Below are 63,856 nucleotides of genomic sequence, written 5' to 3' on the forward strand. Positions count from 1 at the left end.
CATGATCAGAGGATCATGACCTTTAAATTGGTGTGCAAAATTACAAACACTTTGCATATATAAAACTAAAGGCAAAGCCAATAGCTTTTTTCAAATGCAATTACATAACCTAATGATCTTTTACCAAATTTGGCTAAGCTGGCACTGTGCTACAATGCAAAACTGTTTTGCTTATTTTGGTACCTTGCCGAGAAACAAAGAAAGCACTACCCTTGTTCCGACCAAGCCTGAAACAAACCGGCCCTTGGGTCTCTGAGCATGACACGTGTCAGTCTGTACCATCTCAGAAAAAAAAAAGCCAATCTGCCACGCGTGTTATAGGAGCGTGCTCTACAATTGACATTTCACCTTATATTCCAGTACTAGTGGAGCATGAATGTAACAAAATGGAGGGGTGTTCAAGTTCAAGCTGATTTTTATTGTACTTCTAAAGTAAATTTTTACACAAAAAGTGATAAACTGCACATTTTGCAAATATGTATAACATTTATCAATTTTATGTGTCTACAATGTAAACATATAAAAATTTCATTTTATTTCTTACGGGGAAACTTTAACTTGTCTTCTATGTTAATTCTTGCATACAGTAAAATGGGTGTGGCAGTGAAAGCAATGGAAGATTAAACATGTACAACTTAACACTGAACAAAATACAAACACACAGATTTACAAAGTAGAGCCAAAGACATAGAACCTTGTCCTTTTAGCATGTCACGCAGTTAGTTATAATTCTACTTGTTTCGGTTCACATAAGATAACAAACCTCTCTCTCTCTCTCTCTCTCTCTCTCTCTCTCTCTAAATCCAAACCCACTTTAAAAGAGTCCCCTACTCAAAGAGCATTGGCATTGCAATCTTGAAGATACCCAACTTTTTGATATCTTTCAAAACCCAGCTCTCACTTTCACTTCCTTTCATCTATATCTCTAACACAACACAAACACTCCTCTCTCTCTCTCTAATGGCTACTACTTCTACTAATAGAACTCCACTGTTCCTGATGGCCTCACACCCAACCATGAGCACCGTTTATGAAGAAACCAAATCACCCACCTCAAAAACTCGAGGGAGAAAGCCAAGCAAAGGACCAACCCAGAAAAAACAACCCCAGAGAGGACTCGGTGTTGAAAAGCTTGAGCGACTCAGGATCCAAGAGCGTTGGAAGAAGATGACTGAGTTTCCCAGCCTCCCTGATCCTCAGCCTCCTCTTCACTGCCAAACTCACGTTTCTGGGTCTGTTCCAGTACAGTACCGTGCACCTGCACCTCCATCTTCAGTTGTTAATGGCAGCTGTGCCTGTGGGGCTGGAAATGGAGGTGCTGGGTTTGGTGGGACTTTTGGGATGCTGATGTCTAATCAGGTTGTGTTGAATCCGTACGCTGGGATTGGGGTTCCGGATCCTAGAGTTTTTGTTGAGACCTCTAGAGAGCTCTCTTCAATGCCAAAGTTGCAATCTGTGCCTCACAACTGTGATCTCTGCTTGAAGGTGTGTTGGGTTTAGCCTTTTTTAAATGACTTTCAATCACACCTTCTGTTTGTTTCCTGAGTAAATGTTGGAAAAATAAAATTCTCTAATCATTTGATCAAGTCATTGAGTTGAGTTGTGTTACTATGGTTAAGGCCTTTTTTATTATATAAAAAAAAAATTATATATGTTCTTGATATATACACTATTACATTAGTTATTTTCTTGTACCAACCCATTCTTTTCCTAACCTCAAATGAAATATTACAGTTTTTAACATAGCTCAGTACCCTTATGCTGTTATTTAGTGTCATGATTAATAAAAGTATATATTTTTAATTCTGAGGTCGTTTATAGTTGCAGAAAAAACGCTTCAACGGGGGAAATATAGGGTTTGATGGAGGGAGAGACCAGAATAGTGAAATATCTCCAATCAGTGGCTCTGGTTTTCATGGATCAAATCTTGAAAACATCCCAAACTTCACTAGCAATTTTGGTGCCACTCGCAACCTTGATCAGGTAGATTTATTTAACTTCCATTATTAATTACATTGCGTTGGCTATCAAATTATTACATTGCGTTGAAAATTTCCATAAATTTTGTTTGGTTTTGTTATATGCAATCTGTAGGGTATAGAGGTCGTACCATTAATTATTAACTCATAATGTGGAACTGTACAGTTTAATGTTTTAATAGTATTTTTTTTTTTTTATCTAATTTTTTTGATTGTCTGTTTGCTATGGGGGTATGTAGGGTGTAGAAGTTGTGGCAATTCACAGGAAGGGAAATTCAATGGGTGGAAGTGTTTTCATGGAATACGAGTTTTTCCCTGGGAAAAGTGGCAGAGGCACTTCTTCCAAGGGGCTTGAATTGCCTAGAGAAGTTTCAGTTGCTGTGGGTGGTGAACCTTCTTATCCTACTACTACTGCTTATTGTGCCACTTCTAGTTCTGTTGATTTGTCACTCAAGCTTTCATATTAGAACCAAAAAGGGTGTCTATTTTTGTTTTTGGCTGTTTACATCAGTGTGTAATGTGTGTGAAAAACAACCCATACGCACAGCCTTTTGGTTTCCCTTTTGTTGTTAAACTAATTCAGCTCTAATTCTTAACCTCTCTCTCTTCTGATCTCTTGTCAGTTACTTTTCAATTGTCTCATATTGATCTACCCTAGGGTATTAGATCTTGTTCCTTTTAATTCTGTTGTGGTTGTGGCCTAAATGAACTAAAGCTTAATTATGAGTCACCGGGCATGTTCACACCCTTGAGCTCTAATAAGTGTATTTTTCTTTAAATTTTTTTTTAAAAAAAATCTTATACTCATATCAGACAAGATAACCAAAAGTACTACACAGATACAAGCAATCATACTGCACAGCAGAAATAGTTTTTTACTGTAAATTTTGTTCATGTAAAAATATATCTGAAGGATTAAGTCGGATACACCAAATGCTTTCAAAGTTTTAACTGTTCAGATTGTTGTTTCCGGCAACACTCAGATGCATGATAACTCAATCAATTCAATCCTACACCAGCTAATATATGAGAATTGCCTATGATTGTATGATATGGGATGTGTAGCGTTAGATGGTTCTCAAAGAAATTAAAGACCTATATAATCCCATTACATGTTTGTATGCATTTTTATTTTTATTTTTCATCAATATCCACAACTGATACAGAAATATCTACATTTTAACGCATAAAATAAAAGTGAATGTAAAAATACGCATGTAAAAAACTAGTGTAAGAGTATCATTGCCCAATAAACTAAATTAAATCAATAGAGAGTGAGGCAACATCTTTTAAGTTAAGTCATTGCCCACCACAACGCTCTTCCTACTATTACGTTTGGCCTTTGTTTAAGATACACATACACACACACACATATATATATATATATATATGATAGTAAGAAAGCCATAGGAATTAGTTGATGAGTTGAAAACTCAGAATTGAAACATCTGAAGAACTTTACACAGGCTGTTTAAGTAATGCTTTTCAAAGCTCAAAACCCTAGCAACTCTTTCTCACTCTTAATTGTTTTTTTTCTTTAAAATAAAGTAGGAAGGGTTTACCATTCTAGAGTAATAGTTTACGTCTTTATGAGCTGAAACACAAGGTGAGCATCTCTGCCTTTCTAGTTTTGGCAGTAGTGAGCTTTGGAAAACGAGTGGAAGATACATAGAAAAAAAGGAAGCAAATTCTGATAGCAACAACTAGCATATAACCTTCTTTCTTAAACGATACTAAAGGTGCCTGTGATCACTGTTATGATCAGTAAACGTACATGTACACCATGCACCAGGCCAAACCACCACCTCTCTGGACAAAACTGTAATGAGTATAAATATGCAGGCAGACAGGCAGGTGACTGTGAGTCTGTGGGACTCTCAGTAGCTAGAAGTAAGGCTGTGGAAGCTTTTTCTAACTCCTTTTTTGGTTGGTTTTCTCAGTGATCGCCCCATGCTACATATATGACCAGCTTTTTCTTTTCTCTTCTTCTTTCTTGCTATATTATTTTTGGTAATAAAGTACATTAACATTTAAAAAAAAAAAAAACCTCTTTTTAAAAAATATTTTCTTTCATCTGTAATTTTTTCTGTTGTGATGTTTTGAATTTTGAACAGTAATTTTGATTTAGTGGCAACTTTTACTTGGTTGATAATATAACTCATTCCAATGATTAGAGAAGGAAATATATATGGATGAAAGACTAATTAATAGTATGCATTAAAAAAAAAAAAAATCTTACGTAATAATATACACGACAATTTTACATTAATACATATATGTAAAAACAAATGTACTTTTTACGTTTTCACTCAGCCAAAAAGAAATTAAAAAGAAAAAATGCCTATATAATCATGTTTTTTTTTTTGAGGAACAACTATATAATCATGTAATTATGCTGTTATGCACAAGTCAATAGCCGATTCATTTTTTTATTATAAAAACGATAAAGATATTATTAATTGGTTTGCATCACATATTCTAAGGAAGAAACATTAATAAGAAGATCAAGATCACATACTTTTTCTAACCACAAATTAACATTCGTGTTGAGCCTGTGTTGCTAAACAATGTGCAATAACTTTGTTTCCACTTTTACTCATATGGGAAAATACTTCAGTTTTTGAAATTTCTAAGAACTCCATGCACTTCTTTTCTAATGTAACCAATTTTAGAAAAAAAGAATTTGTTATTAAGGATTAATATGAGGTAAATATCACTGTTAGTAGTAAAAGTTCTTGTAGGTAACATGCATATTCAGGGAACAGTATGAGATGAGAAATAGGTCCCATGTTGCCAAGTTGGTGTGGACAATCATAGGATCTCAGAGGATGATAAAAATGAAGCTTCATCCTATGTGCGTACTGCATATATAGAGGACATTTCATGACTAATGTTTTTCTGACTAAACGATTGTTTATTAAGACTTAATTCAAGTTCTAGGCTTGTTAAGCTAAAGATTTACTTCTCTTCTGTTCTTCTAGTTTGGTAAGAATAAAAGGGTAGAAGCTAGAAAGTGCAATGATAACGAAAAAACATAAGCAGTCAAAAAGGGGCGTGGACGGCAGGATTCGAACCTGCGCGGGCAGAGCCCACATGATTTCTAGTCATGCCCGATAACCACTCCGGCACGTCCACAAGATGTTCATCATACTTGCCTATGTTTTATATATTCCTTATTGTATGACTTATTTCTTGGTTCTTGGTCCTTTTTGCGAGAAAAGTGGAGTCAAATTAGAGTGAGATTAGATAATATGACAAAATCTAGACTATAATTAATTGAATGAATATTACTTATTCTTGCTTTAGTCATTGTTGTTGTGCGTTGGACTGCTAAACTCCAAACCATATAAAAAAGAATGAAGAATTAAGAGCACTAGCATAGAGGGTGTAAAAACTCCATAGTTGCTATTTTAGCAACTAACAACCCAAAAATCAACAATATTCGGATATGCGTTGCTAAGTAGTTGGTTCTTATATAGAATCTAATGTAACTAAAGACATAAAAAAAAAATATAATAAATAAAATATCCCCTCTTTCTCTCTCTTTCAATCACACCTCACTCATCTCCTCTCATTTCTCATCTTCCTTTCCCTCTCCCCTCTCTTTGTTTCAATCTCTCTCTCTCTCTCAGATCGGTGTGGATTGGAGATTGGCATCGACGACGTGGTGATTTGGAGATCAGTGTTGACAGACTGGAAATTAGCCTCACTCTGATTCTCTTACTCCAATTCTCTTTCTCAGATTGCATATGGGTTTTGGTTTTGTTTTCATTATTTGTTATGGGTATCAGTGCATCTGCAAGTTCATGGTAGTGGCAGTGGGGAGTTGCTGTGGTGGTGGTGGGATGGGTTCACTGTGGGTGGGGGTTGGTTAGAGTTTGGGTTAGATTTGGTGGGGGTTTGGGTCAAATTTTGTGGGTTTGTGGGTGTTGTAGTGGGTTTGTGGGTGTTTCGGTGGTGGTAAGGATTTTCAGTGGTGATGGCTGGTTGGTTGGTGGTGACAATTTTTTTTTTTGGTAATTTTGGTGGTGATGGAATTGATGTTTGTGGTTGAGTTTTGGTGGAAGGTGTTGTGTGGGTTTGCTGGAGAGAGTGAGACAAAAAGGCAGAGAGGAAACAGAGATGGAAGAGAAGAAAGAGAAATTGATTTTTTTTTTTTTGTATTATTTGTTGATATAGTTTATATTATTTTAATAAGTTGTATGTAAAAATAGAAGTTGAGATTTTGGGTTAGTTGTAAAATTGGATGGTAAAATAGATAAAGTAGATTTTGAGGGTGTAAAATATAACTTTTTTACATCCCCTGATGGTAGGAATGATAATAGGTCGGGTTTGGGATGGGTTTCTTTATGCCCACCGCCTACCCCTAAAACCCGAACCCACCCTGTTTAATAAACGAGTTTTTTTTTTTAACCCCAAACTCACCCCGTCTGGCCCTGCCTAGCCATGCCACTTTAAGGCTCAATTCATAGCCCAAACCGTGGCACAATAAAAAAAAAAAAAAATGTTTGTATGAATGTTAAGCCCTATACCATGGCCCAAATGCCAAATAAATTCCAAATCACTTGTTAAGATAAATCCTAAATCAAGTCCAAGTCCAAATCAAGCCCTATATTGTAGCCAAAAAGAAAAAGAAAAAGAAAAAGAAGCTACAAACAATCACCTGTTAAACAAGAGGCAAAAGATTATGTATGAAAGGATTTTTTTTTTTTACTTTCATCATGAACAAGAAGCAAAAGATTATAATTTATCACATGGTAGTGTGAACTGTAAAATAATTACTAGTTAAGTAAAGAGACAGTGGAGCAATTTCATAGGCCTGTAATTCCCACATACAAAAATTGTTGAAAAATAATAAAGATGTGAACTTTGGTAGAGAAAATCAAAGAATGAAATTGGAAAATTGAAAAATAAAAAGTGAGTAACTGAGGGTGAGAGTTTGTGAGGGTGAGGGAGGAGGGCTGCCAAGGTAGTGAGGTTGTTAGGTTAAGACTTAAGCCGTATATATATATTCTGAGTTTTTTGTAATTTTGGTGTTAGTGGGTTGGGATTGGGGTGGCTATTACTAAAACCCGCACCTAACTCGAACTCACTTCGAATTTGATATTTAAAACCCAAATTAGACCCTATTGTTTTGTGGGTTGGGTCGAGTACCGGTGGGTCAGAGGTTTTGCCATCCTTATCTGATGGTAGTGCTCTAAGATGATTACTCAATTATAGGTCCAAAAACGGCAAAACATATTGTATTTTATATTGAAAGTATCACTCAAGGACTAGTCTTTCACACCTATAAAAAAAAAGGACTTGTTTTTGACGATGGAGGTTCCATCTTTAAAGTCATCCTCTTCGCATGGCTGTCTGCGCAAATATCTTTTCAAATGGAAACTTTAAATCCGGATGAAATCTTGTCTCATGTTTTCATGGGTCCAATATTTAACTGTTCATTAAACTTTTTCTCGGGATTGTCTGTTTGTTCTTACCACCACAAGTTACATTTGATTCCAACAATTTCCTAATTTAAGCTAATTGCTTATTTCTTTAAACTTTAAAGTGGTTAATATGGTTAAAATATATGTGCACATTAAAAAAGTGATTTTTTTTTTTAGCTAAAGTATAATTTAAAGTTTAAACATTTGTAAATAAATTAAAAAGTCTTAAAAAAAAAAAGTTGATGGGAAATAGAGGACACTTTCTAGGTATTGCATTAAAGAAGTGTGAACATGTATTATGGATAAAAAAAGTTTAGATAAGTTCAGAAGTAAGGAATTAGTCCCATCATACAGTACTTGATCTTTTTTTCTTCCCTAAGGAATTAGTTAAATGGGCAATAAATGGGTAAATGAGTTTTATATACTCAACTCAATTATGTTCACCCCAAACCCACCTATTTGACATTTCTGCTAAAGAAGGAAAAGATACCATTATGCATAGGCATTTAAAAGCTTGGAGTTGGCAGGGGTATATAAACGAGTACAGATAATTAGATACCCTTATGACCATCAAATCTCTATCTGAGAAAGACTTCAATGTTGTAGTTGTTACAATTATGTAAAAGTAAAAAAAAAAAAATAGTTCTTATTTTTGAATCCTAACCTTTTTTTTAGGGGGAAAACATCGAATTTTTATTAAAGTAAGCCTATAGAATTGGCTTGTGAAACAAAATGAAATCGTGGTGGAATATTTTTCATCCACACTAAAAAATCTAGAATGCCAATGGCATATCTAGCCAGACCATGAGCTACAGAATTAACTTTTCTCTTTATATGAGAGTAAAGCATTTGATCAAATTCTTGTGACAAAACCTTCGCATCCTCGGCTAACAATCCAAATGGAGCCAAGAAATCAACATCATCCTCTAGAGCTTTAAACACTGTGAAAGAGTCACCCTCTAATATAGCTCGTTGAATACCAATATTTGATGCAAAAGAAGACCCGAAGCCGTTGCCATAGCTTAAATATCACCACTATTGTACGCCTGATGCAATTTCTTTGAGCAAGAAGCGATCACCAAGCCTCTATTGTCCCTAATAACTATGCTGATCCCTGATTTGTTTTCTTTTGGAAAAACCGCTATGTCGAAGATTATTTTTAATAACTTGGGTGTTGGGGGCTTCCAGCAACAATTGGTTCATCGAGTTTGATGTATCTGTTGGATATATTTAACAATTTACTTTGTGATAATGCAAAAGGAACAATACAGAAATCTGAAAATAAGCAAAAACACAAATAGACGTGATAGGTAATAGCAATAAATAAACACTGAATATATATAAGAAGAAATTTGCAAATAATTAAAACTCATAAACCAAATGCGTGAATGATGAAAGATTCAAATCAAGTCTTGTGTTTGACAAAATCTCCTTAAAGCATAGTTCGCCCCTCACACAATTTGTGGTGCTTTGAGACTCATAGACGTCTGTCTCTCAGGATAAAATGATCTACAGCATGGAGAAGAAGCACACAAGATCCATACTCTGTGAACTACTCTATGTCTCTTTATCTCTCTTTGACTCATATGAATGCACAAAAATATTCTCTATGGGAGAGTTTCTCTAAAAGTTATTTTTCATGAATGAGGAATTGTGAAATTATACGTAACCTAAAAACAGAAATACTATTTCAGAGATAACTAATATATACAGACTTACTGACTCAAAAATAAATAATAAAATATTATTATTAATTAGAGAAGTGGGCTTAGTCCACACATGCCTAAAACCCAACCTAATATCCAGCCCAAAACTCATATTCTCTATCATTTCCAATGTAGGACTCAAGGATTTTCACCACTTTAATGTCATGTTCAAGTGGTCACATTAGGAGTCAATTTCTTATTCACTCCATACTAACAATATTTAGGTATCATGAGCGACCTATCTACTTGGAAATCTGCTAACTAAGCTTTGGAGTGTTGAGTAACCTGGTGAAGGGCATCGGCGGGTTGATGGAGTCGAACTCGGTTGCGTTGGCTTGAAATTGACCATGCCATTACTGCAAACAATTCTAGATTTTTCCTGTGCAAAATTTGCCATGATAATAACTCTTTGAAGTCCAGAAATTGTACTGTACTTTGAAAGCTCCATAACTCTGGGTTGGCCTACATCGATTCAAGCTCAGGACACGACCATATCGCATGTAAAGAGTTTTCTGAATGAGCATGGCATTGGTCACACTGCGGATCCTCAATTATTGTGCGACAGAATAAAGACTGTTTGGTTGGCATGGCATTGTGACAAACCCACCACAGCAAGGTCTTCACCTTTTGTGGCACTCACATGGACCAAAGTCCACTCCAAACATGCTTGTCCCGACTTGGTGGTACCACTGCTTGAGTGAGGCCAAAACAGAGTGTCCTCGGATGCAGCACGACCTAGTGGGATTTTATTTTTATCAACTCAGCATCCTCTTGTGTAAATAAACCATCAACCAACTCGGCAATCCATTGTCTGCTGTGTAGATCAATTGGAGTATCCACGGTTGAATCTTCAAAATCTTCAATTGGACATTCGAGTAGTTGTAGAGGATGTTTCATTGGCAGCCAATAGTGCTGCCAAATCTTGATTTTTTTGCCCATTACCAGCTCATCATCTAGCTCCTCGTTTGGTGACATCGCTACCTTTAAGTATACTCCTCCATGCATAAGGGCCTATTCTTGAATCCGTAGCCTCCATTATAGTGGTGTTTGGGAAAAACTGAGCTTTGAAGATTTTGTAGAAGAGAGAACTTTTATTGGGCAATAATCGCCACGCTTGATTTGCTAGTAGAGAATCATTGAACAAGGCCAGATCTCTAAAGCTCATTCTGCCCACCGTTTTTTATTTGGTCACCTCATCCCATCTAACCCAATGAATCTTTCTTCGGTCACCTCTTTTTCCCCACTAAAATTTCTTGATTAGAGCCTCGATCTCATTACATAAACCTATGAGAATTTTAAAGCATCCCATTGTGTATGTTAGGATCGCTTGGATAATTGACTTTATTAGCACTTCTCTACTTGCTTGGGAAAGTAATTTCCCTTCCCAACCTTGGAGTTTTTGCCACACCCACTCCTTGATATAATTGAAGCTAGCCTTTTTTCCTTTTCCAACAAAAGATGGAAGACCCAGATATTTTTCACACTGCATTATTTTCGGAACACCCAAAGCCACTTTGATATTGTTCTTTATTTCGGCATCGGTAACTTTGCTGTAATATAATGAAAAACAAAATTATGTGGTGGAATTATAGAGAAATGGCCAACGGTTCACGGTTGACATTGTGTTTTTAAGTTTTAACAACGTAAATAGTGAGTTTTTGATGAAAGAGAGATAAGCTATTAAAAAAAGGGGAAAGTTAACGGCATTGATTTAGAAAAGTATTTTTAGAAAATTTTGATTCCAAAAGAAAAAAATAGTTGCTTTTTTAATAGTTTTTAAAATATTTTCCATTTATATTTTTTTTTTAATTTTGATTAGTTTTGTATTTTAGGAAAGTTTTTTTTTATATTTTAGAAAAGTTAACGGCTACCTCAATAGGTTTTGTATTTTAGGAAAATGTTTTATATTAAAACTTTCTTAAAATGTTTAATTAACAAATGTGAAATTATTAGTAGTACACAAAAAGAAATTCGTAATAATTGAAAATTTTTCAAATTAAATATCCAAAAATGAAAAGCTTGTCTCTAAAGTAAAGTATCCGAAATTTAAATAGATCAAACTAACATTCAAAAAATATAAGTTTTTTTACTTTTTTTTTTTGGTTCAAGGTCCTTAACTCCTTATTTGCTTTTCTTTTTTGTTTTCTTACAACATTTTTTTTTTGTTTTTTTTTTTGTTTTTGTTTTTGTTAATGAACTATTTGAAAAATAGTCTTGTTTAATAAGTATTTTCAGGGTAACTATTAATGAATGATAAATTTTCAATTAAGAAATTCATTATGGTTTGTGGTGGGCCTTTTTGTAAAGTTGGATTGGGCTGCCTCCTACTGTACTGAGCCCGAGTGTTCTGGATTAGGGAGTTGGGATCGGTTCAATTGCAATCCACCTTGGTCCGGCTTGTGCAAAAACTATGCCTTGTTTGCCAAAGCTTTGATCACATGCCCATGATAGGCGGAGCTGCTATGGGCAAGTTATGGCAGATAGATGTAATAAAGATTGATGAATCCAAGGAATCAGTGGGCTGAAAGTCCCGGGTGTTAACGATCTACAGGCAAAATCCTGAAAATAACAAACAAGAAGTCAGAGGAGACATGTGGAGGTCGGCCAAAGATCCTCCGATGATGAAGTCAGTGAGTTTATAATTCTCAGTAAAGAGAAATATTTTCTTATGGAAAATTTCTGAATATCCTTTACCTTCCTGTTGAAGAGCCTTTATGTAGTGTTTGCTTGAGGCAATTATTTCTGCTACCGTTGTGGAGTTTGGAGGATTCGGAGGTAACTTCCATAACTGCCATGGAAGTTACTTTATTTGGGGTCTATTGACTATAACCGTTTTCAAAGAAGGAATAGTTAGTCTAATAGAAAATGGAGTCTGCTTAAAGGGGGATGTCTAGAACACTCGTCCATCTTACTAGATTGATGGATGAGCCAATCCTTGGACGAGTGTCCATCTGGATAGACGGATGGATGAGCTTATAATTCATGGAATCCCTTTCCTGTGGACGAGCTATATGGACGAATTTAATAGTTGGACTATTTTATAACATCATCAAAGATAACAAAAGAAATGCGTTCATTGTTTAGACAAAATAAATAAAGGGAGCGACAAAAGACGCCTCGTACATAAAATAGCATAAATAAGTGGGGAAGAAATAGTAATGAGTTTGTTGAATCAAAGAGGGAAATATCAGTCTGCCGTGCCAAATTATTACTGGACCGAAACCAAGAAGGGAACCATTTCCTCAATGCAAATAATCTCCCTCGAAAGAAATTAATTGCTTTGAGGGAACGGGGCTAAATGACCTATGCCTAGAAGAATCTTTTGCCTTTTGTAGAGAGCAGGGCTTTAGAAGGAGAGAAGGGATCAAGCTATTGGTGCATGCTTGCCATTATATGCTCTCTATTTTTTCATTCTTTCTAATTCTTCATTTCTTTTCTTTTCGTTTTCTTTCTTAGTGCTTACTTATTTGTTGTGATTCTCTCCTAAAAGTTACTATTATTGTGTTCCTTCCCCCATTGTGCATGGTAAGGGTCCTTTATATAATGCCTGCTGTGGCTGGCTTTTACTATTTTAACATTTAACTACCTTGTTTGGTTTAGGTGTCTTTGCCAACCACCATTGGTTTGTCAGTCGCCTAGCCAGCACCACTTAACTGTATTGGCTGTGCCACTTCCCATCATCAGACAAAGAATACTATTTTGTTTGTTTGCTTGCTGTGATATTCTTACATGTTACGGTGTGGGTGCTTTCTCTCTCCCTATCCCTTATGGCATACACCTAGTGGTTTCAACTCATCCTTACTTCTTTTGGGCAGTATGTCATCCCAGCAAGATATTTCTCCCAAAAGAGCATGAGCAGGAACCCTAGAATAGGTTTTCCCCTCTCCCCATCGTTAGACCATGCTTTTTTACCTCTGACCTATGACCCACCACTTCTTGTATTGGTTGGGTATAGGTTGGTGATGTCTAGGCCTTTGTGCTTCACTTCTGTGTATGTCCAAAACCTGCCTGCTGCTCATGCGTTCACTGTGGTCTGGAGACTCGTCTGCACATTATGTCGTCCATCCTTGACTTCTTATGGCGTGAGCTATTTTCTGATTTCTCATTCTTTATGGCGTGCTGCCTTTAGGGGTTAGGTTTTGTTTGATTGTGGGTTTTTTTTTTCCCCTTTAGCCCAATCTTTTGCTCCTTTCTGCAGTCTTGCTACAATTTTTTATTGCACCACACTGCTGTTCCTGCTGTGATGTCATTTGACCCAAGCTTGCTAAGCCTCTTTGGGCTGCTGCTTATTAGTCTCTCAATGACTTAGTATGATCATTGGGATTTTTTATTATATTGCTTGTGGGCTCTTGTGTCCCATTTATTTCCTCTTGGGCATCCTTGACCTATTTGCTTTCCTTGGATATTCTCGGCCATTTTTCTAATTCTACGTTCCCATGGGTTTTTAGTAACTCCTTTGGGCTTCCCTGGCCCAATTACCTTTTCCTTCATCCTTAGGGCTCATGGATTTTCTATCAGCCCCTTACTTTCTTTGCTTGCATTACTTCAAGCTTACTGTGGCCTATTCTTACTTTTCTAAATCACATACTGCCCATGAGTTTGCTACTTTTCTCTCTTCAGACTCCTTTAGGCCTATTTGCTTTCTTAAGACCCATTTGTTTATTTTATGAGCCTATGATCCATTATTCCTACCGCTTGGGCTTAATAGTTTTTCTATCCAATTACTAACTCCTTTTTGCCCATGTTGCTGGGCTTCTTCCTTGTACTAGGCTTCCCAAAATAAGCATCAACATAGTTTTATGTGTTTTTCTTTATATGAGTGCATGACCTAATATTTAATTTTTGAGAAATAAATAAAATCAATTTTCTTTATCTTGTATAGAAATCTACTCTAGCATGATCTAAGTGGGGTTTGACTTACTTTTAGTACCTTTTAAATTGGAATCTCCTTTTATTTTAATGAAAAACTGCCACATCACAAACTAACTAAATAAAAGGTAGAGATTTGCTATTGTATATTTAAAACAACAGGAAATGTCCAGTTAAAAAAGTACTAGAGATAAGCCAAATCCATTTAAGTGTATATGTGTGTGAAGTTTTTTCTAAAAAATTGAATCTGGGCTCTTACCCCAATTCTATAAAAACTTATACTTATTTTATCAGTTGAGCTAATTAAAATCTACGCGACCTAAATTATTGTAACCGCGAGTATAACCACGCTTAATGTTCTATTGTGGGCCGTGAAGCATAATCAACCCACCCACCCATCCATCCATCCCAATCCAAGTTCCCAAACCCCATGCATATAAACACAGCCCATTCAAAGTCTCGAGTCTCAACATCAATAAATACCTCAATTTCCATATCTCACTGCTACTCTCCCACAACATTCGCAAACAAACAAGGAAGCTACCTTTCTCACTACCCACTTCGAAGAACAACACAACACTCTAGAAAAAAGTAGAAACATCTCTCTCTCTCTCAGTCACCTTTTCCAAATGCATCACCAACACCAACACCAACACCAACACCAAGACTCCTCATTAGAATCCGACCCTCAGCTCCCAGCCATCAGAATCCACCACCCTGCTTCTCCACGTCACCATTCCTCCGGCGTGGGGGCCACTCCCACCCCTACCGCCGGAGCCCGCCGCAAGATCGGCGTCGCCGTCGATCTCTCCGACGAGTCTGCTTACGCTGTACGCTGGGCCGTCCACCACTACCTCCGACCTGGCGACGCCGTCATCCTCCTCCACGTCAGCCCCACCTCCGTCCTCTTCGGCGCCGACTGGGGCTCCATCGACCTCTCCATTTCCCCTTCCGACTTCGACCGCCACCCCGATGATGTAACCGCCACCGCCACCGCCACCACGACGTCGGCTTCTTCCTCCAACAATCAGAAGAAGTTGGAGGACGATTTCGACGCGTTCACCGCTTCGAAAGCCGCCGATCTGGCGAGGCCGCTGAAGGAGGCGCAGATCCCCTACAAGATCCACATCGTGAAGGATCACGACATGAAGGAGAGGCTCTGCCTCGAGGTCGAGAGGCTCGGACTCAGTGCTGTCATCATGGGAAGCCGGGGATTCGGCGCCGTTCGCCGCGGCAACGACGACGGCAGGCTTGGCAGCGTCAGCGATTACTGCGTCCACCACTGCGTCTGTCCCGTCGTCGTCGTCCGCTATCCCGAAGATAAGGATGCCGTCGCTGAAGCTGTCCTCGCCGTCAAGGAAGGGGAAGAGGACGACGAGGCTGTGATCAAGACTGTCCCCATTGAAGCTGTCCATGAGAAAGGTTAATCAATTACTTCAACTGCCATTTCTTTCTTCAGATCATGTGATTGATTGATTCAGAGGAATTTTGGTTATTGTTTCATATCTGTGTGTGAGTTTGAAGAGTTTTTATTTATTTATTTGGTGTGAATGAACTTTGTGATTGGTGATGGGTTGGTTTTGATGCTTAAACCAAGCTGATACTATTTTTGTGTGATTGATGATTGAACCAAACTGAGTGAGAGTTCATCTTGTGGCAAAGGTTGCCATTTAGAGCGAATAGTTTTTCTTTTAGTAATCCCTCGTTTCAGTGTTGGGTAGATCCAATGTATGTTATATTTGGCCTTCAATTTTTATTTTATAGGTAAATTTACTTATCCAAGAATTACGGTACATGATGAAGTTTGTGGTCCACATCCTGAATCACGAACATTAAGTTTAGTAATTTGTTAGATATTAACAACTGAAAACATTCTAAAAATATCTGATGCATAAAACTAGGTTTCAGGCTAGTGAGCTTGTGCTTTTTTTTTTTTTACAAAAAAAATATTTAGTAAAACCAAATTCACAGCCAATTTGTGTTCGTGGTTAATAGGCTGTGTATTGCTTGATAAGTTTGGTTTTTGTAATTTTGGGGGATCTGTTGAGCTAATAATTTTTTATTTTGTGACCTGGAGACTTTGCATCAGGAATGGAGGAGTAGTAGCTGCGGGTAGTGGGGATGGCTAAGTTTAATTCAACTTCTTGTGAGCAGCACAACAAATAGATCTTTGAGAACTTTGGAATTTCTAGTTTCGATATTGATTTGGGTTTTTTTTTTTTTTTGGCATGTTCATTCTTGGTAAATTATGGGAATCCTTGGAGATTTGTGGGTTTTTACCATCCTTTATTAGGCTTCTGAGTTTTCCCTTTAATGATTTTTTATATTCTATTAGGTGTATAGTATAGATGTCTTTGTTATTAGAATTCTTTATTGGCATTTCGATATTGATTTGGGTTTTTTTTTTTTTTTGGCATGTTCATTCTTGGTAAATTATGGGAATCCTTGGAGATTTGTGGGTTTTTACCATCCTTTATTAGGCTTCTGAGTTTTCCCTTTAATGATTTTTTATATTCTATTAGGTGTATAGTATAGATGTCTTTGTTATTAGAATTCTTTATTGGCGGCGTCTTTTCCTTGAGTTTGCACTGCTTGTCATGATTCCATAGTTCAGTGTGCAGCAAGTTTTGATCACCTTCAGACTTGTGAAAATATGGGTTAAGTTTCAATTAGGCATAGTTTGTAGAGTTCTGGGAAATGATTTTTATATAATTGTTTGTTTATGATTTTATGAAGCTTAGTAGCATCACTAGCGAGACTGAATTGTTTTGTTCATTAGTTTATGACAAGGCCAATTTATGTCAATGCTGCTGCTTGCTTCTGTATTAAATTCTCTGATTTATTAGTACAGCTGATTTAGTATATAAACCTATTAAGTATATCCCTCTTTTGACCAATTACAAATATTGTGATGAACTATTATAATGATAATGGTAAAAGGAACAGAATTGTCAAAATGCCTAAATGTTTACCTTAGTTAAGATTTAAACCAAGCTTTGTTTAACTGTGATTTTGCCATTATCCAAATAAAGATTCTATGAAGATTGTATAGCTTCTTTTCATTACTAATGCAAAGATTGGGCTATTATTGCTATTGTGGTTCACAGTGAGGATTTATATAGTGTCACATTGGGCTTGTTATTTGCATTATGCATTTAACAATGTCCATACTACTACATGTAAAACTTGCAAATTTGACTGTGACACCCTTCAGAGATATACTACTTTTTAGTGTTTTTTGTGCGTCTCTGAAACTTTGTAATGCTGCAGCCATAGATTTATGTATCTCTTTCTTACAAGTGATTCTTCAATTCAATAAAGTATACTTTAAAACTGGGTGCACTGAGATGGTTGAACCCTGGAATAGTTGGCCAGCTTGGTTTTCTATTTTGAACTTTCCATTTATTACTTGTATCACTAACTCGCATGTTGTTGCTTACTTTGAGGCAGATGCTTAGAAGGAACTTCAAGTAATGGGGTGATTTCCTCTACTGCAGGTATGAATGAAGGCACCTAAACTCTTATCTGTTTGTCATTCATTATTCTTTTCAGCAAAGATTGTCCTCTTTGTAATTTCATTTTCTTTGTTTGGTCAGAGCTGGTTTATATAATTGTGACTCTCTGCATGCCTTCTGCACTTACAAATAACCAATATCATGGACGTGAAGCATATACATTGCAACCTTTTGTTTTGTTACTTATTTTTCTGGATGTGCTAGCTTCTCTTTTGTCCTGTTGATCCTTGTTTGCATCTCAGCCTACTTTTGTGTTGCAGATAGCATGAAGGCATCTGATTCAACTGGCATTAGTTGACGCCCTGAGAATTTCGTGTATGTTCTTGGTTGCTGAAACCTTTCTACAAAGGCGGATTGTAGAGTGGTTTCTCTGTCTGTATCTTTTATCAAAAGATTCTCGCATGTATGAACTTCGAGAAGATTTGTGAATGATATTTGTATGGCTGTTGAAGTTTTTGTGGATTTTTGTTATGAACTTATGCTTTAAGAAAAAACAAATGTCACTGTATTGTGATAGAGCCTATTTTATTATAACGGGTGCGATTAAATACCACTTATTTTGCTAAAAATAGAAAATAATTAAAAAAAATATTTTTTAGTTACTTTTTATTAATGAAGTTACTGTGCATTTGCTTTTATGCAGTGTTCATGTACCATGAACAGTGCATCAGGTGCTAACAAAAAAGAAAAGAAAAGAAGCAACTGGGTCCTAAACGCAGACACAAACATCCTTACCCAAACGGAGTTAATAATTAGCTTGTTATTTTCTAACTTTTCTGTTTTAATAAATGTTGGTACTAGGTCGAAGGGTTGATGTGCACCTGGGTCAAAATGGGGCTGAAAAAGATTAGGCATGGACAATTTTTTTGGCGGGTCAAATATTTGATGGGTCAGATTGAAGTTCCAGGTTGTGTTCCATATTCTTTATATCGATTAGGCTCAAAATTTGGATTAGTGATATCCTGAAATCAGTTAAAATTTGGTAGAATTGAAAATTTTAAGATTCTTTCTGGCAACTGAGTTTGCTGTTGGCGCCTGCGTGCTCCACACGCGCACTCACACACACTCTCACACAAAGTTGTCACAAATTCTAGAAAACCATAATTGCTCATGATAAGGAAAAGGAAGACGTAGGCTTGGTATTACATTGCTTGATAAGTACAATGCATGAGATGCCAATACATGTGGTCTACCAGTTTAGAGCTAAGGTCAGAGTTGGAATAAAGAAGCATTTGGGTCACTAGGAAACGAAATTACTGAAAAGAAGGCCGAAATGGAATGTATTCAGGAGAATTTGCAGTGTGAACAGGATGTCCTTAAGTGGCAACTTGTTTATGCAGACTGCACGCAGATATTTCTAAACTCTATTTAGCGAGCAGCCAGCAAATAGAATTATTTGACTTAGGGGAAGATGGGCAGTGGATCGATGACTTAAAGAGTAAATTGAGCGAAGATTTTTTTGTAATATTTCTCTGGTATCTTTGGAGATATTCTTCAAGTGGAGAGCATTGTTCAACGGCTGCAGAAGAATAGAGGAATATCCTTGATAGACCATTTTGTTTGAAGTAGTCTGTCAAACGGGTCCTACAAGGCTATAGGCCCAGATGGAATGGCAACCATCTTCTATGACCCTTTCTGCACGGAGGTAGCTTTCATAGTCCAAACAGTCTTCCACTCAGGTAATATCTTCAAAGTTTTAAACAAATCTTTTATTGCTTTTAATTGGTCTCTATTGCATGTGATTTTTGACTTCTTGAGAGAAAAGAAGAAAGGAAAAGGGACTTTTTTTTGGGGGTATTTAAACTTAGATATGGGCACAAGGGAATGGGTCGGAATTTCCTTGAGGCTATTCTGATTAAAATGGGCTTCAGTAACAAATGGGTATCTGTCTCATTCAAGATTTTCATAACTGGAAGCCCTTCAAAATCTTTTTGCCCTTGAGGATCTTAGACAGAGTGACCCCCTATCATATAGTGGGACATTCTGGCACTTTACTCCCTTTTTTCTTTTTATTTGACATATGCCCCTGTTTCGAAACTATATAGGTGGGTGCCCCTGTTTCGATACTTGATGACCCTAAAATCGAGTTATGCCCGATCAAACTTAAAAAAAAAAAAAAAAAATTGCATGGAACTTGACTTCCTAGAAATCGAGTTCCATGCAAAAAAATTTTTAGTGTCATTGCCCCATACAATGTTCAAGGAGCTCTATAGTGGCGTTTTTAATCTCTATAGTGATGTTTTAAAGCACTATAGCGGCGTTTTCCTGCAAAATTTTTTCCTTAGTGTCGTCCCATGGGTTCAGGGAGCCCTATAGTGACGTTTTTGATCCATATAGCAGCGTTTTCTTGCAAATTTTTTTTTCCCTAAGTGCCATGTCCTATGGCAGGTTCAAGGAGCTCTATAGTGGCGTTTTGAAGCCCTATAATGACGTTTTTGATCCTTATAGCGGCGTTTTCCTGCAAATTTTTTTTTTTGTAAGTGTTAGTCCATGACAGGTTCAAGGAGCCCTATAGTGGCGTTTTTAAGCCCTATAGTGACGTTTTTGAGCCCCATGGTAGCGTTTTGGAACTCGATTTCCATAAAATCGAGTTCTATGCAATTTATTTTTTATTTTTTATTTTAATTTGATCGGTCATAACTTGATTTTAAATCAATTGAGTACTTTAAGTAACTCGATTTTAGGGTCATCGAGTATCGAAACAGGGCACGCACCTATATAGTTTCGAAACAGGGGTATAATGCCAAATATTTTTGCCCAAAGGGGCAAAAGGCCAGAATGTCCTCATATAGTGTGTGTATATATATATATATATATATTTTTTTTTTTTATATTTTTTAATTTTTATATAACAATATATATATATATATATAATTAAATACAAGTCAATAAATGTAAATGAATATCAAGCACTTACTTGCATTGATGGAAGATGATAAATAATTATCAAATGTAGAAGATCTTGAGAGTAGTCTCTATCAAAATATAATTCAAATGAGTGAAATTCCTATGTTATACTACCTCAAAAGGATAAAGTCTACTCCTAAGAGACCAAGTCAAACAACTCTTAGGCTATTTAAAGGGTAATTTGTTGATTTGTGGTTAGGAATAGTCCTCCTTTTACCGATAGAAGAGCAAGTTTATTTTGTTTTGTTTTTTATTTCTTCATGTAAGCACTCCATAATATGAGAGGTTATTTATTTATTTATTTTTATTGTTTTTTATTTTATTTTATTTAAAATTTAAAACACTATTATTATTTATTTATTTATTTTACCATGTAACTATTTCTCAAAACAATGCATTTAAGTTTTTTACTTCTTATAACTACTTCTAATCTTTTAATCTCTTTACATTTCCCCTTAAATATCACTTAGCATATGCCAAGTTGCTATCCCCACTCCCCAAATTTTGATTAAGGATTTTTTTTTTAGAAACAAGCACACACATATACACATAAGGGAGAGGAAAAAAAGATTCTATCATAAAGGTACACCATAACTCCACTCTAAAGCCATGGTAATTTTAAGAGAGGGTAAACTCATTGAGCCAAGATTAAGGAATTTGGATGGGCAGTAGGTTCATAAAGTTGATTTTTATTTGGATGGGTCTTCTTCAAAGTCCAAATTTTTTAGGTTTTTTCCATAAATTTCATGGTCGTGAGGAACACTTCGGGCGTTTTGAATGACCAATTTTTTAGCCCTTTCACCTCTTGAATTACATATCATTGTGAATAATTCATAGCTTTCTACACATTGAGCGAAGATTTGAGCAACAACGCCAAGTCATAAGGGCTTGGTTCCCTATAAAGCTTGATGCTCATTGTTCCTCAAGCCTTAAGGCAAAAATGTAGGCTTGGTTCCCTCAATATTCCTTATTCAACAAATGGAACAGCAAGGGATTAAGTCTTGAGAGAAGAACTGGGGGGGAGAAAATACAATTTCCCTATTACTAAGGAGGTTTGGGGACGCTATGGAAGCTGCAAATGCCTTTTTAACATTTATTTTATTCACTAGGAAAATCCTCCATGATGCTCTGCCTCTCAAAATCCTCCATCTAGAGTGTTTGCCCCTTGCCCAGACCAATCTGTTTAGTATCAGATTTATCCCTAGTAACAAATGCACTACTTTGGGATTTATAAAACTATCAATGTCTATATTATTAAAATAAGTCACATTATTCATTAAAAAATTTTTGTAACTAAGATTACATAGGAATAATTTCTTCATTTACTACATTGTGGGTTAAAGGATAATTCCAAACCAATTTGGAGCTAAACTTTTTCCCAATTTAAATCTTTTGCCGTTTCCAAGTGTGACAGTTCTATTTATATAATGTACTGCCAATAATATCAAAAAAGTCTAAACATATTATTTCATTCCAATGCATGATTTTCGTTCTTAATGTTCAATTTAAATTCAATGCGGTGAAAATTCATGACAAGGAAATTGGTAAATTCATATTGTATTTCCAAATATAATTGGGTTAGTCAATGTTGAATTAATTAAATTTTTTTTTTTTGAGGACAACATCAATCAGTCTATTAAATAGATGGAAAATCAGCAGTTACAAGAAAATAAATGTATGGAGGAACACACTCCATCCAAACTAACAAAGGATCCGATTGTTTTGCTCTCCTAGCTAGAACATAAGCTACAGAATTGCCCTGTCACCTTACATGAGAGAGAGTGAGTTATGAGAGAACCCAAAATAGATAGGATGTCTTTAATATAGTGACTTGTGGGAGAAAGAAGGGAAACCCCTCGAGAGAGAGCCTGCATAACAACTTCCAAGTCACCCTTAAAGATGGAATCACGAAGTCCCAATTCGACCACAAACAAAGTAGCTCTCCTAGCAGCCAAGGTTTCAAGTAATTCCACCGAGGCTGGGAGGGCAAGTTTTTCTGATAAGGCTCCCAATACCTTTCCCATTTCATTCCTTATCACTACCCCAATGCCCGCTTCATTTGTCTCAGCAAATACCGCCCATCAAAAGTTGTCTTAAAGGAAGCATCACCAGGGGGTTTCCATTTTACCCGAGCCCGAGTTGGTCTATCACCCACACAAGTGAACTTTTGTTGAAACTCGGCTAAGAATAGCCTCGCAGCTTCTGAAATTTTCTGTGCTTGTAGAGCAGATTCCCCAGTTCTGAGTTTGTTCCTTCTCGTCCACACCATCCAGGCCGTTGTGGCAAAAAGCTCCAGATTTTTTTGATGCAGCCTGATCAAACTTACCAAATCTGCAAAAGTCCCCAAGTTGTCAATTTGAAAATTGCAGAGGCTTTAATGAGGTGACTATAGATAAAATCTTTCCATTAGAATTAAGTTTTTAAATTCAAATTTAAGTTGACATTTCTATTGGGAAAGTTTTTAATAAGTGATTAAATATTTTCTCAAATAAGTTGGGTCATTGATGTCAAGAGATTTCCTTTTAAGGTTTATTTAAAATTTGAATTGAAAATAAAGTATGGAAAGTATAAAAGATGATAGAGTCTTAAATGAGGAGATTAGGTCAAGTGTTAAATTGAAAAAAATGAAATTTATAATAGGAATATTATTTATAATTGGAAATAAAAATATATAATTTCAAAAAAACTAGGATTGAGCTAGTCGATTTAAACCCGAGAACCAAAAATATAAGAGAGCAAGACCTGAACTTGACCTAAGAGTTCACTTGACCCGCCTAAAGCCCTTTGGTTCCGGTCGGGTCAAGTGGGTTATCAGGTTGGGCAGGTTCCATGCTTTGCCTTAATGGTGATGATATTAGTAAGGAACTATGAATTGTGTAAAATTAAGAATTTATGAATTATTTAACTTTAATTTTTAGTTATTTGTTTTCTTATTTGTATTGAAAGGAAGTCAAAGACAATATTATTATTTGTATCTGCATGTGAAAAAATATGGGTCAACCTGTAATGCAAATGACACAAGTTGCTCACCACCCGTTTAGAACGACCCATTTGTGACCTAAACATGATTTGATCTGTAACCTGATTAACTCGACCTGAATCCATTTGCTAAGTTTAGATACATCATACAAGTGGGGAAATACTCAGTTTTATTGACAAATCAAGGCAAGACCAGGGACTTTGGCAGAGTGCATTAGCCATATGCATTATGATATAAGAGCAAGTTGTTTGTTGTGGCAAGAGAAGTGATACTAGAGATAGGGATTTCAAAATATAATAGTGCTAATTTGGATAAAAAAATATGAAAAACTATTGGAATGGAAACAAAGCAATACCATGAGATGTATCTAGTACCGGAAGATGTTCCAAAGTATTAGGGTTCATACATGTCTTGACAAATACTAGAATCGAATATGTTAAGATTGTGTTGTATCAATAAAAGTGTTTTAGGGTTGAGTCTCATTCCAGTTGCTCAAAGACGACATGGTTTTGATCTTCTCAAAGATGATGAGTTGATATTTTTCCCATGTCTTTTGCACAATTATGAATTTCTAAGTGAAACTTGTTCCATTGGAAAATAGACATTTGGAACTTCAAAAGGGATACAAATTTGATCTAATTTGGATTTGAAATGAGTGCAATATAATCTTTTGAAATTAGCACAATCATATGTGTTGTTTTTGAGAGCTATGCTTAAGCGAAAATTTTTTTTCTCAAGCGAAATTTCTAGGATTTGCAATCTGAATTTTGCAAAGTTTTAACCCTACTTTATGCACCTTTATAAATCATTTTTTTTTTGGGATGAAATTTTAGAGGCAATAAAGGCTACTGTACAAAAGCTAGCTCTTTAGATCTATAAAGGTTTTGTGAGTACAAAGTATTGTAATTGTTTAGGGTCATATTATTTAGATGTTGGCAAACACGTTCCAAAATGTACTTTATAGTATTTTGAATCATAATATTTTAGTGTCTAGAGTAGGATGAAAATCCATGTTAAAGACGCTTGAAAACATCTCACGAAACTACTTAAGAGAACTGTTGAAACAGATCTCTCGATACTTGTTGATCAATCAAAACTTAATGAAACTTGATACCTAGATTGACATCTCTTGATTAGTTGAGCTATGAGATTTCAAAACGGATATGTATGTTCTTGCCCATGATGACTTGGCCTAGCTTGGAATCTGTGTACTAGGGTTCAAAGACATATATAAGCCATAATTTATGGTTGTCATCAAAACATAGAGAGAAGACATTTGTATTGAGAAGTTGTTGCAACTTTGTGCGCCTAGGTTTTTGTACTAAGCTGCTGCCGATTCATATTGAAGTGTGTTGCTACGAAGATCTTTGCACCAATCTGCGCCAATCAAGCATTGTTGTAGGAGTCAATCATGGATTGTGGAGATTCTTGCATAGAAGAAATTTGCTAGAAAGAGTAGTCCAATTGAGTTGGAGTTGAGTTTGGATAGATTAGTAGGTTTTATTGTAGGCAGACATTTCGGAATATGGTAAGATTTCTTATAGTTGTAACATTAATATTTTATAGTGGAGTCTTTTAACTTGAGATCTCCAAAGTGAACTAGGGTCAATTTATAACCAAAATGAAACTTACATGACCAAGATGACAAGTGATCAAACTAATAGGGTGTAATTTGTACTTTTGTCTCTCTCTCTCTCTCTCTCTCTCTCTCTCTCTCTCTATATATATATATGTATATATATATATATATATTTTTTTTTTTTTTAATTTCCAAAAAGTTAAAATGATAAGATCCACACGTTTGATTCATTGCAGTGTCTCTAACCATTTTGTACGAAGTTAGGGTTTAAAAACAGTTTTAAAATACACTTTCTTTTAGATAAAATTTTAAAGTACACTAAAAATTGTGTTTTGATAATTTTTAATATCAAATATGTCTGGTAATGTGTTTTTGATTTTGTTTTGTTTTGTTTTTTTTTTTTGTTTTTTTGTTTTTTTTGTTTTTTTTTGGGTTTCTTATTACAAGTTTTCCACTACCTAATTTAAAACAAATAGTTGATATTGAAAACACCAAAAATTTGTTCTCTAAAAATTCATTTGCACAATGTATTTGAGACATGATTTTAAAGATGAATTTTCAAAAACAATGAATCAAACAAGTTTTATTTTGGTACGTCTCACAAGAATTTAATTTTAAGTGCTGAAATTTGAAAACACATTATTTATTTATTATAAATTCAATAGTTTCAAGAGAAGAGAATTTGAATACTAAATATTTTAATTGAAAACATTAAAAAAAAAAAAATGTCAATTAAGTTATAGAAGTCTTGAAAAAAATTTAAAAACGCTTTTTAAAAACACCTTACAAACATGCTCTAAGTTACTTGCATCTCTGGCTGCTGAAAAAACTTTTATGAATATGATTGGGGCTTGTGATAATACCATATATAATTGGCTTTCCTTTGTGGTATTTAATGAAAAAGAAAAAGCAAAAACAAAAAAAAGTGCTCTATCCGGGCATATACACTTATCTGGTCTGGTAAAAAAGAGAAACCCCATATGCCCACAGATATAGATAGCCACATGCATTATATAGCTATCATGCAATACTATTGGCTATTGCTATCGATGTGAGAATGTACTGCGTTTATAACATTTTTATAATAAATCATAGATGAAAAATTATTATTAGTTTTAATTTGAATTTAAAATTTAAATTATTTTTTTTATTTATTTGTAACAACTAATAACAACTTATTATTTAAAATTTATTCTAAAAATATTATAGACATACCATTTATCACGCATAGCATACCATTGTTATTGTTATCCCTGCAATTTCAGGTTGACCATTAGTTTGTCTTGATCTTTTATGGGAGGACCACCTCTCTTTGCAGCTTCTTGGTTTTGAAAATTTGAAATTACAAAGGAGAGGCACAACAAGACAACTAATGGGATCAGATCAAAAGGATTGGTGTTGGGAGGTCCCTTGATATAGAATTCAAAGGATGTAAATGTGTCACCAGACTCACCACATACTTCCATAAACATCTTTATTTAATAACATGTTGATTCTAGAAATCTTTTTCCTTCGCCACCCTTTATCAATGTTACAAATCAATAAATTCATACCGTCACAATTCACAAGTAAATACTAATTATTAAATCAATAAATATCTTTTGAGCTAATGTAAATACTAAATATGTAAATGTATTGTTTTGTTTGTTTTGATGAAAACATTGTGTAAAGACATATATATATATATATATATATATAAAAAAAAAAAAGGAAAAACAAAAAGTCACAAACATAGTATAAAATAAATGAATCAAAAGAAAATTATTTTTAGTTAATATAAAAATATGGCTTATGGCTTATGTGCCAAGCACTTATAATGAGTTGGGCGCTTCTGCGATTGCACTCAAAGTCTTTCTATGTCGTTTGAGAACAAAACCATGTAGGCTTAGCTCTTAAAAGCAGACAATCAAGCTTGCGGGTGGCCAAGACTAAAAATCCTCTTCCACAAAAAAACGTAGTAGTGGTACACTCATGCTTGTGCCAAGCACTTATAAGGCATGAGTGGGACGCTTCTCTTGCTAATGTGAGACTGCACTCAAAGTTTTCTATATCGCTTGAGAACAAAACCGTGTAGACTTGACTCTTCAAAGCGGACAATCAAGCTTGCGGGTGGCCAGGACTAAAAATCCTCCCCCACAGCTTATATTCTAGAAATTGTTTTTCACTTACTGTATTTCAAAACAAACTAAATAAAATAGACCATTTTTTTAAAATCATTTAAAATTGCTATCAAACATAATAAAATAAAATATTTTTATAAAAAAAATACTTTAAAAAACAAGTCTTTTTCTGAAAATATGATTGTCGACACAAACAAAGTGACACCCTAAGAAAAAGACATCTATATCCCTAACTAACCGAATGAAGACAGTAAAACGTAGCCACGTTGAGTGACGCAATTGCTTTTTAAAATGGCTTTTTTTTATCGACCATACATTTAACATTCCTTTCCTACTCCATATAAAGACCGTGTTAAATATATGCCTCCCAGAACCAAGAAAGAGCCACAAGTTTCGAACCGCTAAATGTAGTCCACACAATTTTGCGCATCTTACGTCTTCTGTGATCTGTATTTCTTCACCTTCTCTAAAATATCTGCTAACCTTTCAAGGACAAAATAGAGGAGTTCTAAAGTCTAAAACCTGTCAAAGCTGAACTCTATTAAACAGCTTCAATTTTATCGTTCATAGTCATTGACCTTAATACCCTTCTCTTAAAATATTAATCTGGATTGACCACAAAGATTCAATAATAATATTCTTCAAAAAAAAAAAAAAGATTCAATAATAATATAACGCACGAAATTCCATTATAACAAATACAATTTATGACCGAGAAGTAATCATTATATTAAAAATTTTAAAATAAATTTTTAAAAAAATTAACAAATGCTCTAATTAAATTTGTCTTTTATTCTTACTTTAAAATTTTTGTTAATGAACTATTTAAATTTTTTTTTAAAAAAATAATTAATTTTTTGATAACTTTTAATATTTTCTATAGAAATAATTTTAAAACTCTTCTAAAACGGCTAGTTAACAATTATCTTAAAGGTTCAAAAATAATAACGAATCCAAAGTAAAATTCGATTTTTTTTTGTTTTGGTATTTATTTTTTAATATAATTTCAATCCATGACATTCACTCTTCATCTAATCAAAATATCAATCAAATTTTAGTATAGACAAGAATTGAATTTCAAACCTCTTATTTAATTATAAATTTTTTTACCAGAAACAACCAAACCCACAAACTACAATTCGCTCTTGAAAATAGGATATGCATCCTTATAATAGTACAAATATCATTAAAGTTTATTTCTTTTGTGAATATTATAAAGCATGCCATGATAACAATTTGTACAGGGCCATGATGACAATTTTATGATCCAATGGCTAATACCCACCAATATATATATATTTTTAATCATCAACGTGACACCAATAGTAATTATGCCCCACATAGGAGAAACAAATCAATATATCTACTCAAAGAACCCCATGTGGGTTAGCTTTTAGTTTAGGAACAGGTTATATGTGACATTTTATTTTATCCCAAAAAATAAGGTCAAAGCAACCCAAATCAAATGCCCAATCCCTAATCTTTAATGAGGTTTTAAACAAATTTTCTAGTTCAACGACTTTTTCTAATGTACATACAAATAATCTATTACTCTTGCAAAGAATGCCAATAAACATAATAAAAACTTTCAAAAGGAATATTAGGTGAAATCCGCACTAATTTATATACAAGCCAGTACAAATTTGGAGTCGCAGAAAAATTAATTCATACCATATAATATAGATTAAAAAAAAAAAAAAAAACTCCTTAAAACTTGTGGTAAAAAAAAAAAAAAAAAGAAAAAAAGAGTTAGTAAACAAAAATAAAATAAAATTCCAAAATTAGCGGCTCTGATCTCTGCTCAGCTTGAGAACAGTAGCCGCCGCATCTTGACCGTCAATGGCAATGTCGTTTTGGAGTCTCTTGAGCGAGTTTATGATCGCCGTCGATCTTGGCTCTTCTCGACCTTTTTCTGATTGGTTCGCTTCGGTGGTTATTTTTCGCTGCTTCCGTGCCCTCAATGAGCCCAAAGAGCTCGCTTCCTCATTGGCTAAAGCTCCAGTGGCCCTTAGAGATGTAGAGCACCCGATCTCATCCTGTACAAACCATATTTCACAGCCTTGAATTTTTGGACTCCCAAGTAAAACCTAACAAATATCTGTTTGGTTGCCGAGAAATTCTAGGAAATGATAAAAGAAACGCAACAGGAAAAAAATTAAAGTTAAAATTAAAATCAATCCTAAAATAAAAATTTTCTGACGGTTTCGTTGCGAAATGTAACGAACCAAATTCTAAAAATAACAGAAACACAAATTAGAGAAAAGAAAAAGAAAAAAACACATACATCAGAATCGAGATCTGCATTCACACGCGCTCGCTTCAATGTCGAAAAAGCCGTACTCGACAACTCCTCTTTCTCCTCCTCCTCCTCCTCCCCCTCGCTACTCGTGGAACTCGGCGGCGGCGGTGGCGGTGGCGGTGGCGGCGATGAAGCACAGGACCACGGAACCACCTGATTCTCTCCCTCCTCTTCCTCCTCCTCCACCTCATATTCCTCATCCTCATCAAAACTATAATCTCCATCCTCATCATCAGAATCAGAATCATCTTCGTCTTCATCCTCATCATGATCGTTGATACTTTCTTGACTCTCAGAGACCTGGCCACGCTGGCATTCGTTGCTGCTGTTGTTAACGCAGGCTTCACACACAGAAACTGTAGGACAGAGCTTAGGGCCAGAGGATTTCCATGGTGTCAAAGACCGACAGACTTGGCAAAGCAAGGTCCTCTCGTGCCTCGCCACAAGAAAGTTGGCACCGTGAACTTTCTCATCGCAGTCCCAGCATAAGCTCGCCTCGTCTGACTCACAGTACATCCTCGCCGCTTTCCAACACAGCTCGCAACCCTTCGCCATTTTTTTCTCTCTCTCTCTCTCTCTCTCGTAGAGGAGCAAGAAATACTGGAGAAAGAAAGAAGGGAAAGTGCAAGTTGTAGGGATTTATGGAAACTGCCCTTGTTTCTAGAGATAAATTACGCGATTTTCTCACTAAATTGGGTTAAGACCTAGGGGTACTTTAGTAATTTCACTATTGCAGCGTGCGACGAAATATCTGTACCAGTTCCCCCCCTCCAAGTTGTTGCTTCATCAAAGCGACTCAACTTTGATTCCCTGCGCAAAAAGAATTAATATCTGTAATCTTACAGCCAATAGTACACAGCCACGTCATTGTAAAACTTCCGTGGCAACGAACTATTGGTGGGTTCAATTGTGAACTGTGAGACGATGCGTAGTGGATGATAGCTATTTGGGGTACTGAGTACCGTGCAATTCCAAAGACCACCACAAAATACTTGGTGAATTAATGACACGTGTCGCGCGTCATGGTAACGAGAGCTTTGCGTGTTGAAAGGACTTTTAAAATACTTTACTGTACTCTTTTATTTATTTATTTTTTGGTTAGTTAGATAGATAGATCGTCTCTCTCTCTCTCAAGATATTTTTTTTCCCCTGGGATTACGCGATGACGTGTCGGCCTTACTGTTGGGGTTTGAGATTCTGATTATCCCACGTGGATGTTTCCCATCCACAACCGGGTCACAAGCCACGTGACGCTCACCTGGGCTCTGATTGTGATTTTATACGCATCGTGAAAAATCAATAGGGGTCCTACCCTCTACGTTTGTCCACGCCTTTTTCGGTGTAGATATGTTGCTTGCTTTCTTTCTTTCTTTTTTATTTTTTAATTATTTTTTTGTCCGATTTAATTAGCTGATAATATTATTTCTTTTTCCCTAAAAAACATTGGGAATATACCTATAATAATATATAGGTCCCGAAAAAAATGTATGGGCAGGGAAAGGTGCACTAGGTCTGGTGAGATGTGGTGCAACTGCAACCATAACAAGGTGATATGATAAAAAGTAATTAAAAAAAGGTAGCATGGGAATAGAAGAAGCTATAGTGATGTGGCAATTTCTTCACGTGGGTTGTCCAACGTGGGGATGCGAATTGGTGTTAGGAAATCTTTGTTTGAGGACGTGGAGTTGTGTGGTAGAAAAGCAAAGCAAATTTTGAATTGAATTTTTTTTTTTTTTTTGTGTGGTGGAGGAGGAGGATGGTATGAGGTTCGGTGCATCAAGACTTGTCAGGGACAGGCGGGGTAGGGTAGGGTTTGGTCTGTTGGTGCGCCTTTTTTTTTTTTTTTTTAGTGTCAAAGTTCAATTCCCAAAGCAGAGAGAATACTGATGTGTGGTGGCTGCTTATGAGTCCCACATGTAGCTTGGAAATGAGGCTGTGGCTTCGGAGAAGTCTGCTTTATCTCGTGGTTAATAAATTTCTGATTCCATTTTTCTTCATATAAAAAACAAAATAAATAAAATTAAAAACTGCGTGTATCTATATATATATATATATATAAACATTATAAAATTATTTTCACAATACTTTTTTATTTATATGTATTTTCATAACACTTAAATAATGTTATTAGAAATCTTATCAAGTAGACCTACACACATGAATAGCGAGGAGAAAGTTTTAAAAAAATTGCATATAATTATAATAAAGTTATGGCACAATATTTTTATAATAAAACTTAAATGACAAGTTATTAGTAGTAATTAAAAAAATAATAATCCATAAAATAAGTCTAAATGAAAACTAATAACAACTGATTACTTAAGATTTTTTTTTAAAAATAATAAAACTGTTGTGCTTGTATTTCAATAGCTGTATGATTAGTACAGAATTGTAACAAACTTTTGTCCAGAAGGCACTTGAATTGACTATTGAGAGCATCATAGCAGCTGTACCCTTAAAACAAAAGAGTATAAATGTAAGTTGCATTTTTATCCTGCTATGCCATCCAAGATTGAGATGTTCACTTCTTCTAAAAGATTTCGTCTATTCTAATAAAAAAATTTTTTTTTATTTTTATTTTATAAAATTACTTTTACAAAATACTTACATCAGTCTATTTATTATACACTATATTTTATATAAATAATATTTTTATATTTTTCTCAAAATTTTTTTTATCCTTTTTTTAATATTTTTTTTTCTTCCTCTTCTTTCTTTTTTCTTATCTCTTTGTCATTTCTTATTTCTTTTTCTTCCTCTTCTTTCTTTTTCTTTCTCTCACAGTCAGATCAACACTCCATCTCAAGCACCACAACCATTAAAACCCACAAGCACCACCGATCTTCGTCGACCCATAAGCACCTATCTACACCGCTAGCACCAATCCACATCATCGATCCACATGTAGCGGCGACGATGACAACGGTGATGAAATCGCCTCTCCAATCCATGATCCACTAATCCATGAACACTGATCAATGATCCACAAGCAACAATCCACAATCAAAGCACCACAAGCATTGTTCCAGTCGACCCACAATGACAAGTTCACAAAAATGCTCTTTGTCTCTGTCTCTATTGGTGTGTCCGTGTGCGAGTGTGGGTGTGTTTGATTTTTGTTTCATTTTGTGGTGTGAGTGTGTGTGGGTTTGTTTAATTTTTGGTTGATTTTGTGGTGTGTCCAAGTTATGGTGGTGGTGGTTGGCGGTGTAGGGTTACGGTGGTAGTGTTTGGTGGTGCTGAGTTGCAATGATGTGGGTGGTGGTGCTGGGTCAGTGTGGTTGGTGGTGGGGGTTATCAGTTGCAAAGATTATGAGTTGAAGAGAGAGAGTCAAGGGAAGAGAGAATATGAGGAGAGAGAAATAATATTAAAATAATGTATAGAAGAGTTATAGTAACTGTGCATATATACACGGTATACACGGTTACTATAACACTTATGCATTTATGCACAATTTTACACACCCATTGATGTGAGTGTTTTTTTGCTCAAAATGTGTAAAATGAGCTACTTTTTGTATTTTGCAAGATTTTGCAACCACTGATGTGGTTGCTCTAAGAGCACTGCATTTATGCACAATTTTACACACCCATTGATGTGAGTGTTTTTTTGCTCAAAATGTGTAAAATGACCTACTTTTTGTATTTTGCAACCATTGATGTGGTTGCTCTAAGAGCACTAGCATTGGGGTGTAAAGTGTAAACACTCCTAAGTTACTATTTTATAACTAAAGTCACCAAAAACCCACTACATCCGGGTTTGTAAACTTAAAAAAATTTGCAACCTATGAATAGTAAGGTTGCATATATGCAACCTTACTGTTCATAGGTTGTAAAAAAAAAAAAATTGTTTTAATATGTGGTTGTGTATGAAGAGGAGTGAAAAGAAAAACAATTCTTTAAACTCTAAAAAATAAAATAAATAAAAAATAAAATAATTAGAAAAAAAATATAAAGATGAATTAAATCTAAATCATCTCTTACTTTCCTAAATATCTAATCATCTTTCACTAAGCTCTTATTACTCTCTACTCTTTGAAGGTCTAAAATGGGCATGGGGTTTGGGGATTGGTGAGAGGGGTTTGTTTGGGCACTTGTTGGAGGTATGAATTGAGACCTACAAATGGGAGAGAGGAAACCATTTGGCCAAGAATTGGTCAGGGTTTCTATTTAGGTTGTGTATGGCTCAATTATTTAGAGTTGTGTGTAGCTTAACCATAGTTAAGTGAGCTTAGCATGGCAGAGGTTGATTTGTTAGATGAATTTGGTGGCCACGGGTTTCTCATGAGCTTAGCATAGTGACACGTGGTGGGTTTCTCATGGGTTTGTTTGGCCAAGCTTCGTGCTTTGTAGGTGCAGGGCTAGGTCAATGCATTTTGGTAGGAATGACAATGAGTCAAGTTTGGGGTGGGTTTCTTTATCCCCACCCCTACCCCGTCACTTGCCCCCCGTTTCCCAAACCTGCCCATTAACTAAATGGGGGGTTTTTTTTTTGTCCCCATACTCGCCCCTATGGGCCGTTGCAGACCTCGCCCTGCCCTGCCATGCCTTTTCAGGGCCCAATCAGAAGGCCCTAAATTGTGGCCCAATCTATTAAAATAAAAAAAATTTCTAAAGCTTTAAGGCCCTAAGAAAGGAAAAAAAGAAAAGAAAAAAAAAGATCAAGTTTGGTTAGAAATACCATGATGATAGAGGGGGAGGAGAAGTAGAGAAGGGAGCGGTGAGGATGGAGCGGTGAGGGTGAAGGACTGGTGAGGTGAAGGAGGGTTCGGCTACTAAGAGAGTGAGGGAGAGGGAGAGGGAGAGGGAGGGCGGCTGAGAGAGTGATTAGGGTTAAAATTAAAAAGTTAGATATTTATAGTTAGGGGTTGTTTTTTTTTTTTTTTTAATTTTTTTATTTAAATTATTTAATATGTGTGTGTGTGTGTGTAGGTCGGGTTTGGATATTTTATAAAATTACTTTTACAAAATACCTACATCAGTCTATTTATTATACACTATATTTTATATAAATAATATTTTTATATTTGTCTCAAAAAAAATTTTTATATCCTTTTTTTAATATTTTTTTTCCTTTTCTTTCTTTTTTCTTATCTCTCTGTCATTTCTTATTTCTTTTTCTTCCTCTTCCTTCTTCTTCTTTCTCTCACGGTCATATCAACACTCCATCTCAAGCACCACAACCATTAAAACCCACAAGCACCACCGATCTTCGTCGACCCATAAGCACCTATCTACACCGCCAGAACCGATCCACATGTAGCGGCGACGATGAAAACGGTGATGAAATCGCCTCCCCAATCCATGATCCACTAATCCATGAACACTGATCAATGATCCACAAGCAACAATCCACAATCAAAGCACCACAAGCATTGTTCCAGTCGACCCACAACGACAAGTTCACAAAAATGCTCTCTGTCTCTGTCTCTGTTGGTGTGTCCGTGTGCGAGTGTGGGTGTGTTTGATTTTTGATTCATTTTGTGGTGTGAGTGTGTGTGGGTTTGTTTAATTTTTGGTTGATTTTGTGGAGTGTCCAAGTTATGGTGGTGGTGGTTGGCGGTGTTGGGTTACGGTGGTGGTGTTTGGTGGTGCTGAGTTGTGATGATGTGGGTGGTGGTGCTGGGTTAGTGTGGTTGGCGGTGGGGGTTATCAGTTGCAGAGATTATGAATTGAAGAGAGAGAGAGAGTTAGGGGAAGAGAGAATATGAGGAGAGAGAAATAATATTAAAATAATGTATAGAAGAGTTATAGTAACTGTGCATATATACACGGTTACTGTAACACTTGTGCATTTATGCACAATTTTACACACCCATTGATGTGGGTTTGTCTAATACTCGAACTTGCCCCGAACCCACTATGGGTGGGGTTTTTAAAACCCACCCCCACCCTATTTGCTTCACAGGTCGGGTGCTTGCGGATCGGACAAATTTTGCCATTCTTACATTTTGGGGCATAAGACCATAATTTTAAATGGGTTATTTTTTTATTATATATATTTAAAAAAATATTTTTATTACTTTTGAAATGCAAAATTACTAATTAAGTTTTTGTATTCGAGTTTTGTTAATATTTCCTTCTTTTATTGATAATATTGATAATCACTTAATATTTCTTGTGGCATGGTAGATCTTAAATAGAGTTTTATCGATTCCAATTTAAAAAAAAAAAAAAACTTTTTTTTTCCTGCAAATTCAATTTTAACATATTGTTAGTAAAATATATTTATTGGATAATTGATAATTCAATAAATTAATATTAGTACTAAGTAAATTTTTCTAAATTTATATTTTTTCTTTAGTAACTAATCTATTATTAAAAAAGAAGTAAGATAATATTTGTACAAATTAAATGTGTATTTTACTACAAAAGCAAAATACACATGGGTTGAATTAAAGACAAATCTACCGGCAAAATAAAAACAAACTTCGGCCTACTATTTACTAAAGTTAAAAACAGTTCAAAAGGAAAAGTTAAAAAAACTAATTAATTATAGGCTAAAATGCAAAATTGACTCTCTACATTTNCAAAAAAAAAAAAAAACACACACACACACACACTCGCACAAAACACAAAACACCAAGGGAAGTATGGAACAACGTCGTGAAGGAGAATGCCCCTGGGACATCATCAGCACAATCCCAGCCCCAACCCGACCCGACTCCAGATCCCTTTCCTTCGTCGCCTCTGCCCCTAGTGGTTGAAGCCCGAGTCCATTTCACCAACCACGAACAGAGGAATGCAGGGATGAACACAGGATTTCAAGCTGGAGGGGCTGGAAATAAGCAAAAAAAATAAAATTTCGGGAGGTTGGTGCAGACCTTTTTTAATGTAAGCCCGTTGAATTTCATCACGTTGATTAACATGATATTCCCATATTTGTTTGTGTGTTCCGAGATCATAATCCAAAAATTCAAGAACAACTCTTTGAAATTGTGTTTAAGAGATTGAAATATCGACATTTTCTGAAATTGAGAAATGCATATTTTCTAGAATTGGAACATCCACATTTATAATAACTACTTGTCAAACAAAAAAAATCTATTAATAACTATATAACAGTTTGAATAACTATATGCAATACCCTTTGTCTGAATTTGGAAAAATCCAGTTTTTGCCAAACAACATTTTGCGAGAGGCTGTTGGTCGTGAGATAGTCTCAATATAGTCGCGATAGTTTCTGTGTGACATGATGAAAGAAATATTTCCCTCAAACACTTTTCGTGGGAAGCTTTAAGTCGAGAGCTTCTAGCGAAACAACCCCTGAACCAGTTTTTTGAAGAAAAACACAAAAATGCATTTTGAACAAAAACAAATAACACGAAAGTATAAAATCACTTTAAAAAACAAATAAAACACTCAAAAATCTTTTTGGATTTGATCAACAAGTATTTGAGCATACACATCACATTTGAACATGTATAATCACACAAATGAGATAAGCATTCATTGAATCAAAGTCTTGTGGGTTGTGGGTGAGTATCAAGTGTGAAATAGTCCTTAGACTAGGGTGAAACTTCAATGATCAATTCAATCGAGTCATACACAACTGATACGAAATCAAGTAGACTATCTCAATTATAGAAATGAGGATATATGACCTCCCACAAATTGATTACATAACTTAGAAGTTTTTTATTTGGCTTCTGCGTAAAGCATAACAATTGATCCATTTTTTTTTTGGACAAAACATCTCTTTTTGAGATTGGTGCTTGAAATTTTTGATATTTCAATATTGATGATTAGCCATTGGCTTTTTGAGCACCATACATTTCAAAACATAAGTTGCTTTCCCTTTTTCCTAGTCAAATACTAGTATGTGTGACAGGCTTTTGCAGCTAATATCTCTTTTCATTTGGAGATTTACATTTAGTGAGTTCTTTTGCAAAAAAAAAAAAAAAAAATAGGGAAGAGATATAGACACAAGTCTATGCAAGTATCAAGATCATCAAGACTATTGACCAATCATTCATGACAAGTTTGAAGATCTATTTACAACAGTCACACATAATTTTTAGGATTTCTTCCAGAAAGATAAATTTGCATATATAACAAGCTAAGCTCGTAAATGCACTATGCCATAAGTACGAAGGTACTAGGCCAAACTCACATGTGACATACACAAAACAAGTAATCAAACTTTTTGAGATTTTTCAATTTTTATGGGTTTTTGAATTTTTGAACACATTAAANACATGATTATTCATGTCGTAATCAATGTGCGTGGTGATATCCTTGACGGATTGGGTACGAAAGTGGGACTTTCAAACCACCGTGTGAAGCTTTCAAAACAGTTGGTGAAGGCACCAATCATCTTCATCACGTCCATCATTCCGGGGTCATGGTTTTGACTTCTTGTTTGCTCACCACCCCATGACCTCTTGCCATTTCTCCTTTCTCGTGACCGAGGAGCTCTTGCATTGTTCAAAGTTCTCAGCTTATGACAGTTGGGTCTTGTATGTCCTTGTAATCCACAAAAGTGACACAGATAATTCGTTCTAAGACCCTATTGCGATCTTGGAAGTGATCTTCCTCTAGATCCAAATTTGGCATCTGATTGATTACGAGACTTATTAAACACTCGTTAATCAGCTACCTTCTTTTTCTTTTCAACCTTAACTTTTTCAGGATTCGGCTCTTCTACAACTGTATCTTTGGCCTTCACGAACTTCACCTCTTTGGTGACATTGGCTAATGAGCTGCTTCCTCCTGTGAATCCCAGTCCGGACTTGTCTGAGGAAGGTTTTTGAGATGAGATAACATCATCTAACTTCCTAGAGGAGACCCTTCCTATCTTGGCATGTGCTTGCACTACCTCTTACTCAAGAAATCTCACTTTGTGTAAGTTTCTGATAGCTCACCATTTAGTGTTTCAATCTCACACTTCCCTCCTTGTATCGTGCCAGAAGAATTTTGTAATCTTCCTCAGCCCTCTTGATCTTCTTAATGGTTGCATTAGCCACCTTAGCATATTCACCAGTTTCTCAAGAAGTGCGTTGTAAGTCTCTTGCAGTCCCATTGCTTCTCCAGCTTCCTTTCATCTTCAGACTCTCAACTATTCCAATGGACTCCAAATCAGAATGTTTACTAAGCTTCTTCATAAGTGCACCTAAATCATCTGAGGGATCCACATGAGCAATGGTTATGAACGTGGAATAGTTTCCTTCTCCGTCACAGCTCTCTTCTGAATCGAAATTTGAAGAATCCGAATCACTCAGCATCGTGGCATATGCCTTACCTTTTCCTCTTAGATAATTTGGACACTCTTCTTGAGATGTCCATGGCCATTGCATTCATAGCACACAATGTCTGAAGGAGATTGAGAGTCCTTCCCCTTTTCCTCTTAAATTCTTTCCTATCACCTCTTGAAGATGAAAACTTCCCTCTGTTGAATGGTTTCCCACTGTTCTTCATCTTCAGAAATTTACGAAAGTTTTTCGCAAGAAATGCTACTTCCTTCTCCATTCCCTCTTCTTCGGAAGAATCGTTCATTCTTTCGGTGATGGTCTTGAGAGTAAGCGATTTACTTGTCTTATGGGAAGGCAGTCTAAGCTCATACGTTTGAAGAGACCCAATGAGCTCTTGGATCTTAATTTCATCCAAATCTTTGCTCTCCTCTATGGCTGTGACTTTTGCTCGAAAGCTCTCCGGCAAGGATCTCAAGATTTTTCTTACCACCTTAGTATCTTCAATCTTATTACCAAGATTGAACTTAGCAATAACAATTTCGTTGAGCTTCCCATAGAACGAATCAAAAGATTCATCATCACCCATCTTGAGCTTTTCAAATTTGGTGGTAAGCATCTGGAGTTTTGTATCCTTAACTTTCTTTGTACCTTCATATGTAGTTTCCAAAATCTCCCAAGCTTCCTTGGCAATTGTCATGTGAGATATTTTGTGGAATTCATTTGGAGACACACCACAAAAAATAGCATTTAAAGCTTTATTGTTAGCATTAGTCGCTGCAAGGGCTGCCTTATCCCAAGTGGATTTTGGAGCCTCCGGCCTAGTCCAACCTACTTCAACCGCATCCCAAACGGTATCCTCTATAGAGCATAAAAATGCCCTCATTCTGACTTTCTAGAAAGCGTAATTGTTACCATCAAAAAAATTGGAACATTTAGGGATTGAGACCTATCCATCTCAAAAAGGGTCAAGGATTACACTTAGGTATTTAAATCACAGCAAGTGTACCTGCTCTGATACCAATTGAAAGTTCAAAAATGTGTCGAAAACACACGAGTAGTTAGGCCCCCCCAATTAAGTTACGGCTTTGTTAATTTTACACTAACTTAATACTAAGTGCGGAATAGTGTAAACACAAGCGTATAAGCACAACTACTACTCTAATCCATATTTAAAGTAACACAGCAGTAAAAATGAAATGAACAAGAGTAGGGAAGAGAGATGTAAACACAGATAACACCGAGATGTGTTATCGAAGAGAAACCAAAGAATTCGGCGAAAAACCTCTTCGCCACTCTCCAAGCGAAAATCGATCTACTAGACAATTAGTTGGGATACATGGGTTAGCAAGAGACCCTCCAAGCCTAATTTACTCGATGTACCTAAGTACTCCAAGCTCTTACTCCAACAAGGTTTCTCGAACCGTGTCTTGTCTTAGTTCTCCGATCCCGCAATAAGCTCCATGTTGTATCTGCCATCATCAGCTTCTTCCAATGCTTCCCAGTAGCACTAAAACGTCACTTTATACTCTGAAAGGGTATGGTAAGTGTTTGTGCTATCAACCTCTCAATGGTATGAAATGGAGAGGTAAGAGATGAGGAAATTTCCAAAACAAATGTGTAGAGGATTGTGGGTATAACAATCTCTAACTCTCAAGGTGTTTGGTTAGGGATTTTCTTTTAGAGGCTCTCTCCTCAATTTGTGGTAATGTGGGTATAAATAGTGTGGACACAGAAAGTGTGACTTATACTGTATAGGCTGGCAGAATAGAATGCCTTGCGGGTGTCTCGTGAGAAGGCCTTACTCACGAGATACTCGCGAGACACAGCTGTCTCCATCTGGCCTGACTTTTCGCATTCCAGCAAGTGCGGGGCACATGTATCACTTCGCGGGAAGCTAAGTCGCGAGACACCCGAGGAAAATCTTCAGTTTTCAAATGCTTGAGTTTTCACACACACTCTCTCTCTAACACACAACCCTTACAAAGAAATCCCACAACAAATATAGGGTACAACAGATTGAATATAATTACAATCAAATTTGGCACAGAATATAAGCTAACAAAACATATAGTTGTAAATAATAACTTTACAAAAAATGTGTAACTCTGGTAAAATAACATAAGGTATAACTTGAACCCATCTATTTTTATTTTATTTTATTTTTTATTTTGGTAATCCAAAAATGCTAAATCTGTAAGGGATCAACATAAGTTTAAATTAAATATTTGTAAATATTACTACAGGAAAAAAATAAGAAGAAAGGAAAATGTTAAAGCACCATAGAAGCGATAATTTTTCATAACCCATTGAGAGAGAGAGAGAGAGAGAGAGAGAGAGAGAGAGAGAGAGAGAGGCGCAATTCAGATCAATTTATTGAGGTTAGTAGGAGGTTAACTTAACATAAAAAATAAAGAAGTAAAATATGTTATTAAAAGTAAACTAATATGGTAAATTTAAAATCCTTAACAATATTATTGGTTTGGTGATTTGATCCAAAAGCTATTATCCACCTAATTTAATCCTACTATTAGAGTGGAAATTTTTAATTAAAATATTAATATTAAAATATTGTACTTATAATTCCAAGTTTTTATTTTTTATTTATTTTTTATTTTTTTGGTCGTAAATAGGATATGCTTTAAGAAAAATTAAATATTACAAAATCAAGGATATGAAACATCCCAAACATCTGAAAATAGTTGTAACAAAATACATAAAAGGAGGAGTAGAATACAAAACAAAACTATCACTAGAGATGTTTCCTTCCTTTGCCAAAAGATTTGCATATTAATTCCCTTCTCAGTAGGTGTGGTGGAGAGGTGTGCAACCTCAAAAGGCTCGAACAGGTACCTACATAGAAAAATAAGCTAGAAATTTCAAAAATATAAACATAAACAAAGGTAAAAATAAGTAATGATTTAAGTTGAAACAGTTAAGTCTTGAATAAGATTTAAGTGCCTCTTGAACACTTGGACACCAAGACAATAAGCAAATCAAAGCTATTGAAAGATGGCAATAATGTCTAGAAGAGAAAAAGAAAAAGAAAAAGATATAAGGCCACTATTGATTACTCCTATACTGAACCCCCTACCTACAAGATTGCATCTCAGTATCCTAAGTGGTGTGAAGCTATGGATGCTGAATTTCAGGCACTTTAGAGGCAGCAGACATGGTCTCTTGTTCCTGCTCCTCCTGGAGTTAATTTAGTTGGATGCAAATGGGTTTGCAAACTTAAGTTGAATAGTGATGGTTCAATCTCTAGATATAAGGCTAGGTTGGTTGCAAAGGGATTTCATCAGTGGGTAGGTGTGGATTTTCATGAGACCTTCAGTCCTGTAGTAAAACCTGCTACTGTAAGGCTTGTCTTGGGCATTGCTGTGAGTTGTAGATGAGTCTTGCGACAACTAGATGTCTCAAATGCATTTCTTCATGGCTTTCTCAAAGAAGAGGTCTTTATGCAACAACCACCTGGTTATGTGGATTCTGCTCATCCAGATTATGTGTGTCAGTTACACAAGTCCCTTTATGGTCTTAAGCAGGCACCCAGGGCATAGTTTGAGCGATTTGCTTCTCATTTACTGCATCTTGGATTCATTGCTTCCATGGCAGACAGCTCCCTATTCATCTTTTGTTTAGCCAAGACTATCATTTACCTTCTTTTGTATGTAGATGATATAATTGTCACTAGTAATGATGCTTCTCAAGTTCACAATTTGATTGCAACTCTTGGTCAAGTGTTTGAACTTAAGGATTTGGGGCCTCTCAATTATTTCTTGGGCATCCAAATTAATCAGTCTGCATATGGTCTCACTCCCACTCAGACTAAGTATGCCTCGGATGTCCTTCACAGATTTCATATGGAGAATTCAAATCCTACTAAGACTCCCTCATGTTCTTCCACTCGTTTGGTTCCGCATGATGGTGTCCCTCTCTCTGATCCTTCTTATTACAGGAGCATGGTTGGTGCTCTTCAATATCTTACTTTCACACACCCTGATATTGCCTTTAGTGTTCAACAGCTCTGTTAGTTCATGAGTCATCCTACCACCGCTCATCTTGAGGCTGCTTAAAGGGTTCTACGCTACATCAAGGGTACATTGCATTTTGGGATTTCTTTTACTCCTGGCCCCTTGACTCTTACTGCATTCTTAGACGTAGATTGGGCTGGTGATCCTACAGATCGTCACTCCACCACCGGCTTATTTATGTTTCTTGGTAACAATCCCATTTCCTGGTCTACTAAGAAGCAGAGCACTGTCTCTCGGTCTTCCACAGAGGCAGAGTATCATGCATTGGCTTCCACAGTTGCGGAATTGTCTTGGCTTCATACCTTATTCAAAGAACTTCGTGTCTTTCTTCATCATATTCCAGTGATTTGGTGTGACAATGTGTCTGCCATTGCTTTTTCTGCGAATCCCGTTTTCCATTCTCGCACCAAACACCTCGAGGTGGATTACCACTTCACTCGTGAGAAGGTTCTTCGCAAGCAGTTACAAATTGGTTTTGTTTCTGGCCGAGATAATTTTGCAGATATCTTTACTAAGCCTCTCCCTGCTCCTCTGTTTCGGTTTCATTGTGCCAAACTGTTGGTTGATTCCTCCCCCATCAGTTTGAGGGGGGTTGAACACAGTTCCAGTTCTAGATCTATGAAGAAGACGAAGAAGGTTGTATGTGAAGAAAACGCACCGTTTCATTTTACATAAGATTGGACAATTAAATCAAACGCACCGTTTCACTTATGTGTTGACTCTCTTCGGTGCTTTAATGAAACGGTGTGCATAACTCTTGTTAGATTCAATTAGCAGTTTAGGCTTGGCACTAAATTCAATTAGAGCAGCATAACTAACTTCCTAAATTCCAGGAGCTTAACTTAATGGCTTAGCTTAATCCTGTTGTATATAAACCACTCTGTGGGCACAAATGTAAAGTATGAAAACAAAATTCTCTGGAATTGATTAGAAGCTTTTTTTCTCCCATTCTTCTCTCTCTTTCTCTCTCTCCCGTTCCTTAATTTTCTTGCTCTTTCTCGCATTTTCTCAGACTTTATTTTCTTTGAAATAGTTCATATAAACTTGTTTTCACTGTGATCATTACAAAAGCTTAGTTCCCTGTTATTGAATCTTTCATCAAGGATGAGGTAATTTCTCTTGCACTATGACTTCAAAAATGGAGACCAATCTTGGCAAGGATTGTGAGTTCAATATTTTGTGAACTTAATATATATTTTTGAACAAATTAACCTCTGTAGACAGTTTAATTTATTTTTTGCTGCTTCTAGATAAATTTTGGAAAAGTAATGATTTTCTTTTACTAAGGTTTTCTTATTGCTCCGGAAGGTTAATATATAATTAATTAAAGCCACACTACTGTGATTGCATGCGATTGCAACCAAATTTGTAGTGATGTTGCTTTTGGTCATGATGTTAGCCACATACATTGATCTTCATAGACAAGCCATTTCTTGACAAACACCCCCTCCAATGGGGCATAAAAGGGATGGGAAAAAATTGATGTTACAACTAGAGTTGGCTATTCAAATATTCTGATATTTAGCTACCTGAATTTCAGCAAAAACTTGATATTTTCCTTTATGCAAGCACAAAACAATAGAAATTAAGTGTGATCTTAATTAATGCAGAATAGTTACAACATGAGATATGTTAATTTGTTTCATTTTAATTTTTATATGATTGAACTTAATTTCGAGGGATATAAACAATGCTGATTAAAGGTAGCAAATTGAATCTTTTGAAAACTATAACATTTTGTTGGAAAAAAAAATGGAAACTCCAATTGAGACTTAAAGCCTGGGTTTGGATACAGCGTTAAGCTGCGGCGCGTTTCATCTCTCGCGTTTTCTCTTTTTTTTTTTTTTTTTATGTAACAAAATACATAAAAGGAGGAGTAGAATACAAAACAAAACTATCACTAGAGATGTTTCCTTCCTTTGCCAAAAGATTTGCATATTAATTCCCTTCTCAGTAGGTGTGGTGGAGAGGTGTGCAACCTCAAAAGGCTCGAACAGGTACCTACATAGAAAAATAAGCTAGAAATTTCAAAAATATAAACATAAACAAAGGTAAAAATAAGTAATGATTTAAGTTGAAACAGTTAAGTCTTGAATAAGATTTAAGTGCCTCTTGAACACTTGGACACCAAGACAATAAGCAAATCAAAGCTATTGAAAGATGGCAATAATGTCCAGAAGAGAAAAAGAAAAAGAAAAGTTATATAGTTTGTCAAATTAATTGTAATTTTTTTAGTGTTTGAAACATTAATTATACTTAAAAGTCTGTAATAATTAAAAAAATTTCACAGCACTGCATACTTTATAAGTATAAAATTTTTGTGGTATTTGCGGGCAAGAGTTGAGATTCAAGTTTTTAAAAGGGAATTTCACACATATATACAAGTTCTAGCTCAAATACTATATATATATATATGTGTGTGTGTGTGTGTGTTAGAAAAGAAAAAAGAAAAAATAGTTTACCAACAAAATTCAAAAAATAATAATTATAAGTAAAGAAAAAAAAGAAGACAAAGTAAGAAAGTAATGAACTTGTTATTTTTGTGGGTTTGGTGGGTGGAAATTTTAGGGCTGTTTGATATATGTATTTAAAAATATGTGTTTTGTTATTTGAAAATATGTGTAAAAATACTGTGAGTGAAAAAGTGTGTGAAAAAGCATATAATGGGTCCGTTTGGATAACACTTATTGTTGTTGAAAGTTGATAAAAACTGATTGTTGCTGAAAACACTGAAGCAAAATAATTTTTAAATGTGTGAATAGTATTGTGGGACCCACTTTTAATATTAAATATTGCGTGAACAGTGCGTGAACAGTGCACGCACATTAAATTTTTCCCCCAAAGTCAACAAGTGCGGCCCAAAAAAAAAAAAAAAAAAAAAAAAAGAGAAAATGCAAAAGTGAAAACGTGCCGTAACTAACCGAGCTATCCAAACCCATACAATATTATTTACCCCCTTTCAATTTTAAGGTTGGGCATTCCCCATGTATTTGGTAAAATAGTAATAATAAAATTTTAATCAAGTAGCCTGCCAAGATCCAGTTTAGTCAGGTGTCAATTGACACATCAGCAATTACTAATTGCTTTGTGACACATCATTGCGACATGAAAATTATTAATTTCGTTTTTTTTTCTTAAGAAAATTATTAATTTCGTTTAACTTATAAAAGCAGGTTTGTGCATTAGAGCACTCTACTCCAATTACCTTAAATGACAAAAGGAACCTTTAATATCATATGTGTCTCATTCTTCTTGGTTGTATTTTTTATGTGACTATGTTGGTCTCACTGCATTGAATTGAAGTCTTTTCTTAGACTCTGAGAATCTGAGTTGTTTCCATGCGTTACAAATGGAAAAGAGAACTTAGTAATTTCAAGCCATGCATCTCTATATATGAAACACTTATCTTATTTCTTTCATACCTCAAAATCTACGAGAGAAAGAAAAGATCCAAACAATACCTTCGCTTAAGGTAAGCCTATTTCTTCACAAGTACATCTATCTTTTTTCATATCTTGCTTCCTTCATTTTCTTAATTATGTGTGTTAGAATTTTTCTACTAAAGAGAAAAATTTTATTCTCCTGCAACTCAAAAAAAAAAAAAATATATATATATATATATATATATCTTTTTTTTTAGTAGTTTTGTTTTTGTGATTTGGAGAGTATATATAAGCTTTAAAAGTAAAAAATCTACTGCGACTGGATAGGAAAAAAAAAGCTCATAATGATCAAAATCTGATAAAAACCGTATTTTTAGATTCTTAGATTGCATAAAAGGGCTTGGAATTTCATTTTTATAGAGTAATCGATTTATAGTGCTTTATATTCATTTATGTTAGTTCAAAATCTTCTGTTTATTGCAGCGCCTAAAAGGTGTTCTTTGGGAAAATAAAACAATATTGTGAAACTTGATTTTTAATTTAAAGTTATTATTTTTTTTTTGAAAATCACCTGATGTGTTTCTAGTAATTATTTCTGGATGAATTTTTTCACTATGAATCAACAAGTAAGTTAAATACAAGTAAACAAACAATTGAAACAAAAATCTTTAGAATTTTAGGTTGCCTGTTTAGCTTGAAGAATGGATATATATATATATATATATTATAGAAACATAAAATGTTTTGGTCAAGAAACTCAAATTCATGAGGGGGAAAAAAAAATACAAGCTTTAAAAAAAGAAAAGAAAAAAGAAAGAAGCAAAAATTCATTTATTCAAGCAGTTTAATACACTTCCTGTAATTCTATGAATAATACATTAATGTGCTACTGTTAGCACTACTCTTTAAAAGAAGCAATAACATATTATAAAACCAAAAATTTTACGAAACCAATTTGGGTCTAATGCTTATGTGCATTGGATCCGTTTGAAATTTAGAGTGCCAACATTTGTTAAAATCTTGTCGAGTGTCCACTTCTTATTGGGTCCAGTACTAGGAGCATTGGACTCAATTTTTGTCCAAACTATTCAACTTCAACATGTACGACAAGCTTTAGCTTTATATGGTAGCTCGTTTTTCGTTAAGGAGATTCTAAAATTTTGTAAGCACTTAACGAATTTCTTAATATGTATGGTAATCCAAAATGAAAGAGAGTTATCATAAATGAAATAATTTTTTTCTTATAAATTTATAGAACCTTCACGAAGGTTCCCATGTTCTTAATTAAGCTAAATTTTCAAAAGTTTTAAAAAAATTGCTTAAACGTGACATTTGTATTAATATTGTCCTTGTTTTTCCGCTTTCTTAGCAATGCCATTAATATATGAACTAGATCTTAGTTTTTTTTATGTTGCAAAAGGAGCAAGAAGAGAATTTAAAATCTACAAAGAATTATGGGATATGTTTTGGGAATCAATAATAGACAAATCCACTCATTTCATGTCCTCCAATTGCGGACTATCCAAATTTGTTGTTGTAATTGTTTGCTACAATTGAATTTGATATATATTTTTGTATGTAATGACTATAGCATAGGGTACTGATCCTTTATTCTTCAAGTAATACCTGGATTTTGTGACGTATAATGTATTAAAAATCTTTATTTATGCAAAAGATAATAGAAACTTGGTAGAAAGACCTTAAATCTCTTACTGGGATCCATACAGTTACCACACGCTTCTTGTAGAATAGTTTTACTCCATACATGTAAATAGTGTGGTGATCTCAAGATACATTGTTAAGGATTTCCTCCACAATTATATTTGACAATTCTCGGGATGGAAGATAGGCTTTGTAAAAGATATATTCCCAATCAACTCCATATAAGCTTGCTTAATGCTCATTTTCTGATGCGTGTAGCATAGTAAAACATTTCTAGACTTAGGGGCATGGTTTAAATGCAAAAAGGTCACTTTTGGTATCATTTGTATTAACCTTCACATGCATAATGTAATCCTACAATTTTCTATTCTATAGTTTTTTTAAAAAAAAAAAATTTAATCTTCTATTTAAGAATTAAGCCAACAACACCATCATAGAATTAATTAATGCACTTGAATCTTGGGCAGAAGTTTACTTTATACTTTTTATTTTTATGCATCAATAATTAGGCATTGAGGGATTTCAATTGTAGATATTTCTATTGGAAATATTGGAGGGTACCAATTGAACTATATGTTTCTTAGCTAGTTTATGCTAATATAACTTATGTTGTATTTTAAAAAAAAATGATTAAAGTTCACTCTTAATTATTTCATTCTTACAAAAAATTAAACACTTGAGTTTTGAGTTTCATGGAATAGAAATTTATAATATGAGATTCATTTTTTTTTAATGTGTTCCCTTTGTTTGCTTCACGCTTTCTTGCTTAAATCTGAGAACATGAATTGCTTCTCACAATGTTTTCTAATTTTGTGTTGAAGGGAAAATTTGTTTTGAGCAAATGAGGAACAAAAGCTCAAGTGTTTACCGCTGGAATAACATGGACTATGATATCCTTGTTAAGATTTTCATGAGTCTTAATGTTATGGATTTAATTTCTGTTGTTTCTCAAGTATGCAGCTCATGGCGCTCGGCTTGTTGTGATCCTATTCTATGGAAGAAGCTTGACTTATGTATTCAGATTTCTGACTCTTGCATTTATGCTCCCCTACAATCAGATGCTTGGTCTTATAGCGTATCAAACAACAATAGGCTAATGAACATCTTGAAGACAACTTCAAATCTCAGTCAGGGAAATGTGACTCGCTTGATTTTTAACTTCTTTGAATATGTAGAAGATGAGCACTTGGTCTATGCAGCTAAAAGGTACGTACCATGTTTCTTTCCTTAATTTACTTGCATGCTAAATTGGTGGACTTACATTGAGACCTTTTTCTTGGTAGGAATCGTAATCTAAAACGACTTGCTTTACCAATTTGGAGTCGATTAACAGTAAGAGGAAGGCGAAAGGCTTTCAAATATTGGAAAGGGCTTGAGTCTTTAACTATTCCTGACTTCAAGAGTCCCATGAAACTGATGAAAGCGACTGGCACAAATTGCAAGAACTTCTCAGAACTTAAACTTACATGCAATTTAAACCTAGATTATGCGCTATTGTTAAGTATGTGCCGAAGCTTAAGGTGCTCAGTCTTCGGGCCACAATAATGTTCAATAAGGAAACTTTGATCTGTATACTGGACGCGCGGCTTAAAGCATTTGGAAGTGTTGAATATATGTCACTGCGAGTTCGTATTTCGAGACTCTACATTCTCCACTACACTATGCCAAGAACTTGACAAAACAATCATTGAAAAAGGATCAAGACTTAGAGAGTTCCTCGCTTGTCAGACATCCTGCACTATTTGTCAAAGTTTGAAGCATTATGAATTTGAAAAGGTACGACGAGAGGATGAGGAAATTTCTCTTGCACTATGACTTCAAAAATGGAGACCAATCTTGGCAAGGATTGTGAGTTCAATATTTTGTGAACTTAATATATATTTTTGAACAAATGAACCTCTGTAGACAGTTTAATTTATTTTTTGCTTCTTCTAGATAAATTTTGGAAAAGTAATGATTTTCTTTTATTAAGGTTTTCTTATTGCTCTGGAAGGTTAATATATAATTAATTAAAGCCACACTACTGTGATTGCATGCGATTGCAACCAAATTTGTAGTGATGTTGCTTTTGGTCATGATGTTAGCCACATACATTGATCTTCATAGACGAGCCATTTCTTGACAAACACCCCCTCCAATGGGGCATAAAAGGGATGGGAAAAAATTGATGTTACAACTAGAGTTGGCTATTCAAATATTCTGATATTTAACTACCTGAATTTCAGCAAAAACTTGATATTTTCCTTTATGCAAGCACAAAACAATAGAAATTTAGTGTGATCTTAATTAATGCAGAATAGTTACAACATGAGATTTTTTAATTTGTTTCATTTTAATTTTTATATGATTGAACTTAGTTTCGAGGGATATAAACAATGCTGATTAAAGGTAGCAAATTGAATCTTTTGAAAACTATAACATTTTGCTGGAAAAAAAATGGAAACTCCAATTGAGACTTAAAATATAATTTGTATGGATGCTACTTAAATGAAACGCTTAATCGTCATTGTGCATACTCAACAATCTTTGTTTAGAAATTGCTTAAAATTCCAGATTTGACTTTATTTGGATTTTCTTGATATGGAAGAAAAATCTATATTTCTTATCCACTACAAAACAATATTAATTTTCTATAAAGAAAAGCATTTCTTATTTCTCAGGAAATGTATCTTTTTTGCATCAAAGAATAGGTTTTTTTTTTTTTTTTGATAAGGCAAAGAATAGGTTTTGAAGTCTTATAAATAGACAATCTATTAAAAGTTTGTGGCTTTGGTGAAAGGTCTTTCCGTATGGGAAGAGACTTTGAATTTATTTGAGAAAGCCTTGGAAAGATTTTGTTATTTGTGAGTGTTCTTTGAGTGTACTCTCTCTTTGATATAATGAATTCATAGTTTACTACGTATTCATGAACAAATCGACTATTGCCCAGCAATTTTAATCCTTGGTATCATCTTGTGTGTAGTTAGATATTTTTCTTTCTAGTTTTCTACATTCCTATCATTTGTGTTGGAAATTTTTTTCATGCCCATAATATTTTTAAAATTAAAGTGAAATTGCTATTTGAAGACTTTTTTTTGGCCATAATAAATTAATTTAAGAACTTCTGCCATTATAACAATTTCCCCTCACATGTAAGACACTGAGAATGTATAATTTTCTTGGGTTGGTGCCGATTGACGTAAGACTAGAAAATGGCCAAATGAAGATAGAATCAATTAGATTGAAGAGGTTCTTAACTTTGACATGCTCTTGGACTAGCTAGCGCAGAAAACGAGTTTTTCACAAATCCATATATAGGCAATATAATTTGATTAAGTATACATTTGGATAGGAATTATTTTCCTGCGTCTGGCATTTTTTTTTTTTTTTGATAAACGCGTTTTAGCTTTTAGGAGACAAAGTGCACTGTTCACGCATTGTTTACTAGATCAACAACCATTTTATTAAAAAAAAAATATTAAAAATGAGTTGCACGCTATTATTCACACATTTAAAAATTATTTTGTTACAGTATTTTCAGTTTTCAGCAAAATAAGCTGTATCCAAAGGGACCCTAAGTATATATCACTTTAATTAAAGAATAGAGCTTAATATGCTTTAGATCACAATGCTCTTTGGACGATGGTGAAACCTTAAGTATGTTCATACGTAAGTACCCCTACAAGTAGTTGTATTAAATTTGGTGAGAGATCTGTAGAAATGATGTAATTTTGTTTTTGCCAATGGTTTTATAGACTAATAATGGTAGGATTTGATCGACAGTGGATGAGGGATTTCAGGATTTGTGAGAATATTATGGAATCCTTCCATCGATTCTTCTATTTAGGGAATACTTTTTTTTTTGTTTGTTGAGAAGAGTCTATTTAGGGAATATGTACTTTAGGATTCGATCAATTGTGGATAAGATATTTGTGAAAATAAAAAGTTGTTCTACCAATAAATAAATAAATAAATATATATTTGAGTTCAATAACAGCATTATATAATGAAAATAATCTCTTTATTCGAAATAAACATTGAATTCATCCAGAAAAAACAAAGCATTTGATAAAATTAATTGAAGCCCAGAAATACATTTTTTATTTTGTTTTTTTATTTTTCCTGGATGAATGAGAATGCTATTGAATAAGAACAGCTACATAATAATAATAAGCCTACATTTCAGATACTTCGAAATCATCCATCCAGCACCTTTTAGATCCATCCATCAAACCTGGGCTCAACCTAAACATGAGAATGCAAAACTCCATTTGACTCAGAGCTCCATCTCCATCAAGATCACCTTCCATCAGCATTAAAACAATCTCTTCATCTCCCATGTCATTCAACCCCAGCAGAAAACTGTTCCTCTTCAAGCTCTCAAACGTGATGAGTCCCTTCTCGCAATCCATCAGCAAACGAAACCCGCTGCAGAGTTCCCCGATAAACCCTTCTGCACCCAACCTCGCAATCATGGATGGGAAGTAGTCCTCGAACTCAACCGAGTTGTCTAGTGCCAATTGTGCCATTCTTAGCTAGACTCGAACTTGTACGTGAATTTGTACGTGAGCAAAAAGGAAGAAAAGGAGTAGGATTGGAGTGATGGGTTGTAATGGTAACAAGGTTGTGAATAGGAGTGATGGAGAGTGAGGGAGTGAGAGGTGTATTATATAAGGTGAAGAAAGGAAAGAGATGGTGGCGTTCGTGGAAAAAGGGTAAGGGTTCTAAAAGCCAATGAAGGAAGGTACATAATATGAGGAGGATAAATGTTTATGGTTGTATTGGGGAGCTTCTTGCAGGCTTCATCGGAAGAAACCTGTTTTCTTTATCTTTGGTTCTAATGGAGCGCTTAGCTTCTCCTTCCTGGAAGTTGCATATATGTGTGGCTAGCTTCTATATACATGGCACATATAGCAACATGTGCTTGTGTTTTTGACCTTGTTGATATTAAGACATAAATTACTGCTTTAACATGTGATTATTATTCTCTTGATCATTATGTACTTCGAGCATACGGTTATTAGAAGACAAACCATTGCATTATGAAAGAGATAGGATTTAGCTTGCCACTATTTTTTTTTTCAGTCTTATTGTGTGGCATAAAGCTTAAAAATCACTCATGGTTGTGCAAATGAATAGTTAATTTTAGTTGGGTAGCATGAGCCTGTGTGGTCCAAATTTAATTACTTATAAGAACAAATCATTGCATTATGAAAGAGATAGTACTTAGCTTAGCCACTATTTTTTTTTTCAGTCTTATTGGGTGGCATGAAGCTTAAAAATCACTCATGGTTGTGCAAATGAATAGTTTAATTAGTTGGGTGGCATGAGTCTGTGTGGTCCAAATTTAATTACTTACAAGAAATAAGGAGAGAAAATGGTTGGTCCAAATTTATGACATGTTTGTGTGGGAAAAAAAAAATGTTATTTTTGCCTAGGCCAACTCAAATCCATATGACTTCTTGATATTGCTAAAACCTATAACCCAAACAAAATTTATAACCCAAACAATATTTTATTTTGTGCTTTGTAGATTTTGTTAAGGAGTGCTCTGAGGATATTCATAAGATTATTTTTAGTGCTCTATCAATGATTGTCTTCTTTTACTTATTTTAAAAAGGATAAAACTTATATATAGTATTTTAGGTATTGTTTTTTAAGTTCCTCCTTTTAAAATTCAGCCATGTAATTATTTAATTAAAAAAATATACGTTTGTCTTATGAGAAAAAAGTCACATAATAGAATTTTAAGAGGGGAATTTAAGGAACACCTTTTAAATACTGTACCTAAATTTTGCCCATTTAAAAAATAGAATCTAACTTTGTACAAATTTAAATTATACACAGTGTCATTTTGAATTTTATGTACACAAAAAAGTAATTCAAATATTCAAATATTCTTTGAACTTGGGACACTTGCTAACAAGAGTGTGTTTTATTTTATATGAATACATTTACACCTCAATTTGGACAACTTTGCTATTTAATTCAAGAAATTTCAAAAGCAGGAAAACCATTGCAATTGTTGGTGTGTTGGCGTTACGCCATAGATTCGTATGCCTGGTGTCCTTTCACGTACTTCATTGTCCTTCCAGTGCATGTCTCTTCTCACCTCTTCATGAATTTGAATTGTGTACCTGTGTGATGGAGCCGAGCTTGTTTCAATAATTGCCGCACTGATTAAAATTAGGGACCTCAAAGTCAAAAAATTTGAACGCCAAAGAATACCATCTTATCAACCTATGGTTGTTTAAAATCAGATCCTGAAACTAAGCCCGAAATGGGTCTAAATGAAAGCAGAATGACGAACTTGCCAGCTATTAAATCAGTTAATTAATATTATCTGTAACATAAACCAAATGCCATATTCATTTCAGTCATCAATCAATTTCAAACAGTCTATCAATTGAAAATGGATCGATCTAAACTGATTCAAACTAGTACCCCTTTTTTATTGCATAGAATTCTTCTATCCAAATTTTGTGCTCCACTTATCACAATTTATTATGTATTTATTTGACTTTCTTTATAAAATAATCAAAGTTTAAAATGAAAAAAAAAAAAAAAAATCAGCCACAGCATACCATAATTGGTAAAACAATAGAGTGAAACACAAAAAGTGGAATAGAGAATTTGTATTACCAAATGTAAAATGATTTCATTCCTATGCTTTATTGTTCTAATCCTACAAAATGCTGAAATCACAATGATACGGGCATGAATTAAATGCCAAATTTCTCTGTTCTATAATTTTGAATTCAGTGTTATATTCGTGTATTTTCTTTGATGAAATCAATGATATCTTTGTTTTCTCAATAAGTTTTCATTCGTCAACTTTGTTTTCCGTAGTCTTTGATAAGGTTTTCGAGGTTTAAGTAATCTATTACTTTTGTGGCCAAAAATCAAAATAAATTGATCGATATTTTCATTTTCAAAAGGACAGATTTGACAATGGGGTCTTGTTAGTTAAATTAATTGGAGAAAGGATATGATGGTGATCTACAATGGGGGTAAAGTTCTCACTTTTCAATCATCTTGGTGTTATCTCTCAGACAAAAGGAAGTTTCAGTGCAGTTTCCTCCATCCCTTTCCTTCCCCAGTTAAACGACACATTGTGGACATGATGTTTGCCTTTTAAATTCTCTAATCCCATCAAGAATTTTTTATAGGAAATTCTACATAACAAATTTTAATTAATGTTGCTAAGCTTTTTTTATTTTTTATTTTTCCGGGAAATTAATGTTGCTAAGCTAATAACAAGGATATACATGACAGTAGTTTTGTACAATTTATCAGTAAATCAAGTCACACATTTATTTGAAAAGAAAACTCAAATAACACTAATAAGCAATAAATTTTTTTTTTTTTTGAGCAAAAGGTTAGAATTTTATTAAAATAAACTCCATTGTTTACAAGTATGGCCAAACAAATAGAATGGCATTTGGGGGTGTAACTACATTTTAGTCAGACCCCTGATGGACTGAATTACAAAGTCTGTCCAATAATAAGCAGAAACAAAATAGCTAGGAATAATTTCATAATCTTATTGTTTTTATTTTATTTTTTCAAATGTGATAGTATTTATATCAAGTTCGATAATGGGTTATTCTTAAAAAAAAAAAAAAAAGTTCGATAATGGGTTTCATTGTGATATATATATTTGGATACATATAAAAACCCTCATATTTGTGAATCTCATCTCTATGAAAGAAATAAAATGATCTCATTCTCATAGAACTGCTCCATACCTCTTATCCAGAACTACAAGAACTCTGTACTGTACTTTCTAATCTCCTACCTCTAACCGTCATTGCTTATTCAGAGGAAAAAAAAAAAAAACCGTCAGTTCTTCAATGATAATATTATTAAGCTTGTGTGGACAACAAAATATTTCGATTCCGTTTTGGAAAGCGATAAAAGATGGTTTCTTTCCTGAATATTAGAAGTAAATGAATAAATTCTACCCCCAAAAAAAAAAAAAAAAAACGAATAAGTGACTAAATGATTACTCTTTCCTTAGGTCAGCAACTCAGAATGATAAAAGTAATAAGGTTATAAACACATGTTTTCATTATGTATAAACAAACACGTGATTCTGAAAAGAAAGAAAAAAAAAGAAAAGAAAAGCGCACTAGCAAATAATTCCGCATTGTACAAAAATTATAACATGGTTGGAGTTAGTGGTCCGTAGTCGGATGTGCCTAATGGGATGAATGGTTGTGACTTGTGATGCAATTCAAACGGGATATTATTTAAGCATCAATATGACTACAACTAAAATAACAATTTTGCTATAATTTGTCCACGTGGTGAGTTATAAGTTGTGGATTTGTAAATATACTATTTTTACTCCATCACTCACAACTTATTACTTAGGTAAGTTGTGACTTTAATTGTGGTTCTCGCATTTTTGTAATGAAAAATGATATACACACAATATTGTCACAATACTTTCTTAACAAATTTTAATAGTTGTTAGCGGCTGTTATTGGTGGGCGAAAATATAATTTAGTAGTAAGTTCAAATTAAAACTAGTAATAACTTATTACAAAATATAATTTATTTTGAAAATATTGTGAATGTAGTACTTCCCTATTTGTAATTTAAGGGAAGGGACTGCTCACATTAAATTTTTTTTTTTAAATTTTTTTAATTTATTTTTATGCAGAGGAACTTTATTTTCACCGACCAACTAGAGAAAATGGACAGTTTAGTACATTGCTATCAACTACTGAAAAATTGTACAACTATTCTTTTCCTTTTTTCTTTTCTCTTTTTGGCTCCTCCTTTGTTCAACAACAAAATCCAATCTTGCACTCAACTTGTATACAAGTTTTTATTGTTGTACTGTCGCGGTTAACCTATAATATGAGAGATTTAAAGATGCATTGGCAACTTTTGTGAACGTGGTGGAGCAATTAGAAAAAGAGAGGCAAAGAAAAAGAGAAAGCAATATAATGAAATTTGTAACAAATTTAAAACATTGCTTCTTGACAAGCACAAGGTAAACAATTGAACCATTGCGGTACCTAAATAATTGATACTCCATATTTTGGAGTTTGGTACTATATTTGTGGTGTTAAGGTTTGAATTAACACTCTTCCTTGGAGCAAAAGAGGTACATTTTAGGTTTATAAGGTGTAAGCCAACGCTTGATTTTGGTATTGTGCAAAACAGGTACAGATTTGCCACGTACCATCCTTGATTTTGGTTATTGTATATTTTGTGCTTGATAATATCCTCAGTGTCAAACCACCAACAGAAATAGTACCAAATCACTACACTTTGATTATTGTACAAAGAGAATGGTATCTAGGCACATTTAGTTCCTCATTGTGATTTGGAAACTGAGAAAAATCTTTTGGCTAGGAAAGGATTGATGTTATGATAAAAAGTTTGGTATTGTCATGAAGCTTCACTGGTTCAATTATTGAGAGTGAACATTTATGCAAAAACTAGAGTGATTAGGACTATTACATTGGGATAGTGGGACCAACATTGTGAAAAGAGCGTATGGTAAATACTATTTATTTATTTATTTTTTTGAGAAAATGGCGACTGGCAAGTTAATCAAACAATGATATGCGGTTAGCAATCCACAGGAGTAGGTGAAATAACATTTTATAATTTTGTTTATGGCTTCAACGTTGTTACAATTAGCTTTGATCAAATAACGAATGCTAATTGTGAAGAAAGTGCCTGAGTAATGAGCATATATAAAAATATTGGTGTGTGGGCAGGGGAGTTATAGTGAAAGGTAACAATTTTTAAGTAACTATATAACAAGTATTTTGTCTGTTGAGGATACAGAGGTGTCTGAAAGGAGGTCTAGAACGAATTGCTCGTAGTTACAATTGATTGTGCATGTGAAAGTAAGTTCGGATGCTTGACATGATATGGGGTTTTGAAGGATCCTAGACTTTCCATCCGCAGACAGACCAATTAGAAAATGGATCTGAGTTCTAACCATCAATTATTAGAGTTTCTTTGCCCTAGGGCTCGTGCGAAACCCTACGCGGCAGTAGAAGGAGTGCCTACTCTCTGAGCTAGGCTTCTATTTTCTTCAGCGTTTTTGATCAGAAGGACGTGGTCAGCTTAACTATGAGGACAAGATGGAGAACCTCTTGGCTATGTGGGAAACTTTCTCCTTGTCTGAAACTGAAGGCAGCAAGTATAGGGTGTGTGGAAACAGTGGGGAGGGTCCATACCACTTGGTGGCTCGATTTTTCACAGGTAGAGTTCTTAGTATGGAAGCGATTGCTAGAACCTTTAAGCTACTTTGGCATGCTAAGAAGGGCTTTGAGCTGAGGGATATGGGAAATCATTGTGTGTTCTTTGTTTTCATGGAGGAATTCGATGTTGACAAAGTTCTAGTGGGTGAGCCATGGTCTTTTGATAAAAATTTGGTTGTGCTGAAGAGAGTTTTGAGACCGGTAGAGGTGAAAGGGTTGAATTTTGATAGAGTTAGCTTCTGGATTCAGGTTCATGATCTTCCACTAGGTAGTTTGAACATGAGAATTGCTTCTGATATCGTGTCATTGGCAGGAGTAGTGATTCTAGGCTCAGGTGACGTTGAGGAGTTTGAAGGTGGTAATTATATGCGAGTAAGGGTATCTATTGATATTACAAAACCCCTGAGTAGAGGCAGGAAGGTTGAGTTTGATAATGGGGAAGAGAGTTGTGTTAGTTTTAAATATGAGCGCTTGCCCAATTTATGCTACTGGTGTGGATGTCTTACTCACCAAGATTGGGATTGCTTGCTATGGTAGAACAGAAAGGGATCCATGCCAGTGAGAAACCAGCAGTTTGGTCTGTGGTTGCGAGCTAGTACTCCAAACCTGGCCAAAAGGACGATTGTTAGGGTGGCTGGTTATGAGGATGAAGTTAAGGGGGCTTTGAACAAAATTCTCCTATCAAAATGCATGAGAGGCAGGGACGAGCTGAAGTGCAATCTGACCAGAGGACTGTGAATACGGATAAGCAGCAAGATTGGTCTGATAGGGATGAGTAGGGAGATCAGGTAGTGGTGCAAGAGTTTTGGACAGAGGTGGACATGGTATCAGGTCATGGCTGTGAGAGAAATCAGACCGAGTACCCTTCTTCTCAATCTTTTTAGGCTAAGTTGGATGAGATTGATGGTGAGTTGTCTCGATATGATCAAGTGGAAGTTGGTTTAGAAACTTTATAAGGTGGAGTGGGGTCTAGGATGATGGGTTCAGCCCTATTTTTGAAAAACTTATTTTCACAGGAGAAGCCACCTTTACATAATTCAAGTCTCTCTAAGTTTACTCATGTCCCTAGAAAATCCAGTAAGGTCCTTAAACCTTTGGGAGTAGTTCTGTCTAAACGTTCGAGACAAGAGGAGGATGGGGTTTTGGAGGAAGCAAGTGAGAGGTGTAGGAAAAGAGTAGTTTTTTCAGATGATTTAATGGTGGAGGCTGATGGTCAGCCTCGTTGACAGCCATGAAACTCTTAGCATGGAACTGCTGAGGGCTTGGAAACCGTTGTGTAGTTCAGCAGCTTGTTGATATTGTACAAGCTCAAGATCCTATGATTGTGTTTTTATCTGAAACATGGTCATTTAGAGAGCATATGTTGCGGGTTTGGAACAAGATTCGATTTGATGGTTGTTTTATGGTTCTTATGGATTGTAAAGGAGGGGGGTTTGGCCCTTCTATGGAAAAGGGGGTCGCTATATAAGTGGATAGTTTTTCGGGTTACCATATTGATTCCATAATAAATGGTAATTCGAAATGTACTTCGCGATTGATTGGGTTTTATGGGGAGCTTGAGGCAAGTCGTAGAAGTGAAGGATGGAATATGCTTCATATGTTGAGTTCAAAGCCTAAACTTCCATGGTGTTGTTTTTGTGACTTCAATGAATTGCTTGAGGTACAGGATAAGAAAGGTGGGGTCTTGAGAGCTCATAATTTAATGGAAAGCTTTTGTGAGGTTCTAGATGTTTGTGGCTTTATTGATCTAGGATATTCAGGTTCGAATTTTACTTGGAAATGGAGATGAAGGGTTAAGATGATTTGGGAGAGGTTGGATAGAGGTGTAGCAAATTATGAATGATTGACAAAATTTCCTACAAGTAGGGTAAGGCACTTAAATTGTTTTACATCAGATCATCGTCCCATTCTTTTGTCTTTGGATGCAAGTGGGGAGCATCATAAGTGGCATTGAAAACCATTTAGATTTGAGGCTATGTGGGTCACAGATTCAGGGTGTAGAGATACTATTTCTTGAGCATGGAATTGTTCACCTTGTGGTACTCCTATGTATGCTACAACCATAAAATTAAAACAGTGTAAACATAGTTTGAAGGTGTGGAGTCTAGATCATTTTGGGCATGTTCAAAGCAGCATAAAACGTACTAAGGATCGGCTTTGGAGGGCAGAGGAGTCTTCGGTCAGATTAGGTAATTGTGATGAGGTTGATCGCTTGAAAAAAGAGTTCATGTTTTATGTGACAAAGAAGAAAAGATGTGGCATCAAAGGTCTCGTATACAATGGTTGAAGGATGGGGATCAGAATACTCACTTTTTTCATGGGCCTGCAACACAAAGGAAAAGGCAGAATTTCATTAAGGGTTTGCGGGATGCTTAGGAAGTGATGCAAGAGGATGAGGGGGTTGTTTTAGCCCTCCTTATTGAGTATTATTCTAAACTTTTCACCTCTTCTAATCCACATAATTTAGATCGTATCTTGGATGGAGTTCAACCAATGGTTACTGATGAAATGAGAGCGGAGTTGGGTAAACCTTATACAAGTGAGGAAGTTGGCGAAGCAATGAGGCAAATGGCTCCACTTAAAGCTCCTGGACCAGATGGTATGCCTCCGCTATTCTATCAAACATACTGGATGGATGTAGGTATGGATGTTACTCAGGTTGTGCTATCTAGCTTAAATTCAGGGTCTATTCTTAAATCTATTTATCATACATTTATCACATTAATCCCTAAAGTTCAAAATCCGGAGAAAGTTACTGATTTTAGACCTATAAGTCTTTGTAATGTGATCTACAAAATAATCGGTAAGGTTTTAGCCAATCGTCTTAAGCCTATGCTTCATTCCATTATTTCAAAAATGCAAAGTGCCTTTATTGCAAATAGATTGATTACAGATAATATTTTAATTGCTTTTGAGTCCTTACATCATATGAAGACCATTTGTACAGGGAAGAAGGGATTTATGGCTATGAAGTTGGATATGAGCAAAGCTTATGATAAGGTGGAATGAGTTTTTCTTGAGTGAATTCTTCTCAAATTGGGATTCTAAGAGTCTTGGGTGGACTTGATTATGGAGTGTATTACAACAGTTTCGAATTTTATTCTTGTGAATGGTGAACCAAAGGGTATGATCACACTATCAAAGGGTTTGCGGCAAGGAGATCCCCTTTCTCCTTATTTATTTCTGTTTTTTGTGGAGGGTTTAAATGCCTTGTTATGTGATGTGGTAGCTCAAAGAGATATTCATGGGTTCTCTATTTGTAAGAATGGTCCTAAACTAACCCATTTATTTTTTGCCGATGATTGCTTGATTTTTTGCAGATCTACCTTGGAGGAATGCCATAAAATACAGGAGTTACTTGGGTACTATGAAGTGGCATCCGGTCAAATGATCAATAAGAAGAAAACGACTCTTTTCCTTAGCAAGAATACTAAGGAGTCCTCTCAGGTGGCTATCCAAGTAGCTTTACAGCTCTCGGCTATTCACCACTATGACAAATATTTGGGGCTACCTTCTTTTGTCTGTAGTAATAGGAGGTGTGCTTCACTAAGATTAAAGAAAGAATTTGGGTTCGAATGTAAGGGTGGAAGGAGAAGCTGTTGTCTCAGGTTGGCAAGGAGGTCATGATCAAAGCTGTGATTCAATCTATTCCAGTTTACTCTCTTGAGTGTTTTTAAATTTCCGGTGGGTTTATGTAAGGATTTTGAGGTAATGATTCGGAAGTTTTGGTGGGGTAATGGAGAGACTAAGAAGATTCATTGGGTAAAGTGGAGCTCTCTTTGTTCTTCCAAATCAATTGGCGGTATGGAGTTTTGGGACCTTCAAAAGTTCAATAATGCTATGTTGGCCAAGCAGGTTTGGCGCTTAATTCATAATAAAGATACTCTAGTGTATAAAGATTTTAGTGCCAAATATTTTCTTGAAGTAGTATTCTTGATGCACCTGTCCATTCGAAAAGTTCTTATGCATGGAAAAGTATTTGGCAGGCACGTGAGGTAGTTCGCAAGGGCGCAATTTGGAGGATTGGGAATGGTGAAACAATTAAGGTCTAGGATCATCAATGGCTGTGTGAACCGGGTTGTAGTAAAATTGTATCTCCTAGAGCGGGTTCTTCTGTGCTTCAGGTCAGTGAGCTGTTTTATCCAAATTCTAGAGTCTGGGATTCGGGTAAATTGGCTATTTGTTTTTTACCTTCGGAGGCTGAGAAGGTAGGGTCCATATGTGGGTGAAGATGAGGCTGAGGATGTCTTGATTTGGCCGTTGTCCTTGTCTAGGAGTTATAGCGTGCAAAGTGCATATTGCATGCTAATGGAAGCTGATAATTCTGTTTTGCTGAGTTCCTCTTCTCCCTTGTCTGTGCATAGTATTTGGAAGAAGATTTGGAAGCTTAAAGTTCCTAAGAAGGTTTGCCATTTCTTGTGGAGAGCCGCGAAAGATTCTCTTCCTACCAAGCAAAATCTGAGACTTCGACATATTCCAATCGATGATATGTGTGAAGGATGTAATAACCGATCGGAATCCCTCTTGCATTGTTTATGGCATTTTGATCAAGCTCGGTTTTTGTGGTTGTCCGATCCTGGGTTCTTGTTTCTTACTCAGAAGAATTGTAGGTCTTTTTTGGAGATTCTGGAGACTCTGTTCAGTGCTGGTTCGGGTTTTCAGTGTGTCCAATTTGCCATGACTGCTTGGTGTTTGTGGGAGCGACGGAATTGCCTAAGAGTTCATCAACGTACATGGCAGGTTCACGAAATTGGTGATAGAGCTTCGAAACTAGTTTAGGAGATCTGGGATGTCCATTGTAAGGAGACACCGAGCCGTGTTTGTCCACCTCTAGTGCGATGGACTCCTCCGCCAGCTACGTGCTATAAAATAAATTTTGATGCAGCAGTTCTGGACGGTTTCAACCAAGTTGGGTTAGGTATGGTGTGCAGGGACTCTGAGGGTAACCTGCTGGCTGCCTTGGGTCAGAAAGTGGGGTTGGTCCAGTCGGTGGAGATGGCAGAGGCATTGGTTGCAAGACGGGCAGTTGTATTTGCAAGGGAACTAAGCGTTTTTGAAGTGCACATTGAGGGAGACTGTCATTGTGTTATACAGGCCTTGCAAGCTTCAGATCGTTGCTATACTCTCTATGGCCACATTATAGATGAGACAAAACGGTTGGGAAGTCTGTTGCGGCGTTGTCAATTTCAGCATGTTAAACGGGATGGGAATAGATTGGCTCATGGCCTTGCTAGATGATCGGCTTTAGCTGTAGATACTGATGTTTACTTAATGATTTGGATGTTGTATTTTAATCAGATTTACCTTATTTTTTAAATAAAATATCGCTTATATTTTGCTAAAAAAAAAAGAGGTTTTAAGCTAAAATATTTTTTTCATTCATAACTTTATTAAAAGTTCAATTTTAATTCTTAAACTTTAAAAAGTTTTTTTTTTTTTGTCCAAACATTTCTGTAAACGTTTTACTCAAATATTTTCTTTCTATATCTGTTAGTTTTTTTTTCTAAGCATCTTGACGGAAAGCTAACTTTTTTTTCAGAGAAAGGACGGAAAGCTAACTTGGTATCCAATTCTTACAATATTTTATATGAATATCTAATTATCCCATTTTAGAAATTAAGAAATTGTGAGATTCAACTCTGTATATTTTGTCATTATTCAAATTCTGATTTATTGGTTGAACTAGTGAGTCAAAGCTTACATGGGTCAAATTTTACTTTGGCTTTAATAACTAGATTTTTTTAACAATGATTTATAATCAATAATTGTGAGTTTGGATCCACATTCACGTTTCACGTTTTGCGCAAATGCGCATTTTATACTTTTTTTTTTTTTGGCACGCATTTAGCTTAGCAAAACTGAAGGTACGGCTACTGTTCATGCACTGTTCATGAACAGTAGCAGCACTATTTGACTTTTCAACTCATTTTCAACCACATCAGTGGGTCCTGTGCACTATTCATGGGACCCACAAACTCCACTTTTCAGTAACTTTTTC

The 63,856-nt window shown here is 35.2% G+C and overlaps 5 protein-coding genes and 1 non-coding gene across 10 annotated transcripts; 3 read left to right on the forward strand and 3 right to left on the reverse strand.

The window, feature by feature from the left end:
- Positions 1-844: 844 nt before the first annotated feature.
- On the forward strand, positions 845-2,578 carry LOC112040621 (uncharacterized). The gene is made up of 3 exons (XM_024073504.2): positions 845-1,485; positions 1,828-1,983; positions 2,219-2,578. Exons 1-3 carry the CDS (start codon positions 961-963, stop codon positions 2,444-2,446), a joined length of 909 nt encoding a protein of 302 aa, XP_023929272.2. The 5' UTR covers positions 845-960; the 3' UTR covers positions 2,447-2,578.
- A 2,454-nt stretch (positions 2,579-5,032) lies between these two features.
- On the reverse strand, positions 5,033-5,114 carry TRNAS-AGA (transfer RNA serine (anticodon AGA)). Its single transcript has one exon. It is a non-coding gene; the product is annotated as a tRNA-Ser (tRNA).
- Positions 5,115-14,456: 9,342 nt separating this feature from the next.
- LOC112040633 (universal stress protein PHOS32) lies at positions 14,457-17,954 on the forward strand. Of its 4 annotated transcripts, none has more exons than XR_010632032.1 (4): positions 14,457-15,405; positions 16,061-16,129; positions 17,434-17,480; positions 17,759-17,954. XR_010632032.1 is itself a non-coding variant. In XM_024073518.2 (3 exons), the coding sequence occupies exons 1-2, from the start codon at positions 14,613-14,615 to the stop codon at positions 17,439-17,441; spliced, it is 801 nt and encodes a 266-aa protein (XP_023929286.1). In that variant the 5' UTR covers positions 14,458-14,612; the 3' UTR covers positions 17,442-17,480; positions 17,580-17,748. The 4 variants fall into 4 exon arrangements, 2 of the variants coding, with proteins under 2 accessions (XP_023929286.1, XP_023929284.1); XR_010632033.1 differs by lacking the exon at positions 17,759-17,954 and adding an exon at positions 17,580-17,750; XM_024073518.2 differs by lacking the exons at positions 16,061-16,129; positions 17,759-17,954 and adding an exon at positions 17,580-17,748 and having other exon boundaries at positions 14,458-15,405.
- A 10,730-nt stretch (positions 17,955-28,684) lies between these two features.
- On the reverse strand, positions 28,685-30,155 carry LOC112040657 (B-box zinc finger protein 23). Of its 2 annotated transcripts, none has more exons than XM_024073542.2 (2): positions 29,369-30,147; positions 28,685-29,120 (listed from the first exon to the last, which is right to left on the reverse strand). In XM_024073542.2, exons 1-2 carry the CDS (start codon positions 29,936-29,938, stop codon positions 28,866-28,868), a joined length of 825 nt encoding a protein of 274 aa, XP_023929310.2. In that variant the 5' UTR covers positions 29,939-30,147; the 3' UTR covers positions 28,685-28,865. The 2 variants fall into 2 exon arrangements, with proteins under 2 accessions (XP_023929310.2, XP_023929311.2); XM_024073543.2 differs by having other exon boundaries at positions 28,977-29,203; positions 29,369-30,155.
- An 18,372-nt stretch (positions 30,156-48,527) lies between these two features.
- Positions 48,528-49,462, forward strand: LOC112040620 (F-box/LRR-repeat protein At3g48880). The gene is made up of 3 exons (XM_024073503.1): positions 48,528-48,853; positions 48,931-49,148; positions 49,317-49,462. The coding sequence occupies exons 1-3, from the start codon at positions 48,528-48,530 to the stop codon at positions 49,460-49,462; spliced, it is 690 nt and encodes a 229-aa protein (XP_023929271.1).
- A 2,339-nt stretch (positions 49,463-51,801) lies between these two features.
- Positions 51,802-52,155, reverse strand: LOC112040654 (calcium-binding protein KRP1). Its single transcript, XM_024073539.2, has one exon. It carries the CDS (start codon positions 52,153-52,155, stop codon positions 51,802-51,804), a length of 354 nt encoding a protein of 117 aa, XP_023929307.1.
- Between the last annotated feature and the right edge of the window lie 11,701 nt (positions 52,156-63,856).

Source organism: Quercus suber, unplaced genomic scaffold, assembly GCF_002906115.3.
Source record: "Quercus suber isolate HL8 unplaced genomic scaffold, Cork oak 2.0 scaffold_259, whole genome shotgun sequence".
Classification (NCBI taxonomy): Eukaryota; Viridiplantae; Streptophyta; class Magnoliopsida; order Fagales; family Fagaceae; genus Quercus; species Quercus suber.

Excerpts from the sequence above, each read along its gene's own strand:
- LOC112040654 (XM_024073539.2), bottom strand. The coding sequence starts at position 52,155 with ATGGCACAATTGGCACTAGACAACTCGGTTGAGTTCGAGGACTACTTC.
- LOC112040621 (XM_024073504.2), top strand. The coding sequence starts at position 961 with ATGGCTACTACTTCTACTAATAGAACTCCACTGTTCCTGATGGCCTCA. Across the intron at positions 1,486-1,827 it reads ACTGTGATCTCTGCTTGAAG|AAAAAACGCTTCAACGGGGG; the intron begins GTGTGTTGGGTT and ends TTATAGTTGCAG. Across the intron at positions 1,984-2,218 it reads CCACTCGCAACCTTGATCAG|GGTGTAGAAGTTGTGGCAAT; the intron begins GTAGATTTATTT and ends GGGGGTATGTAG.
- LOC112040657 (XM_024073542.2), bottom strand. The coding sequence starts at position 29,938 with ATGGCGAAGGGTTGCGAGCTGTGTTGGAAAGCGGCGAGGATGTACTGT. Across the intron at positions 29,121-29,368 it reads ATGCAGATCTCGATTCTGAT|GATGAGATCGGGTGCTCTAC; the intron begins GTATGTGTTTTT and ends TGGTTTGTACAG.
- LOC112040633 (XM_024073518.2), top strand. The coding sequence starts at position 14,613 with ATGCATCACCAACACCAACACCAACACCAACACCAAGACTCCTCATTA.
- LOC112040620 (XM_024073503.1), top strand. The coding sequence starts at position 48,528 with ATGGACTATGATATCCTTGTTAAGATTTTCATGAGTCTTAATGTTATG. Across the intron at positions 48,854-48,930 it reads TTGGTCTATGCAGCTAAAAG|GAATCGTAATCTAAAACGAC; the intron begins GTACGTACCATG and ends TTTTCTTGGTAG. Across the intron at positions 49,149-49,316 it reads AGATTATGCGCTATTGTTAA|AACTTGACAAAACAATCATT; the intron begins GTATGTGCCGAA and ends CACTATGCCAAG.